Raw genomic sequence first — 71426 nt, 5'->3', positions numbered from 1 at the left:
TACGCACACGCAAGATCATGGCGATGCATAGCAACGAGAGGGGAGAGTGTTGTCTACGCACCCTCGTAGACTGAAAGCGGAAGTGTTAGCACAACGCGGTTGATGTAGTCGTACGTCTTCACGATCCGACCGATCAAGTACCAAACGTACGGCACCTCCGAGTTCAGCACACGTTCAGCCCGATGACGTCCCTCGAACTCCGATCTAGCCGAGTGTTGAGGAAGAGTTTCGTCAGCACGACGGCGTGGTGACGATGTTGATGTTCTACCGACGCAGGGCTTCGCCTAAGCACCGCTACAGTATTATCGAGGTGGACTATGGTGGAGGGGGGCACCGTACACGGCTAAAAGATCAAACAGATCAATTGTTGTGTCTCTGGGGTGCCCCCCTGCCCCTGTATATAAAGGAGCAAGGGGGGTGCGGCCGGCCAGGGAGGAGGCGCACCAGGAGGAGTCCTACTCCCACCGGGAGTAGGACTCCCCCCCCCCCTTTTCCTAGTTGGATTAGGACTTGGGATGGGGAAAGAGTGGAGGAGAAGAAGGAAGGGGGGGCGCCGCCCCCCTCTCCTTGTCCTATTCGGACTGGGGGGAGGGGCGCGCGGCCCAGCCCTAGATGCCTCTCCTCTATTCCACCTAGGCCCACTAAGGCCCATTAATTCCCCGAGGGGTTCCGGTAACCTCCCGGTACTCAGGTAAAATCCCGATTTCACCCGGAACACTTCCGATATCCAAACATAGCCTTCCAATATATCAATCTTCATGTCTCGACCATTTCGAGACTCCTCGTCATGTCTGGGATCACATCCGGGACTCCGAACAACCTTCGGTACATCAAATCATATAAACTCATAATACAACCGTCATCGAAACTTTAAGCGTGTGGACCCTACGGGTTCGAGAACTATGTAGACATGACCGAGACATGTCTCCGGTCAATAACCAATAGCGGAACCTGGATGTTCATATTGGCTCCCACATATTCTACGAAGATCTTTATCGGTCAAACCACATAACAACATACGTTGTTCCCTTTGTCATCGGTATGTTACTTGCCCGAGATTCGATCGTCGGTATCTCAATACCTAGTTCAATCTCATTACCGGAAAGTCTCTTTACTCGTTCCGTAATACATCATCCTGCAGCTAACTCATTAGTTGCAATGCTTGCAAGGCTTAAGTGATGTGCATTACCAAGAGGGCCCAGAGATACCTCTCCGACAATCGGAGTGACAAATCCTAATATCGAAATACGCCAACCCAACAAGTACCTTTGGAGACACCTGTAGAGAACCTTTATAATCACCCAGTTACGTTGTGACGTTTGGTAGCACATAAAGTGTTCCTCCGGTAAACGGGAGTTGCATAATCTCATAGTCATAGGAACATGTATAAGTCATGAAGAAAGCAATAGCAACAAACTAAACGATCAAGTGCTAAGCTAACGGAATGGGTCAAGTCAATCACATCATTCTCCTAATGATGTGATCCCGTTAACCAAATGACAACTCATGTCTATGGTTAGGAAACATAACCATCTTTGATCAACGAGCTAGTCAAGTAGAGGCATACTAGTGACACTCTATTTGTCTATGTATTCACACATGTATTATGTTTTCGGTTAATACAATTCTAGCATGAATAATAAACATTTATCATGATATAAGGAAATAAATAATAACTTTATTATTTCCTCTAGGGCATATTTCCTTCAACCGGAGCTGAAGCCGGGTATGGATTAGCGGTTGGGCGTAGGTGAAGGGACCGGAGAAATCGGTGGCCGGCTACACCGACGCACCGGAAGCAACGCTCGTGGGCGTCTGTAACGCCCTGAGACCGTTGCGCCAGGTGTCTCCCAGTTATTCGCCATTGTTGCCTTGTCATTTGTTTGTGTGTCATGCATTTCATATCATGTCATCATGTGCATCGTATTTGCATACGTGTTCGTCTCATGCATCCGAGCATTTTCCCCGTTGTCCGTTTTGCGATCCGACACTCCTATGTCCTCCGGCGCCCCCTTTTGCCTCTTTTCGCGAGCGGGTGTTAAAAATTCTCGGAATGGACCGAGCTTTGCCAAGCGGCCTTGGTACACCACCGGTAGACCGCCTGTCAAGTTTTGTGCCATTCGGGGTCCGTTTGATACTCCAATAGTTAACCGGGGAACCATAAAAGCATCGTGTGTGTTGCAGCCCAACATCCCTTCAAAGTGGCCCAATAACCCATCCAAAACCCCTCCATCCTCTCGGACGTTCGGTCACGATCGCGTGGTAGAAAACCGCACCTCATTTGGACTCTCCTAGCTCCCTCTTCCTCCTACGCGCATCCGGACGGGTCCGCGTCGCGTCGAACATGTCCACCGCCGCCGTCCACCTCACTCCGTCCAATCGCGTTGCGCCATGTCATCGTCCCCGCCGCGCGCAGCCAATCAGAGGCGGCCACGCGCCTCCCTCTCTCTCCTCCACCGCCACGGGCCCGCTTGGCCTAGATCCGGTCCCACTCATTACTTAACTCTTACTACTACTGCTTGTCTCTATGGCTTTGTCATTGTTGATGATTATTCTAGATATACTTGGGTGCACATAATCCTCTACAAGACTGAAGTGCAGGATGTCTTTAGACGCTTCGCCAATCGAGCAATGAACAACTATGGCGCCAAGATAGAGCACATCAGAAGTGACAATGGCACTGAATTCAAGAACACTGGCCTTGATACATATCTTGATACTTTGGGCATCACACATGAATTCTCAGCTCCGTACATGCCACAGCAGAATGGCGTCGTCGAACGCAAGAACAGAACACTCATAGAGATGGCCAAAATGATGCTAGATGAATACAAGACTCCAAGAAAATTCTGGCCTGAAGCCATTGATACTGCATGACATACAATCAATCGTGTTTATCTTCACAAGCTTCTGAACAAGACATCTTATGAGCTCCTTACTGGCAAGAAGCCAAATGTCAGTTACTTCAGAGTATTTGGCGCCAGGTGCTGGATCAAGGATCCACATCACACTTCAAAATTTGCACCAAAAGCACATGAGGGTTTTATGCTTGGATATGGAAAGGATTCGCACTCCTACAGAGTCTTCAATCTCTTTCATTATAAAGTGGTTGAAACAGTGGATGTGCGGTTTGATGAGACTAACGGTTCACAAAGAGAGCACCTCCCAAATGTGCTAGATGAAGTTCCATCCAGCGAATCAATCAAGCTAATGGGAACTGGAGAAATCATACCCTCTGAAGCTCAACCTGAAGAGGAACTTATCATCTCCTCACCTGATCAACCTGAAGACAATGCTCAGCCTGAAGACAATCCCACTAACAATGACAATGATCAGCAAGAGCAAAACCTTTGCCCTGTACATCCTCGTGTTGCCAATGAAGTGCAGATTGAGAGAATAATTGATAGCATCAATGCCCCTGGTCCGCTCACTCGTTCAAGGGCAACTCAGCTAGCAAATTTCTGTGGGCACTTCGCATTCGTCTCAATAATAGAACCCAAGAAAGTTGAAGAAGTCTTCATGGAACCTGAATGGATTCAAGCTATGCAAGAAGAGCTTCAACAGTTTGAGCTGAATAATGTATGGGAACTGGTTAAGCGTCCTGATCCTCGGAAGCACAACATAATAGGCACCAAATGGATATACCGCAACAAGCAAGATGAGCATGGTCAAGTTGTCAGAAACAAAGCTCGTCTCGTTGCTCAAGGATATACTCAAGTGGAAGGCATTGACTTCGATGAAACATTTGCTCATGTGGCTAGACTGGAAGCCATACGCATACTTCTAGCCTATGCAAATCATCATAACATACTTCTATATCAAATGGATGTGAAGAGCGCCTTTCTAAATGGCAAGATTGAAGAAGAAGTGTATGTTGCACAACCGCCTGGCTTTGAAGATCCAAAACATCCTGACATGGTATATAAGCTCAACAAGGCACTGTATGGCCTCAAACAAGCCCCTCGGGCTTGGTATGACACACTCAAATACTTCCTGAAGAGCAAAGGCTTCATACCTGGTTCCCTCGACCCTACTCTCTTCACGAAGACATATGATGGTGAACTGTTTGTGTGCCAAATATATGTGGATGACATCATCTTCAGCTGCACCAATCAGAAGTACAGTGAAGAGTTTTGATATATGATGCAAGAGCAATATCAGATGTCCATGATGGGAGAGCTGAAGTTCTTCCTCGGTCTTCAAATACGACAGCAACGCAACGGCATCTTCATATCTCAAGAGAAGTATCTCAAAGATTGCCTGAACAAGTTCGGTATGCAAGACTGCAAAGGCTTCATGACGCCTATGCCAGCCAAACATCATCTGGGTCCCGACGACAATGGTAAAGAGTTCGATCAAAAGGTATACCGCTCCATGATTGGTTCTTTACTTTATCTATGTGCATCTAGGCCAGATATTATGCTTAGTGTTTGCATGTGTGCTCGATTCCAAGCGGCACCAAAGGAGTCGCATCACTTAGCTGTGAAGCAAATTCTTCGATATTTGGCTCACACCCAACTCTAGGATTATGGTATCCGAAGGGCTCAGAGTTTGATCTAGTTGGATTCTCGGATGCTGATTATGCTGGTGACAAAGTGGATCGCAAGTCTACATCAGGCACATGTCACTTTCTGGGATGATCACTTGTATGTTGGTCTTCAAAGAAACAGAACTGTGTATCTCTCTCCACTGCTGAATCTGAATACATTGCTGCTGGATCTTGCTGCGCTCAGCTTCTGTGGATGAAGCAAACACTCAAGGACTATGGCATTCATCTGAAGCAAGTGCCACTCTACTGCGACAACGAAAGCGCCATCAAGATTGCCAACAACCCAGTTCAGCACTCAAAGACAAAGCACATTGAAATTCGTCATCACTTTCTCAGAGATCATGTTGCGAAGGAAGATATTGATATCATACACGTCAACACTGAAGAGCAATTGGCAGATATCTTCACCAAGCCCTTGGATGAGAAGAGATTTTGCAAGTTACGGTGTGAGCTAAATATCCTGGAATCCTCAAATGTCATGTGATCAGGCACACATCCTAACACTTATGCATATTGTTGACTTAGATGTGCAACACACGAAGTAAAGTATATCTTCAATCAATGAAGACATACATTCTAAGTGTGAATACATTAATGTGGAATTTGACTTCAGAACGCCACGATAATTGTGCGCCGTGTCTGGGTCTAATACTTCCTATACGGTGGGTAACGCCACCACCAAAGGTTCTGTTCGAAGTGTTTCACTCATGGCGTTACATTTGCTATGTCTTCACATTTGGTTTGGCTTAAATTTCAACATGTCTTCATGACTATCTTCTCTATGTTGAATATATATATACTAGTGTTCTGTCCTCTACAGCATTCACTTATAGCTATGTCTTCATGTTGAGTCTTTTGAACTAAGTGAATGTGATCGAACCCTAACCTCTCTATGCTCTCTATATCAAACTCCATCTCTCCAAGTCATATGCATTCTATTGAAACTGTCGAATGTCTTCTCTGCGTCCTTGTCAGCAGAAGATACAGAGACAAACATTAAGTCCGTTTTCAATGCTCATTCCTTCACCTGAAACCCGGAGAAGTGGGAACGACCACCCGACAATCCAGGCGTGCGTGGGACGTGGAACAACCCCCGATATGCTGCATGATGGCCACGTGTTCCTCAGATGTGAATCGCCAGGGGCACCTGTGTAATAACGCAGTGCCGCCCCTGTACCTATAAATACACACCTCACAGCAGTCATTATCTCTTCTTCCACTCTCGCACGAACCCTAGCGCCACCGCTAGCCCTCGACGACGCAGACATCGTCTTCTCCTCCGTCGCCGTAGGTGTCCTCCGTCGCCAAGTTAGGGCACGGACGATCAAACTGCTCGGCCTCCTCTTCCACTCCGTCTAGCAGTTCTTCGTGTGGTAAATAAAACTTCCTTTTTACAGCCCCCTTGATCCTATAGCTTCGTCACTTTCTACCACAAGCAGTTTCTGTTCACACAAGTTGGATCTCTTACATACTGCATCTCATAATATGTCTAGTATATTCACTTGTATTTCACAAAGTAGTTAGATTCCTCACTTGTACTGATCCATGGATTCGTACAAATCTGGAACCAACTCCTTATCTATGAGTGAATGTCTTCGCACGATGAGGTCAATATCTTCTAAACTGATTTATCTTCAAAATCTTCTGAGAATGCATATGACCTCTTCCCCTTCCCTCGCACCTTAATGTTGTCATAGGTACATGTCCGTGGGAGAATCCCTTGGTTCTCATAGGCTGCATTCATTTGCAGAATACTTACAGCATCACATAAATTCTCCCGAAGCTAGTTCCTGCTTGTCCAGCAAGCGAAAACCTTTGAAGTCTTTGAACGTATTGAAGCCTTTCAGTTTAAAGTTCATGGCTTTAGAGAAATCAGCAAGGAAGGGTGGCAGAAAGCGTCGAGGAGAAACATCAAGAGATCTGCCCGATGACCTCTCAGAGCTGTACAAGACAGATCCTGAAGAGGATTACAATCAGCGCAAGACATGAATCCAATGGATTCGACGCTATTGGGCAGAACAGTGGTTCAAGTACAGATTTGTGACAAAGGAATATGCTGAAAAAAATGCCATCAAGCGACCATGGGGAGACATCCTCTACAAAAATCTTCAACCCAGGACCAGAGATGAAGCCATTGAACAAGGCTTCTATCCCTGCATGGTCCGTGGACCACAGCCTGCGGATGCTGACCCATCGTCACTGCTATGGTGTCGTGACGACAATCTGTTTAAGCGCAACTTCCAGTTTGCCCAGAACTCAGTGAAGCAGAACAAGAAGTCTTTAGGACTAGACTTCAACCCTGGTCCCTCTGCTCCCTGTGCCGATGGAACTCGTGAAGCTGAACCCAATCTTCTTGGGACCTTCTACAACTTGGAAGGTCTCATCACTCACATCGTGGTTCAAGGGACAGCCGTGAATGAGCCTGCAGATGACGCTGAATCAGATGAAGCGCCTGCAGTGCCGAAGCCAAAGAAGTTGAAGCAGCCTAAAGCTTCAAAGCCTGCCTCTGCACCAAAAATCTCACGAGCGAAGCCATTGGCAACTGCACCTCCTGAAGACAGTGTGCAGTCTGAAGATTTGTCACGCATCTCCAAGCCCCAGAAGGTCAAGATGCCTCTGCCACACACCGGCCAAGAGCTGACAGCTGCTGCCATTCTGCGCAACGATGCCATTGATCTGTCCAGTGATGAAGATCTTGCAGATGACGCTCTTGAGCAACTCATCAAGAGCAAAGAAGAAGCAGAAATCTTCAATGATCTGCCTTTCTTTGACGTGACAATCATCCACAACTTCATTGATGACTGGTTTGACATGCCCAACATCAGCTTCGAAGATCTGCAACTACCCATTGGCCTCAGTGTCGCCTTCCATGGCGCCATTGCTTCAGAGCTAGCTCTCGCTCAGCGCATCATCGAACTGAAGCAAAAGGTTGACTATGAAAAGGCTCAGTTCAAGAAGCATATGGCCAAACTCAGCGTGCAAGAGGTGAAAAACTTCAAGATTATGCTGCACGAGCTCAAAGAAGCCTTTCTCAAGAAACGCGCAGAAGCTCAGGGTTCTCGGGAGCGCATGAAGAGCCTGGCTGACAAGTGTGTGCAAGGATACAACGAGGCTGAGAAGCGCAAGGCCCTTGGGCGTCCGGGCATTGATCCCAGGATGGCTGCTAAGCAAAAGAAGAATCCCATTGTGGCCGAACCTAACGCACCAAGGCAGGAAGCAGATCTCATTGTCTTCCCAACTAGCATGACTGGCTCGAAGCCAAAGGCCCGGTCAACCGCTTCAGAGCTGAAGAAGACGAGGACTGCTGAGGCTGAAGCCAGGAAGAGGAAACATCCTGAAGCCTCTGCTACTGCCCCCTCCAAGAAGAAGAGGAAGACCAAGAAGGAACGGGCTGCTCCCACAGAGCCCTTGATTGTTGAACCCATCTCCATGGTTCACCCTGACGCTGAACCGCAAGAACGTCAACTGACTGTCCATGAGCCTGCTTTCACAGAGGCTCATGAAGCTGAAGACTTTCCAGCAGCTGATCACATCGCTGCTGAAGACATTGGTCACCATGACCATGTTGAAGATGATGCAGTCCTTCCTCAGCTCGAGCACCAACAGGTGTCATCGCCTGTGCTAACGCACAGCGAACTCATCAGCATTGGTCGTCCTCTGACGCCAATTGCTCAGGATGCTTCATGGGCTGATCGCCCACAAGAGGAAGAAGACTTTGAGGCCCAGCCAACTCCAACTCCACAGGCATCGCCAGCGTTGCGCAGGCTTCGCAAAGGACCAAGGCCTCCAGTCTCTAAGTCTGAAGCTAAAGCTGCTGAAGACATTCTGGCTGCATCAGCCGATGAAGAAGAAGCCCCACAAGTTGCTACTCCCCTGTCCCACCAAGAAGCTGTTCTCGAGGAGAACGTGACTGTGACCGACCCTCCAGCTCATCAAGTGGAGGTTGCAAATCTTGAGGCTGCCACCATCAACACAATGAAGCCACTGACGCTGTCATGGCTGAAGCTAATGTGGAGCCTTCACCAACCCAAGCACCAGAAGTCAGCGAAGCCACTGATCCCACTGCTTCTATTCCTGCGCTTGCTACCGGTCCTCAGTTCGACTATCATGTTGAGCACAGGCCTCATGTCAACCGCATTCGCAATCTTGCCACCAAGAATGCTTTTGTTGCCCATGAAACCTCTCGACGCACATGGAAGGGGCTGACGCTGATGTGCTCTGAAGATGATCTTCAAGAGGATGGCTTCTCTGAGCGCTTCAAGTTTGACTCCACACCTCCTCGAAGGGCAGTGCTGCGACGAACTCCATCTCTTGAAGACTCTGAGTTCTCTTCCTCTGCTGCAACTGTGAATGCCAGAGTGATCGAGGATGAAGACGATGCTACTTCACCACCACCTCCTTCAGCACGCTTCGACACTGCTCCAAGTTCTTCTGCACCGCCGAACACCACCGACGACCCTGCTGCTTCACCTACTCTTCATGGGAACGAGTAGATGCTCTATGTCTTCAAACCTTTTTGGTCCTTACTGACAAAAGGGGGAGAAGCATATGAGTTTGATAGTCTTCAAGCGGGTCCATATGGGCGGGTGCTTTATATTTTGCTTCGTGTTTACAACTCTCGTTTTGATACTTTTGGTTCTTTGAGTTGTAACACTTAAACTCGATGGTCGTCTGCTACTTATTTGCCACTTTGTGATGCGATGATAAATTCCGCATGTGCGACGATAAATTCCGCACTTAGATCATTTTGCAGACGTCCATTTTCCATTATGCATGTCATTATCTTCACATACCTTCACTTGCATAGTGGATTGTCATCATAAGTTGAAGAGGATCTCCATAAGCACAACCTGCCATGTGCATTTGCATTCCAAAAGCAAATTACTTATATGCACATCTTCAGGGGGAGCCCTTGCAACTTATGAAGACAATTCCTTATTCTTTACAATTTCACATATTATATTCCCCGTTGAAAACTTCAACTAGTTTGTCATCAATCACCAAAAAGGGGGAGATTGTAAGTGCATCTAGTGCCACCCCTAGTTGGTTTTGGAGTATTGAAGACAAACCTAGTTGAGGGACTGATGTGTTTGTGAGAATTGCAGGATAACACAGGTAGAAGTCCCTCATTGATTCGGTTTTCCTACCAGAGATGACCCCTAAAAATGTATGAAGACATTGATGTCAATGGTGGTATATGAAGATATTCACATTGAAGTCTATGACAAGAGAAGACATCGCATGAAGCCTATGGAGCTCGAAGACTTAGATCTTTCGTAGTTCTTTTTCTTCTTTGTTGAGTCATAGGAACCACCGTACTGTTAAGTGGGGTCCAAGAGAACCAGTCAGAATGACTGAAGTGATGCTTAACCAAAACCTATGTCTTCGAGTGAAGACTATGAGAGCGAAACTTGTTCAGAGTCGGACAAGTCAGCTTTGCTTGCAGCCCAAGTAAAGCTGCCGCGTGAGTTTGAAATCTGACAGTTGGAACACATGTCAGTTCCTTAGTGACCCGGGGTCATTTCGGACAAATCAGGTCAGGTTGCCTAGTGGCTATAAATAGCCCACCCCCTACAACCATAAACGGTTGGCTGCTCGGAGTTAGAGTACGGCTTTTGTCGTTTGAGAGCAACCCACCTCGAAGCCTTTGAGAGAGAATTCCTTGCGAGGATAAAGCCCTAACCACCCAGAGCCTAAGAGTGTTAGGCATCACTTAAGTCTTCTTATCTGTGTGATCTGAAGACTTATTACACTTGAGGACTGTGAATCCTCCAGCCGGTTAGGCGTCGCGTTCTGAGCATCCAAGAGACATTGTGGATTGCCGGTGAACGAAGTCTGTGAAGGTTTGGGAGTCTACCTTGAAGACTTACCAGAGTGATTGGGCGAGGTCTATGTGACCTTAGCTCAAGGGGAATACGGTGAGGACTGGGTGTCCTGAGCTGCGTGTTCAGGACTGGGTGTCCGGGACTGTGTGTCCTCAGGTTTAAATACCTAGCCGCACTAACCAGACGTACAGTTGTCACAGCAACTGGAACTGGTCCAACAAATCATTGTCTTCAACGAGTCACTGGTTTCATCCTTCCCTTCCCTTTACTTACTGTTGGTCCTTGTGAAGTCATTGTATGATTGAACTATCTTCTGTCTTCACTGAGTGACTGCGTGTTCTGTTTGGCTTCATAATATCTTCCTACCTGATCCTTACTACCTAGCTGCTATTAGTCACTGTGCTTTCACTTCATTGAATACTTGACTATGGTTTGCCTAGTGTAGTCTACCTTCCGCTGCATGGTAATAGGTTTATTTCTATCGTTTGTCTTCGAAACTTCCACGTTTTGAAGACTTTCATAAAAATCGCCTATTCACCCCCCCCCCTCTAGTCGATATAACGCACTTTCACTCTCGAAGCTATGATCCGTCAAGATATACTTCAAGCATTCTTCATCTTGCAATCTGGAGTGCAATTATTTCTCCTCTTATCTTTTGAGGTGGTGTTACGTCATTGTTGATAATTTCCTTCATGTTCCATGATTCACATGTTTTCAAGAGTGACATGTCTAAAATCCATCATTTTCTCTTCGTTCAAAACATCTTTTCAATCCATCAATCTCTTCTTTGGAATTATCTTGGGTTATATTTCACCTAAAGCTTTCCCTAAGGATCGTTGCTATTTATGGTGCTTATAAATGACCCAAGTTCTTCAGTTACCCTCCTAGTGAATTAAGTTTCTCGTATCCTTGTTCATATCAATCCAATCTTTTGTTTCCGTTAGTGGCAGAATTTCACCTTAGTTTTGCGATGTTTTCCATAAGCCCACCTTCTTGGAAGGGTGCTTTCCAAACTCATTTGTGGTAGAAGTTGTCATTTTCTTCTCAATTCTTTCCTTTCCAACGATCCAACTTCTATTCTTTCGTTCCGGAGGCATTATGATGTTGCTTTCTTCACCCATCATCCCATTTTTGTCAAAGATCATGTTCTTTTCATGCTCATCCTTTCAACAGGAGTGTCGTGTCCTCTTTTTCAAGTATCCTCTCATCTTGTCAAGATCATATTCAATTCCTTCCATTTACAGTCGGAGTGTTGTCCAAATTATATCATTCTTATTCCGTCTCTATCTTGTTTTAACCGGAGTGTTGTCATAATTGATCCTTATCGTTCTTTGTACATCTCGTTTCAATCAGAGTGCTTGCATGTACTTCTTGCCCATTGCAACCCCTTTTTCTCATGTCTTTCAACCTACAGTGTTCTCATGATGTTCCTTGCTCCTCTTATCTAGCGGAGTGTTTTCAACTTCGTTCATCTCCATTGTATTCTTATCTTGAAATGGTTTAACCTTTCAAGGTTCTTTGGTTTCACTCGTTTGTCAAAGAAGAAACTTAGTTTTACCTGTTCTCTTCCTCTTCCTTTTTCCCTCCGGTGCCATCCTAGATCTCGGGACGAGATCCTCTCGTAGTGGTGGAGTGTTGTAACGCCCCGAGACCGTTGCGCCAGGTGTCTTCCAGTTATTCGCTGTTGTTGCCTTGTCATTTGTTTGCGTGCCATGCATTTCATATCATGTCATCATGTGCATCGCATTTGCATACGTGTTCGTCTCATGCATCCGAGCATTTTCCCCGTTGTCCGTTTTGCGATCCGACACTCCTATGTCCTCCGACGCCCCCTTTTGCCTCTTTTCGTGAGCGGGTGTTAAACATTCTCGGAATGGACCAAGATTTGCCAAGCGGCCTTGGTACACCACCGGTAGACCGCCTGTCAAGTGTCGTGCCATTTGGAGTCCGTTTGATACTCCAACGGTTAACCGGGGAACCATAAAGGCCTTGTGTGTGTTGCAGCCCAACACCCCTTCAAAGTGGCCCAATAACTCATCGAAAACCCCTCCATCCTCTCGGTCGTTCGATCACGATCGCGTGGTCGAAAATCGCACCTCATTTGGACTCTCCTAGCTCCCTCTACCTATATATATGTCTCTCCCTCCGAATTTCGCGGTGCAAACCCTAGATCTTCCTCCTCTGCGCATCCGGACACGTCCGCGTCGCACCGGACATGTCCACCACCGCCGGCCACCTCACTCCGTCAAATCGCGTTGCGCCACGTCATCGTCCCCGCCGCGCGCAGCCAATCAGAGGCGGCCACGCGCCTCCCTCTCTCTCCTCCACCGCCACGGGCCCGCTTGGCCCAGATCCGGCCCGCCCGGGCCCGGATCCCGCACCGCCACCGAACCTTGCGCCGCCCGGCTCCCTGTTGCCGATCCCTGACGCCGGCCGCCGCTGATCCCTGACGCCGGCCGCCGCCCGTCCCCGCCGCCTGTACTCGCCGGCGCCGCCCCGCTCGCTCGCCGTCGGCCACCGCCTCGCCTCGCGCCGCCGCCCTCGTCCGCCACCCGGAGCACGCCGCCGCCGCCACCCTTCTCCGCCGGTCGCCGGCGCCGCCATGTCGCCGGAGCCCGCCGGTTGGACCCGGTGGATCGGGATGAGATCCACCGGGATCTCAACCAAACGCCGCGCCCCGCGCCTGGACCGCTCCTTCCCGCTCGTCCTTGTCCCGCGTTGACTTTCTGCGAGGTGTAATTTCTCCAAGTCCTCGGATCTTCATGATATATGCCTCTGTTCATCATGCCATAACTTCTCACTCGTAGCTCTGTTTTGCATGCATGATATATCAAAATGTTCATCAGGTTGTGCTCTTCATTTTGTTCCATTGTACCATGCTTGTTTGAGTCCATCTTGATGCCCAAATGACTGTTGCAAGAGTGTTGTAAAATGTTAGTTCATGATTCTTATCAGATTATGAGCATTTGTCATTTTTGCCATGATTATTGTGTGCTACATATGGGCATGAGCTCTACATGTGTTTTGGGCTATGCCATGCCATCTTTACAGGGGTGTATGCCATGTATTTTTGTGATCAATGTGGTGACTAGCACAAGCATGCAAAGTAGTTCTCGTGATAATGCTGATCTCAGGGACTTAGAATTTCACTAAGTCTTTGCTCTGTTGTTATTTTTATGCCATGAATTCATGTTGCTACAGTGAGATCCATGCTTCTTTTGAGTATGTTCAATAAGGATGATTTGGACATATGGTTATGCTCTATCCATCCATGTCCCTGTTTGCATTTATGGAGTGCCCTAGCATGACTCAATCTTGCTCTACTTTTGCTATAAAATGTTCCTGGCAGATTGTTTACGTGTTAATCAATTTTGCCAAGGTTGTTGTAGTTGATCCATGCATGCTATGAGTTTGTTCTTGCTTTGGTTAGCTTCATGAACATGTCTTCTTGCTGGTAGTATGCTTAGTTTATCATGCAATGGCTTGTGTTGAGTGCATCGAGCTCGCAAACATGCCTTCATAATTCTGTTTTTGCCTTGTCCAGTTTTCTGCTAAGTCTGAATCTGTTAACGAAACTTGCTATGTTTACATGGGTGCCATCATATTTTCTGTGCCCTTTTGGCTTATGGTCAGTAAGGGGCTTTTGTTATATGCTTTGAGTAGATTCATGCCATGCCTTGTTTTGCCATGATATGTTGCAGTAGCATGTTGTTATCTTGCTCTAAACATTGCTTCCTGATATTAATTCCTGGCATGTTGTTATTTTCACTAAGTCTGTGATGTTGTTATCTTTTGCACTTTTGCCATGCTTGTTTGAACCTGCTCTTGTGTGATTTAGCTGTAGCTCAATGTTCATCTTTTGTCAAGCATCTTGAGTAGATCACTGCCATGTGATTTGTTGCTATGTTGGGGTGCAGTAGCTTAGTTTCTTGTTGCATACTAGTTGGCATCGTGCTGTTAATCGCAGAATTGTGCCATTTTTGTTTTGCTTGCCATTTGCAAACCATGCATCCGATTCTGGTGATCTTTATATCAATTTCGACCGAAATCAACTCATCTTTCCAGCGGCACACTTGGTTTGCCAAGTTGAGGCCTGGGTCAATCTTTTCCTTTCGGAGCTCGCATATGCATTGCATATCACATCCCGCATATCATGTCGTGTTTTGCATCATGTTGCTTGTGCACTGCACCGTGATTGATTGTTGGTCCTTTGCTTGTGTTCTTGCCTTGGGTAGAGCCGGGAGACGAGTACGTGATTGAGGAACCCATTGAGTACGCTTACGAGGATCAAGCTTACGTCAACTCGGAGAACTTTGCAGGCAAGATAACCATACCCTCGAAATCACTTCTATCTTTGCTTGCTAGTTGCTCGCTCTTTTGCTATGCCGCGATACCTACCAGTTGCTATATCATGCCTCCCATATTGCCATGTCAAGCCTCTAACCCACCTTTCCTAGCAAACCGTTGTTTGGCTATGTTACCGCTTTGCTCAGCCCCTCTTATAGCGTTGCTAGTTGCAGGTGAAGATGGAGTTTGTTCCTTGTTGGAACATGATTATTGTTGGGATATCATTATTATATCTTGTTTACTTTAATGCATCTATATACTTGGTAAAGGGTGGAAGGCTCGGCCTTATGCCTGGTGTTTTGTTCCACTCTTGCCGCCCTAGTTTCCATCATACCGATGTTATGTTCCTTGATTTTGCGTTCCTTACGCGGTTGGGTTATAATGGGAACCCCTTGACAGTTCGCCTTGAATAAAACTCCTCCAGAAAGGCCCAACCTTGGTTTTACCATTTGCCACCTAAGCCTTTTCCCTTGGGTTCTGCAGACTCAAGGGTCATCTTTATTTTAACCCCCCCCCCCCCCGAGGCCAGTGCTCCTCTGTGTGTTGGTCCAAACTAGAGACCCTTGCAGCGCCACCTCGGGGAAACTTGAGGGTTGGTTTTAGTTGTACGGATTGCTCATCCGGTGTGCCCTGAGAACGAGATATGTGCAGCTCCTATCGGGATTTGTCGACACATTCGGGCGGCTTTGCTGGTCTTGTTTTACCATTGTCGAAATGTCTTGTAACCGGGATTCCGAGTCTGATCGGGTCTTCCTGGGAGAAGGAATATCCTTCGCTGACCATGAGAGCTTGTGATGGGCTAAGTTGGGACACCCCTGCAGTGTTTTGAACTTTCGAAAGTCGTGCCTACGGTTATGGGCAGATGGGAATTTGTTAATGTCCGGTTGTAGAGAACTTGACACTTAATCTAATTAAAATGCATCAACCGCGTGTGTAGCTGTGATGGTCTATTTCCGGCGGAGTCCGGGAAGGGAACACGGTTCTTGTGTTATGCTTGAACGTAAGTAGTTTCGGGATCACTTCTTGATCACTTCTAGATCACGACCGTGCTTTGCTTCTCTTCTCGCTCTCTTTTGCGTAAGTTAGCCACCATATATGCTAGTGCTTGTTGCAGCTCCACCTCACTACCTTTTCCTACCCATAAGCTTAAATAGTCTTGATCTCGCGGGTGTGAGATTGCTGAGTCCCCATGACTCACAGATTACTTCCAAAACCAGTTGCAGGTGCCGATGATAACCGTGCAGGTGACGCAACCAAGCTCAAGGAGGAGTTCGATGAAGATCGTGTCCGTTGTGTTGTTTCGTTTTCTAGTTGATCATTAGTGGAGCCCAGTCGGGGCGATCGGGGATCTATGCAATTAGGGGTTGTCTTTCTTTATTTGGTTCCGTAGTCGGACCTTGATTGTATTCTGGATGATGTATGCTATATCTATGTATTGTGTGAAGTGGCGATTGTAAGCCAACTCTTTATCCCTTTCTTATTCAGTACATGTGATGTGTAAAGATTACCCCCTCTTGTGACATGCCTACTATGCGGTTATGCATCTAAGTCGTGCTCCGACACGTGGGAGATATAGCCGCATCGTGGGTGTTACAGCGTCGTCCCCTACTTCTGGATTGGGCAGAGCGACGATGTGGGAATCGTCACCTTCAAGTGGGTGTCGCCTTCGATGCGCTTTGGGTGCCAGTGTGCTTGGTCTGGTTGTTCGGTGGTTGGTGGCGACGTTGTCGGAGGTTGTGTGCTTGTGTTGGTGCGGCGAGGCCGCACCTATTTGCCTCTTTTCTGGCCGCTCATGGTCATCCCTTCTCGTCTGAGACCGGCGTCCTACGGAGGACAATCGAGCATGGGATAGGGTTCCCCTCCTGGCGCAAGGTTGATGCATCAGTACAATTCTGAAGATGGAGCGGTGGCAGTTGGCGGCGGCGGCCTCTGAGAGCACGCCGGACCAGTGTGTGCCCCAGACCCAGCAAGAGGGTAGGTTGGGGTCTCAGGTCTTAGATGTTAGGCTTGGCTGCGATGTCTGTTTGGTATTAGGCCCAGGCTATCTGCGCCCCTTCATCAACTGGATAGGTATAGCGACAATTTGTTGCTTAGACGGCGGCTTTAGTCTTACTTTTGTATGACTTTGTAAGGTCTTATGACAATAATTAATAAAGTGGACGTATGCATCGCCCAGATGCAGAGGCCGGGGGTCATCCTCCTTTTCTAAAAAAAAGGTTCCCCTCCTGGGGTTGCCATGACCTACCAGGGGTGGCGTGAGCTCAGGATTCTTCTTTGCGGACTTGGTGTTGTCTCTTAACTCTGTCTGCTTGCCTCTACTCCTTTGTTGCTTTGTCATCAACAACCTAGCCATGTAGTTGCTTCTCCTCGTGTGCGGGTGCCTAATCAACATTAAAGTTTCCCTTGGTTGAGCTTGAAGTAAGTACGGTGGCGATGCCTTAGTTTGGTCTTCCGGATGGCAGCGGCGTTGGTTCACGCTTTAGCCCTTGGGTGGGCGTCTTCCATCTTTCGACAGATCGACGCCCTCCATGACAGGGTAAAGGGGGCAGGGAGCCCCCTTCGGAGATGAAAGAGGTCATTACCGAGTCGGCCAAACCTCATGGAGCTGACAAAGGTGCTTCTTTACCAACAGGTTGTTCCTCCTCCTCCTCAAGGTCTTGCTTGTGTATCTATGTGGTGGTCTACTCGTTGTGGATGGCTTCTTTGACTTCTAGCTACAGTAGTGCCTTTGTTCCCATATCTTTGTTAGTGGTTTAGACGAAACTTTTTTTTTGCAGGGGTCTCCAAGTTAGCTGTTTAGACATCGCTATGTATCTTTTGGTTTTTCGTTTCAATGTTGGTAGATGTAATCCTGATGAGTTGATGGCTTTGTTAATTCAAAGTCAAGCTCATCTTAAGCCTTTCTTTAGAATCATGTTTCATGAGCTAAAGCCTCACGTCTGTGGAGTATAGGTGAAAGAGAAGGCAATGCCTTGTCAGGTACACAGTGGTCAAAGGGTGTCAAAGCGGGAGGAAGACGCTGTGTTCGTCTCTGCACAATCTAAAACCTCGCCGTTTGTGGAATATATCCATAGAGTAGCTCATTGGTTGATTCTTCTATTATCCCTTGGTCGACCGTTCTCCTCATGATGTGGTTAGTAGTACTCCGTATACAACTTCTATAGGAGTAGTTCCATTAATACTATGTAGGCCAATATTTCCGTGATCGGAAGAGAGCAAAATTGACTCCTTCACTGGTACTGGAATCAGACATTCCATCAAGTTCATTGGCAAACACATACTCGAAGGCCCAAAATACCCAGAGTTCTTACATATAAATCTTAAAGGTTTCTGACCATAAGTACATCTAAGGCTCGGTGATTTGATCTCAGTTACAGTTACATAGATTCAAAAATATATAAATTAATTATACAGATGAACATGGATGTGCAACTCAACAAGGACTCTGTCTCCACAGGTGTGGATATAATTACTAGCATGCCGAAGACTCTCGAGGGGGTATTTTGGTACATTATTATTCAACGGTCCACTATAGGATCATGGGATACTTATCAGGCTCTAAAAAGAACTGGCGAAATAAAACTCCCTTGGATGTTCATTAAACTCTCAAGGATGAAGGAGCTGATGCAGCTACGAGGCATTGGCCATCTGGGGAATCAACAAGGAACTAATGAAATGACCTGCATAGGAATAGCTGTTAACTGGATGAATAAAGACTGGAAACTGAATTTACATCTCGACGAGGAAAAGATAAAGGTTTACCTCAGTGACAAATGCTTGATGAATTCAAGGAGCTGGCAAGGTGGTCTTGGTATCCGCGTTATTTACATCACCACCAAGAGAAGGGAATGAAGGGATGGATTTCAGGATCAACTTCCTGCCACTCTTGCAAATTGGAGACAACCCAGTACCAATGCGCGGGGGAGATACCCTCTTTTTATTCGGTGACACGACCTTGACAGAAGTTCGAGGAGATAACCCTCCTTTCAGGCTATCTGATGTACCCACCCCAAACATAATTTCTGCATAGTTTTCAAATGGGGAGAGCACAGTGTCCGTCTTCAGAGGAGCTTGAGAGTTGCATAGTCGAGAAGGATGTCCGAGGACCTTTGTCGTAGACCGTGGCCTCTTAGAGCTTGAAGGTGGAAGAGAAGCCAAGGGTCTGAAGAATAGAAAATTGCTTCAAAGTTCAGTATTTTACCTAACAGTAGGTTCACATTTCATGGTAACATATGTGCAAAGCCACAAAGGTGTGACTCACAAACCTGATATCCATAGCTGAAGGTGTTGTCAGTACATTCTCAGCAGGAGCTGGATTAGCAGCTGGGCAGATAACGAGCTGATTATTATCATCTTCCTTTTTTTCTTCCTTCACACAAGCACTATTTTCCTCATTTCCCTGCTTAGCTTCCTCAATGCTTAACGGTCCGAGCCCTTCAATGGACAAAAGGAACATCAAAAGCTGGTAGATACCGATGGCTAGTAACAAAATTTCAAGAAGACTTACGACCTTCTACTTAACAGTAATGGCTAGCACCAAAATTTCAGTGAACAATACAAGAAAGAGATATGTCAGTCACACAAGTACCAAAACTTTGGTTCCACCAAGATGATTATCCCTTTTCTTTCTCATTGGCCTATTTGGTGCTATTGCATTTAAAAAGAATGTATGTACATGTTTACAATGTACTGTGACATCTTACTTTACACAAAATAACACCACCCATTTACGAGCTAATCATCAGATGTCTTGCCTGTATATTTTCATTTCAAAAATTTGCAGAAGCACACCAATAATGATGTGGTAGTATGGGTGTGATTGTGGTTATAAGGAAATGATGGCTGGCAGCCTTAACAGAAACAGGTTATATTTTCAGCAGGCAATGGTCCAAATTAAAACTAAACCAGTGTAGCCAGGTCTTCTAAACTTATCACATGATTCGGAAAAAAAAAACTAAACTTATCACATCGTTCCTACAAAACATTGTCAATAGAGCACATTTCAGAGAGTAACATGTATTGACAAATCAAAGAACACTTGTTGGGTATGTTTTGTACTTTTGTTTGTCTGAAGCAAGTGCTGTCAACCTAAAGGCTAAAGATGAAACTATGCGCTGTGATGCATGCAGAAGTTTGCAGATTTATAAGATAAGTGTATATAAAAAGAGATAAAAGGAGCTCACCCTCCCTTCTACCAAAAGCATTCTTGCATCCCTCGCATCTGCAACTTATGGAGCATCCCACGCCACCCTTGATGAAGAGTACAGTAATACAAATTCAGGTACGCTAGCCAGCTAAGTAAAGAATATTAAACCATATAAGAGTATGTACCTGATAACATTCGCAGTACTTTTTTAGACACGATGACTTCTTACAGTTGCAGCCTCTTTTGTGACGAGCCGAGGCAGGAGTTTTGTTAGAGTACTCCTACAATGTTGGACAAATGGTATGAGTGATGGTGAAGGGAAAGAAAGTAAAATATGAAAGAATTGTTCTTACCCCTGATTCCTGACCAGGCTCAGATGTCCGAATCACTTTAGGAGCAAATGCTAGTGGATTACGAGATTCAATCTGCTCTCGAGTAGATAGAACTATCTCCATGTTGCTAGGCTTATTCAGACAGCCTTGACATGAACAGGGTTCTGAACAGAAGACTCCAGCATGAAAACACTCGCAGTAACTGCATGAGAATTAGCCAAGTCATCAATACATCAGATAGAATGCATCATCTAAATTTGTCTGCGTTTTCAGCACCTTTTGGCAACAAAAATAATTAAAAAATCAAACTGATTTGTTAACAAAAGAAGTATAGTTTAACCAGTCAAACCAAATTCATTTCAAGTAATAGTATCTGCAGTTGTTGATGTGCATATCTAAAAGAAAAAGAGAAGTCTCACACAGACATGGACATTTCAAGTACTGTTTCTATCTATACTTAAGTATATTTTAGCATCTCCCCTTTATGGTCGTATTCTTGGGAGGCATACCTTGCTACCTCACTAGCGGTGTGGTGCTATGGCAGCGAGTTCATTATGCATATGACCGCAGTAGCTGATAGCTCAACTAACAACCCATACCGGATATCTTCATTTAAATTCCTCTAAATCCTAAGTCAGTTGCACTGTACCCTTAGAACGTTTTACACCACTAGTTTAAGTCTTACACAGTTAGTGATGAAAGACCAAAATGGCCTTCATTAAAGTATATAGGGGTGGCTAGAAGACCAGATGTGGTGATACAGTGAGTGTGACTGTGTATTAGCCAAGTGCACCACAGCTTTCTGCTTTAGGCTTTGCTCATATTGAATTATGCCGATTATTATGTCATCAGAAAAGATAGAAGCCTTACAACACGACTAATTATCATGTCAGTATACCACCATCAGTTGCTGTGTAGAACAGGTGAAGGACTGTGAGGCTCAGTCTGTGGTTAATGTGCTGTGCTGTGCTTAACTTTAAACTGTTGTGAAAAAGTCTATACTCTAAAGTAGAGCAGATTATAAAGTTGAAAGTTATGTTATCCAACAACTGTTATAGTATCCTAGTCTCGTATGTTCTAAAGTACAATAATGTATCCATTTGCAACTGGCTTCTTATGAAAAAAAACCGCTAACTAAACACCCAAATATCTAAAAGCAGTTCAACCATATAGTGTCATGCCAAATAGAACCTTAGATGATGCTGGGACTCAAACCACATGGAGCGCTGGAGACTGAGTCTTCACCAATTTTTGCCATAAATACTACAGTAGTACTCCCACTGTCCCACAATATAAGATTTTTTGCAAGCTATGTTAGGTTGAAAAACGATCTTATATTGTGGAACGGAGGGAGTAATTGTGGGTGTTCCAGGCTGAGTCTTCTATTGGTTTGGAAACAAAAAACACCCACCAATATGTTTTTGTTTCTGTGGGAAACCTTCTATATAAATTGGCAAAATTCCTGACCATATTTCAGTTTTGCAAGATGAAGATCTAAGAAAGAGGCCAGCAAGGTGGATACGGAGAGATTTGGATATTGTAGGTATAAGGTATTGGTAATTTTTAATAAACTAAACTAACTTTTCTCAGCAATAAGATATTTAAAATTATATGACATCTCCGACAATCTGTAGAGATCCAAAATATAGGTCAGGAGGATTTTCCTTTATCAGTATTGCACGGGTCAAAATGTGCAACAATTACAGGAAAACAATTTTAGTACAATTTTGACAATAATTCAGTCAAAACAAGCATCGCTAATGTGACCAAACTGGTACACAGAAAAACTGAAAATTTGAAGAGCTGGAGGACCCGCAAATTCTAACTATTCAGCTACCTGCCCAGCAGAAAGAAAAAAAGAATAAACTTATGTGGCCAACTAACAAGGCTGTGTTTATCTTTGTGGTACATTATTCTAAATTGGATGATGTAACTACATGAGATTCAAAAACATCTTTGTTCAAGGCATAACAGGAAAATCTTGCTAAAACCTGTAAAGATTACCATAACTAGACTCCGCAGCGAATCACAACAAGCACAAAACCTAAAGAAAATGTTGAATATTAACCAGCTCAGAAATGCAGTGATAAATGAGGTAATCATAAGAGGGAGATGACTATAAAAGGAAGCCTAGAGAATCATGTAGAGGCTACAGTGATTTATCTACAGCAAAATTTGGAGCAGCTGATACAGCATGATAACCCTGCACACCTGCATCTTCGACCTCAAGTGCATAAACAGCGCCAGTACATTTAGAGAACCAATATTCAAACTTGTTCATGTTTGGATTAATCTTGTGGCATCCAGTAGATTGAAATCAAAGAAAAGGTACAAGAGACCTTACAGTTTCAAGCATTTTGACTTCTTACAGCTACAACGCTTGCATGAAGTCCCATCACCATCATCAAACTTGTGTCTGCATGGTAATATTGCATTTCCATGATTTGTCCAATAAAATGGTGCTGGTGACATAAAATGACAGGCATAGACATTGTACCTTTTCTTCTTGGGACTGCCCTGACCAGACTCATCAGCATTTGCAACCACGATTGCCTGAGAGGAATCTTCATTTACAATATTTGGTTCAGATGTTGAAGAACTGACAGCACAGGGGAAGTTGCTGGCTTGATTTATGGAAGATTGAGCAGCTTGGGGGACTATTTTGTCTGTTGATATTGGGGCAAGGGCATTCAGATGCAAGCCAATACCAGGCAATGCACATGGAGGGGTTCGCACAGGCTTATCACCAGAATTAGTTTTGCATCTGGGGGTAGTTGTATTTGCAGAATGGCGATCCGAGGTCTTCTTGGCAGCTTTGTTAACAGCCCCAGCCTTTTCATTGAAAAGGCAACGCCTTCGCATACCACGCATATTCTGTGACAAGGCCTGCCAGAACAGTAAGTATTTTGCTGTGATAACTGATAAGAACATTGACTCTTCAGCCAGATTAGTGACAGGTAGTAAAAGAACCAGCAATATGCAATGTATGCAAGATTAGATTTATTTAAAAAATAAAGAGTGCAGAGAGCTAAACCTTAATGCTAAGGTTGTTAAGATATCAACAACAAATTGTCAAAGTGGAAGCAGAATCCGAATAAACTTTCGGTTCTGTTACATTTAATTGTCAATCTTGCAAGATGTAACATCCAGGGTAAATAACCATTATCTCATCCAGTTAGAAAACTACACACCTAACTATTATTCATCTGTAAGCCAATATGAGGACCATGTCCAAAAACAATCATAGCAGCAAAGAAGATAAAAGTATACATACACTTTGGTCGATTGGTATGTGATCACTGGGCTCTTCAACTGCATTACAGATTTGATCATTTGACACTGACTGACTTTGACAAGCACCAGGGAGCAATTGGGGGGTATAATCTGTCGTGGGCCCTTCAACCGTTCCATCCCAGTAAAGATTTGGATCATGTGCAGCATTGCTGATGTAAGAGCCACTTGGCCCATCGGTCAGCAAGGAATTGCCAGAGAACACATTATCAGCGTTTAGTGTCTCATTCACTAACTGTGTATCTGTCTCACATGGTGGGGCTAATCTCAGCATATCCATACTTGATTCGTGTGTAATCAAGTAATCCCCATCATATGCTGTAAATCCATCCTTTTGTTGTTCACATTGTTGGTTTTCATGAACGATTCTTCCAGGTTGTGATGAGTCGATTTTATCTGGGCCAGTGTGATCAAGGAGGGCGCCTTCTAGTTCTATGCCCTCCTGATCTCTAGCAAGATCTTTTTTACCATCAGCATTTTGATTCTTACCACATTCTGAACTGTCACCAACAAACTGGATGGTTTGAGGCAATTTACTTGTAGAGTTTGATCTATTGGCAGAAGAATCAATAGGTCCCTGATTTAGGTGGCAGGTGAAACTGCAATTCTCCGAAACAATGTTTTTGCATTTGATCAACCTAATAGCACTCCCTAGTCGAGTTCTGACACTATTAGGAGAGTTTGAATCTTGAGAAAGTTGAACAGAATCATCCCTGGTTAATATGAAAAGACATAGTAAACCTTAAGCGTAAATGGATGAAACTAAACACAGGTTACAAAAATAATACAAATTTACCTTATCAGAAGTTTAGATTCCTTTGGTGGATTGACATGGGGTGAGGCAAAGATTGAAGAAACAGGAGCCAAGTCAGACGACTTGAATAGGTGCACATTATGTGATGTGTCTTGAGGTTTAGGAGGTGGTATAGGAGATAGATTATTGATAAAATTGAAGACGGGGGAGTCCTGCAGGTAGGAAAAATCTTATTAGCAAACAAACTATTGGATTATCTTTCAGAGGATTTGAAAGTGCATATATTCATCTCCTCACAGGTATTAAAGTGAGCTCAGATGCAAGAAAATGTACATGTTATCCAACTTAGTAAGGTTACAAAATCAACAAATGCAGAGGGTGGGCGAATCCTGAATGTACCAATTATGGATCAATCATAGGTTACACTAGCAAACAAACAACTATCCTTGACCTACAGATTATAGACTCATGTAAATATGCAAAATAACCCAATGCTGCGGAAGAAAATTAGTGTGGAGCACTGGCACAATCAAATCCTAAATTTGTAGACCACTAGCACATCATTATTTAACAGAATTAAGAAAGGCCTGGTGAACAGAGTTCTCAATCACAACCAAATGAAATGAAGGGTGAAGAATGTGAGGGACATCAGGACTACAAGTTTTCTAGCACCAGGCAAAGTACACTGGTATCATCATTTCTTATTGGCACAACCATGTATGCAACTATGCATGATCAAGTAGTACTCCTAATAAAACTCTGTGTCCAAGCTGAAGGCAGAATCCCTAGTCAGAAGTATGAATAGCCGGCAAGAACTTCAATTTCCCATGGATATGCCACCAACAATGGAACTAAATCAGCAGCCATTGCTGTAAGGCACGGATCTGAAAACCAATTCCCATACTAAACCTCTGTTTCTTAACAATGCACGCATCAGAGCATCTAATACTTGAGGAAAATGAAGAGGATAATCAAAGCAAACAATTAAACCCCAGTATCGACAATCAAATCTGTTCATTTGATAAGAATGGACAAAATCCCGAGGGAGGACGCCCATAACATCATTGGAGATTGCATGATTGTTCAGAAATGAAGTCAAACCCCAGCCCCTCTACCGCCAGGAAAGGCCCCTAAATCTCACCAATACAGCATCCACAAAGTGCTGACTAAATGCCAGAATGAAAACCCTAATCGCACACCAAATGCATCCCCTTAGACCTAACCCACCGAACGAATCCAAGCACCCGGAACCCCCCGGAAACAAGGGGGCAGCCCACCGCACTACCAAATCCACGCACGCGCGTCCACGGACCGGAGGAGCGAACCGGCCGCCGACCCCCAGCCCGCAAGCCCGATCCCCCACGAATCGCTCCCCCCTAAATCCCCCGGAAATAATCAGGGCCCGGGCCGAGAAGCGGACCTCGAATCCGGCGGCGGCGCCGGCGCGGGGCCTATCGGGCGTGTCCATCTCTTCTTCGTCCTCCTCCTCCTCCGGCTGCGGCGACCCCCCGTGGGATCTCCCGCATCTGCCTCCCCGCCGCCCCCTCTCTCGCTCGCTCTCTCTACCCTACCCTACTCTACCGCCTCCTGCTAGTGACGAGGGGTGATGAGTGGCATGAGCACCAGCGCTCCGCTGATGATGAAGAATTTTTACTGGGCCTTCGCGTTTGTTTTCTTCGACCTAGCTAGATATACTAGTGCTGTACCGCGGGTGGGTACTAGTGCCACTGGTCCGTCCGCGTGGTCGGGTGGGTTGCGTTTTGAGCGGGGGGCGCCCATGGGCGGGAACCCCATTTTTTCGCACTGACCGGTGGGGCGCCGCTGTCGGTGGGTCGGTCAAGATGGATGTGTTTCGGCTAGGAAAATGGGACGGGAACGAGGAACTGGGAGTGTGTGGGGCACACAGCACTTTGGCCAACTGGCAAAACAAAAATATTTACATGCAGCCCGTTTTATTTATTATATAATAGGAGTATAACAATGTCACTAACATAGTTAATTTTGGCTAAAACCTACCAAGTCAGTTATGTTGTCCAAAAACAAATTTGCTGGCTTTTGGAACATACGGCGCCGGCTGGCACCTAAGAATGCGAGGTGGACTCCAGCTGGGACGCACCTGTGAGTGTGGGTGGACTCCAGCTGGGAGGCACCTGTGAATGCGAGGTGAAGTCCAGCTGGGTGAAGTCCAGCTGGGAGATCGAGGGAGGCTTCGATGTGGACCATGATGGCGAGAGTGAGTGGTTCTAACTTCTAATTCTAAGCGAAGTGTGCTCTTATTACCTTTACAGCGGCCACTTATCGCTTTTTGTTTTGAACTCGTCTGGAGTGTTCGCCTGTGTAGGTGATGACTAGGGTGGATGTTTCAAGAAGTCATGCAGAGCGTTGGAGACCTGAGCCCCCAACCCTCCCCCCCCCCCCCCACCCACCCACCCATCCGGCTGTTTGGATGGTATTTGAAAGGATGAGCACCAAGATCCTTGTTGTAAGGGCGTGTTTGGTTGCCTGCATATGCCCCAGACTGGCCTGTGCGGGAAGAAATTGGCCCGTTTGGTTGCCTGCATTTACTGTGCGGCCCGCATGGCATGAAACTTAAATCACCTCCAGGCCAGGCCTAGGGGAAACTCCCGAATCGGCAGTAGCTCGCGAGCCTGGCTCGGGCAACACAGGGGAGGGCGACGCGCTTCTCTCCTTGTGCGACCAAGGAGATGGCGCGAGCTCGCCCGCGTCGCCGAAAAATCGGCGGGAGGATTTCGGCTCACCTCCCGCCGAGTCCGCCCCTATTTAGCCCTCTCCCTCACCGTCCCAACTCCCGCCACCATTCTCTCTCCCTTCGAGCTTTCCCACCGACGCGCGTCGGCACCGACGAGCAGGTAAGCGGTGCATCTTCATCGGACGGCGGTCCACGACGTTGGCGGTACTTCACCGGCCGGCGGTGATCTTCTACGACCGTTCCCCCCTCGTCCTCGAGTTGCAGCCATGGCCTTTGTGAGTTCAATCCCCCTTTTCTCTATGTTCCTTCTAGCTAGATCTGAGCTGCAGCTAGGGTTTGATGTAGATGCATGGTTAATTAGTGCTCTGATCTGTGAGCTCATATGGTTGATTGCTATGCTGCAGTTGCAATTTGTGGTAGGGTTAGATGTTCAAGCATGTGTTAGGCTAGATTAGTAGTAGAGTTTGAAGTTGAACCTTGTGCTTGTGTTGATTCGTGCTTAGATCTGTGATTTGTAGCTATTGGTGGTCCATTTGTAGCATGTTGTTTGTTGTAGATGTATGTTCCTCCTCATAGATTGTCCGGTGCTTAGTATGATGGCGATAAACCATGTGTTCAGTATGATAGTGATGAAGCATGTGCTTGGTATGATAGGGATGAACCATGTACATGTATGCTACTACTTTCATGTATTGTCCGGTATGTTGTGTGTTATGCCTACTGTCAATGCGTGATACGATTGTAGTGCATGACCACGCAGACGCAAGATCTTAGTTAGGCCATTATCCTGTCCGACAGCCAGTTTGCTCCATCGTTTGTCGAGGACTCGCAGTCTATGTCTGAGATGGCACCTGATTCAGAGGTGTTCGCGTCTGATTTTATCTATGTGCAGTGCTCATTGAGCAAACTCCTCCTGCTACTGTTGTTGCCGCTGCACTCAAGGTAGCAACAACAAAGGCAAAGAAGGATGGTAGGTCGAACAACATGAAGTGACAGTCGTTCATGTCCACGTTCGTGTTGAACAAGATGTGTGAGCTCATCTCTAGTGGAGTTAGGACTGACAAGGGCTTCAAGGAGGTGCACTTGAACACCGTTGCGAAGCGGGTTTTCGAGTTCTGTGGACAGAAGGTGTCCGCCACCCAGGTGTACAACCACCTGAGGAAGTGGAGAGGTCGATGGATCCAAGTGTTCAAGCTGAGAGACCTTAGCGGCGCCTCATGGGATGAGAACACTTGCTCCATAGTTCTGGAGGCAGAGCACTACGCCGGCCATGTCGCGGTTAGCTCATAGCCCTTTTTTCATACTATCCACCATTGCCTACTCCTAATCGCAAGTAACAACATTTGTGTTTCATTCTTAGGACCACCCAAGGAACGCTGAGTTCCTCAACACACCCATACAGAATTACAGCCAGATGCATCACATCTTCTCCTTCGGGCTGGCAACTAGTAAGCGTGCCATGGGCTCGGGGGAGCCTCTTGGTTCTCCCATGCCAGACTTACCTGGGACCCCAGACGTCGAGGTCCTTGATGGCCCTGACAAACCCTTTGAGAAGCCCTTTGACAAGCCATGTGACCCCGGCCATGATAGGAAGAGGAAGAGAGGAGGCCTGATGGAGGAGGTGATCAATGTCTTTTGCAGCATGATTGAGGCGGTGAAGGAGGTGGCAACAGCCATCAGGGAGTGCAAGCCCCTCGACATCCACCCTGACCTATATGGCGTTGTCATGACCCAGGGTGGTTTCGGCCACGAGGCTCTCATGGCAGCTCTCATCCACCTGCTTGACAACAAGTCCCAGGGTGTTGGGTTTGTTGCCATGGCAGACGCTCATAGGTTGTTGTGGCTCAGGAGCTGGCTGGGCAAGCACTACTACTAGAGTAGTGTTGCCTGTGAGCGTGCATGATCCCCGACGGCGATGGCAGTGGCGACGACGACGACGGCGATGGCAGTGGCGACGACGACGACGGCGATGACGATGACGACATACATTTTGTGTAGCTAGGGCTGGAAAACTATTTGATGGTCTGTATATTTTGGTGAGGTGGTACATACTAACCCCTCACGATGATGGTGAACTTGCGGTGCTAGGACGACACCCTCTTTTGGATGTGGTGGTAGGATGACACGATGGTAGTGCTAGGTAGAACTTGCTATGCCGTATGATCATGCATGCTTTACTTTTTCTCTTATGCTCCATTGTTGTTTGTGTGCTACTTTGCTCTCTACTTGTGTGCTCCATTGATTTGCTGCTTCAACTCTTGCTCTTGTGCATTGCTAGGGTAAGTGGTATGCCGTGTTCATCGGTAAGGCTCCAGGGGTTTACAGTTCATGGGAAGAAGCCAGTGCACAAGTGGCATCGTATAGCAACAACAACCATAGAGGGTTCAAGACTAGGCAGGCAGCAGAACAAGCTTACTCCGACTGGGTGCGAAAGCACGGAGGCAGGAGTGTTGACAGTGGCAAGGTTGGAGGTGTCAAAGTGGAAGGTGCTAAGGTGGATCGTCAGTTTGGGCTGAAGTTGAAGAACTTCATCATCTTCGCCCAGTTCATCGCCATTGTTGTGTTGTGGCATTGGTGTGCTAGGTGTGATCATTGTGGGTGAGCTCACCAACTATGGTACAAGGTAAGCACACCATGCATGTACGCCGTATGCAACCAAACACCGTGTTCATGTGCCGCTTGGGCCAATGTAGGCAACCAAACAAAGTGCACTTACGTATTACCTAATGCAGGGACCCTAGATGCAAGCAACCAAACAACTTGTAGATGACGCATTTGAGGCTATTTTTGCTCAACCAGGCTGGGTTCAGAATGCAGCTACTGTTTAAAACTTGAACAAAACACGTCCTAAGTCTTTCTAGTTGGGGCAGACATGTCCTACTCCTTCTGGGTTGATGAACTCGCATTTTTGGCATCATATCTGCTTCCGGTGGCTCGTGACACTCAATGACGATGAGACGAACCCTGAAGCTCCATGGTCGCTTCCCTACAACAATGATACTCCATGAGAACAATGAGAAAAACATGTTCCATCCAATATGTGTGTGTTGTCGAGGTTATGAATATGTGGAAGGGGCGTAGGTGGAGGGATATGTTGGTAAAGTATGTCAACAAAATTCTCAGGTTCACTGGATGATGTTATTGTCCTCTGATTTATCAACCTCTTTGGCAAGAGGATTTAGAAGCTGCAAGGGACATGAATTTAAGGGCTTGGCTAGCTCATTTTCATGTTGGCACATATGGAGGTTGTGAGTTTGGTTTTTAACTTTGTCTTCCGCACCCCCTACACGGTAAAGCTTACTTGAGCTCCCTCCTCGTTCGTCATCTTACTCTTTAGGCAGCAAACAATTAATAAAGTGTCATTGTCTCCTATACCAACCGAATGGCCTAATATATCAACTAGGAGGTGAATAGGGGACTACAAATTTCAATCCTTCTTAGAAAATAGGGTATTGTAGATAAATAAGTTCTCCAATTATATGACTAAGTGTGACACCGTATATGATGAGCATGCAAAAAGTAGTTACTACCACAAATGAAATGATATAAGATGGAAACAACCAAAGCAAAGAAGACAAAGATGTATTCGGAAGTTCACTTCCTTGGAGGGAAGCTAATGTTCATTGGAGAAGCGTGGAGAGCACGACGTACCCCCAAATTAAGTTTCACCTTCTTATCTTTGGACCTCACCCCCACAAAGTATGAGCTTAGTCCACTAGCATTGGACCTTGAGGTTGCCTCTAACCTTCACAGGGTTTGGGAAAATCCACATTAACAAATCTTTATCGGTGACTCCTACCTCATAGGAGTCCAAGCTATCACCATTGGGAATCACTCTGATCTAGACATCGTCCTAGCCCATGTTTGAACACTCCGAGTATCACCAAAGATAGTTCGCCATAGTGGTTGAGCGACCTTGGCCACTGGCCAAGACACTTACCCGGACACTGTTGTGAAACATAGTAGAAAACAAAAAAAGGCACCTACGCACACCCAAGATCAATATGAATATGCATAACAGGTTGTGATCATGATTGTTACCGTCAACGAGTTGCGGTGGAAGAAGAACGTGTCGGTGTAGATCATACTTGGAGTCCCACGACCGTCGATGAATGATCCCGCGAACCACCCATGAACAGTCCCTTAAACCGAAGACCGAAAGCATGGCCTCTCTACTTAGTTGCAAGCGTGCAACCTTCACGGTTCGGCAGCGCTTCACCGTCTAGAGCTAATCGTTGTCGGAGAATTAGAGGTAGGAGATTAGAACCACAATAGGCTTATAATTATGAGGATTAGAAGATTTTTCTAGCTCTAATTAGATCAACTAGGACCAACTAGAACTAAACTAGAGAGACTGGAGGAGGCTCCAAACTTGTGTGTTCAAAAGGGGCCAAGACCTCATGTATATATAGGTTGGAGGGGAGAGGGGGCAGCCAAGAGGAGGGGAAGGACCCCCCCTTGCGTCGGCCAAAGGGGGAAGGGGGAGTCCTTCCTCCACCCTAATTCGGCCTCCCACTATGGGAAGGGGGCGCCTCTCCCTCTTGGGCCTTGGTGGCCCAATTATTTCCCCGTCTCTTGTATTTTAAGGCCCGTTGATATTTAAATTAATATAAAAGCCTTCTAATAATTATTAGACACTTTTTATATATAATTCACATCATCGAAAACATTTTCCACCTATATATTAATTATCGGTAATACTCGGTATTACCGATACTCTCCAAAACCCTTTCGGTGAACCCGAAATGCTTCTGGTTCCTCTTAAAACTATTTTGAATATTAATAAAAGAATTCCATAAATAAATCCTCGATACTCCCGTCCTCCTAACACTCGGCAGATCATGATTGCCTTAAGCTTGTGACCTCATAGGTTCGGTAACTCATAGACATGAACGAAACCCCTTCGTTCAATGACCGACAACGGAACTGTGGATGTCCATATCGATCCCTATGAGCACACGGATGATATTTGGGTGAATCTTTGGTTATCATGTGATGTTTCCTTTGCTTGGCGATACTTCACAAAACCCGAGATGCATTAGTATCCTCTTGAGTAATCACATGCTCACTACACTGTTATCCTCGTTACCGGTTTTGCTCTTTTTTCTCGTTATCGTGTTCCGACATCCCCGTACATAGTCACCATGTTTCTGGTCAGACGATGATGGATGTCGTCATACTGTGTAACGCCCCGGACACACCCGCCGGTGGTCATTACTCCTGGCGGGATCTAAACTGGCCCCACAGATCAATACTAGTCTTTTCTATGCACTTTGTCCTCACTCATGCGCATGCGGGAGCAACTTCCCGGTCGGTCACCCATCCTGACACTACTCCAAGCTGAGCACGCTTAACTTTGGAGTTCTGTCCGAATGGGCTCCCGGAAAAGAATGAATTCCTTATTGATATGAGTAGTCTATCATCCCTAATAAGTCAGGCCATCACATACACCCCCACTCAGAGGAACCGACATCCTTGTCGGGCCACAGGAACGTTCCCTCTTGGCACATACGTCTGTGCTTCCAGTCCAGTACATGTGCCATGCCGTGTGCCACGACGGATCACAAACGTCATGAACAACATGACCACGCACCTATCCGCAACCATCCGTGTAACCGCGAGGGTCGGCTCTGATACCAACTTGTAACGCCCCGGACACACCCGCCGGTGGTCATTACTCCTGGCGGGATCTAAACTGGCCCCACAGATCAATACTAGTCTTTTCTACACACTTTGTCATCACTCATGCGCACCCGGGAGCAACTTCTCGGTCAGTCACCCATCCTGACACTACTCCAAGCTGAGTACGCTTAACTTTGGAGTTCTGTCCGAATGGGCTCCCGGAAAAGAAGGAATTCCTTATTGATATGAGTAGTCTATCATTCGTAATAAGCCAGGCCATCACATACTAAGAGGGCCATAAGAATATATCTCCATTATCAGAGGAGCAAATCCCACTCTCGAGCTATCTAATCATTTGTCAAACTTTTCGATGAACCTATAAGTTGTCGCTATAATCACCGTCTTACAGGTGATGTCGGAGAAACCCCAAAGCCCGTTGTACTGTAAGAAGTGACTATGATACTCTCATGGTCTACGGAGCAAAATCACATGTTAATACTCTGTGTTATTACAATTGATTACAAACGATATTATCTCAATTTGTAACAAACAAGTTTGGGTCGATTCAATATGATCATTCTTCTAATGTCATAATCTCAATGTTATTTTAGGACCATCGTTTACACTTAACGTCATCCTAAGATCCAAAAAAACATGATCACCAACAACGCTTGAGCTAGTCTTAGAGGTGAGACGAGGAACATTTATTTTAACCGTTTATCATTTCACACGTGCATATGAGTTTTCCACTAAATTGCATATTCCAGGGTCATAACAGTTATAACATGAAATATAAACACTTAATTATTAATATAGAAATATTATAATACAATATTATTGCCTCTAGGGCGTATTTTTAACAGACACTCTATCCCATTGCGTCGAGCAACCCCAGGTAGTCTAACCTAGCACTCTGTCTACTAGCAAATGATGTCCATCTATGCAGTCTAACCGTCGAAATCCTTGCCTTTGTTACCATCATTTAGCAAGTATATGTTGGAAATATGCCCTAGAGGCAATAATAAATTGGTTATTATTATATTTCCTTGTTCATGATAATCTTTATTATCCATGCTAGAACTGTATTGATAGGAAACTCAGATACATGTGTGGATACATAGACAACACCATGTCCCTAGTAAGCCTCTAGTTGACTAGCTCGTTCATCAATAGATGGTTACGGTTTCCTGACCATGGACATTGGATGTCGTTGATAACGGGATCACATCATTAGGGGAATGATGTGATGGACAAGACCCAATCCTAAGCCTAGCACAAGATCATGTAGTTCGTATGCTAAAGCTTTTCTAATGTCAAGTATCATTTCCTTAGACCATGAGATTGTGCAACTCCCGGATACCGTAGGAGTGCTTTGGGTGTGCCAAACATCACAACGTAACTGGGTGGCTATAAAGGTACACTACAGGTATCTCCGAAAGTGTCTGTTGGGTTGGCACGAATCGAGACTGGGATTTGTCACTCCGTGTAAACGGAGAGGTATCTCTGGGCCCACTCGGTAGGACATCATCATAATGTGCACAATGTGATCAAGGAGTTGATCACGGGATGATGTGTTACGGAACGAGTAAAGAGACTTGCCGGTAACGAGATTGAACAAGGTATCGGGATACCGACGATCGAATCTCGGGCAAGTATCGTACCACTAGACAAAGGGAATTGTATACGGGATTGATTAAGTCCTTGACATCGTGGTTCATCCGATGAGATCATCGTGGAGCATGTGGGAGCCAACATGGGTATCCAGATCCCGTTGTTGGCTATTGACCGGAGAGGTGTCTCGGTCATGTCTACATGTTTCCCGAACCCGTAGGGTCTACACACTTAAGGTTCGATGACGCTAGGGTTATAGGGAAAGTATGTACGCGGTTACCGAATGTTGTTAGGATTACCGGATGAGATCCCGGACGTCACGAGGAGTTCCGGAATGGTCCGGAGGTAAAGATTGATATATAGGAAGTATGGTTTTGGCCACCGGAAGTGTTCCGGGCATCACCGGTAGTGTACCGGGACCACCGGAGGGGTCCGGGGGTCCACCAGGTGGGGCCACCAGCCCCGGAGGCCTACATGGGCCAATAGTGGGAAGGGACCAGCCCCTAGGTGGGCTGGGGCGCCTCCCACCAAGGCCCAAGGCGCCTCCAAGAGGGGAGGGGGGCAAACCCTAGGGCAGATGGGCCCTAAGGCCCACCCCAGGTGCGCCTCCCCCTCTCCCCCTTGTGGCCGCCACCCAGATGGGATCTGGGGGCTGCCGCCACCCCTAGGGAGGGAACCCTAGGTGGGGGCGCAGCCCCTCCCCTTCCCCTATATATACTTGAGGTATTGGAGGCTGCAAGACACACGAGATCCTCTCCCTCTTGGCGCAACCCTACCTCTCTTCCTCCTCGTCTCTCGTAGTGCTTGGCGAAGCCCTGCTGGAGTCCCGCGCTCCTCCACCACCACCACGCCGTCGTTCTGCTGCTGGATGGAGTCTTCCCCAACGTCTCCTTCTCCCCTTGCTGGATCAAGGCGTAGGAGACGTCACCGGGCTGTACGTGTGTTGAACGCGGAGGCGCCGTCCGTTCGGCACTAGGATCATCGGTGATTTGAATCATGACGAGTATGACTCCATCAACCCCGTTCACTTGAACGCTTCCGCTTAGCAATCTACAAGGGTATGTAGATGCACTCTCCTTCCCCTCGTTGCTAGATTACTCCATAGATTGATCTTGGTGATGCATAGAAAATTTTGAATTTCTACTACGTTCCCCAACAGTGGCATCATGAGCTAGGTCTATGCGTAGTTACTATGCACGAGTAGAACACAAAGTAGTTGTGGGCGTCGATATTGTCAATTATCTTGCCGTTACTAGTCTTATCTTGATTCGGCGGCATTGTGGGATGAAGCGGCCCGGACCAACCTTACACGTAAGCTTACGTGAGACCGGTTCCACTGACTGACATGCACTAGTTGCATAAGGTGGCTAGCGGGTGTCTGTCTCTCCCACTTTAGTCGGATCGGATTCGATGAAAAGGGTCCTTATGAAGGGTAAATAGAAATTGGCATATCACGTTGTGGTTTTGGCGTAGGTAAGAAACGTTCTTGCTAGAAACCTATAGCAGCCACGTAAAAACTTGCAACAACAATTAGAGGACGTCTAACTTGTTTTTGCAGCATATGCCTTGTGATGTGATATGGCCAAAAGGATGTGATGAATGATATATGTGATGTATGAGATTGATCATGTTCTTGTAATAGGAATCACGACTTGCATGTCGATGAGTATGACAACCGGCAGGAGCCATAGGAGTTGTCTTAATTTATTTATGACCTGCGTGTCAACTTAAACGTCATGTAATTACTTTACTTTTATTGCTAAAGCATTAGCCATAGTAGTAGAAGTAATAGATGACGAGACAACTTCAAGAAGAAACGATGATGGAGATCACGGTGTCATGCCGGTGACAACGATGATCATGGAGCCCCGAAGATGGAGATCAAAAGGAGCAAAATGATATTGGCCATATCATGTCACTATTTGATTGCATGTGATGTTTATCATGTTTTACATCTTATTTGCTTAGAACGACGGTAGCTTAAATAAGATGATCCCTCGCAATAATTTCAAGGAAAGTGTTCCCCCTAACTGTGCACCGTTGCGAAGGTTCGTTGTTTCGAAGCACCACGTGATGATCGGGTGTGATAGATTCTAACGTTCGAATACAACGGGTGTTGACGAGCCTAGCATGCACAGACATGGCCTCGGAACACATGCGAAACACTTAGGTTGACTCGACGAGCCTAGCATGTACAGACATGGCCTCGGAACACGGAAGACCGAAAGGTCAAACATGAGTCGTATAGAAGATACGATCAACATGAAGATGTTCACCGATGTTGACTAGTCCGTCTCACGTGATGATCGGACACGGCCTAGTTGACTCGGATCATGTTTCACTTAGATGACTAGAGGGATGTCTATCTGAGTGGGAGTTCATTAAATAATTTGATTAGATGAACTCAATTATCATGAACATAGTCAAAAGGTATTCGCAAATTATGTCGTAGCTCGCGCTTCAGTTCTACTGTTTAGATACGTTGCTAGAGAAAATTTAGTTGAAAGTTGATAGTAGCAATTATGCGGACTAGGTTCGTAAACTGAGGATTGTCCTCATTGCTTCATAGAAGGCTTATGTCCTTAATGCACCGCTCAGTGTGCTGAACCTCGAACGTCGTCTATGGATGTTGCGAACATCTGACATACACATTCTGATAACTACGTGATAGTTCAGTTAAACGGTTGAGAGTTGAGGCACCGAAGACATTTTGAAACGTCGCGAAACATATGAGATGTTTCGAGGGCTGAAATTGGGATTTCAGGCTCGTGCCCACGTCAAGAGGTATAAGACCTCCGACGATTTTCTTACCCTGCAAACTAAGGGAGAAAAGCTCAATTGTTGAGCTTGTGCTCAGATTGTCTGAGTACAACAATCATTTGAATCGAGTGGGAGTTGATCTTCCAGATGAGACAGTGATGTTTCTCCGAAGTCATTACCACCAAGCTGCTAGAGCTTCGTGATGAACTATAATATATCGGGGACATATATGATGATCCTTGAGATATTCGCGATGTTTGACACCACAAAAGTAGAAATCAAGAAGGAGCATCAATTGTTGATGGTTGGTGAAACCACTAGTTTCAAGAAGGGCAAGGGCAAGAAGGGATACTTCATGAAACGGCAAATCAACTGCTGCTCTAGTGAAGAAACCCAAGGTTGAACCCAAACCCGAGACTAAGTGCTTCTGTAATAAGGGGAACAACCACTGGAGCAGAATTACCCTAGATACTTGGTAGATGAGAAGGCTGGCAAGGTCGATAGAAGTATATTGGATATACATTGTGTTAATGTGTACTTTACTAGTACTCCTAGTAGCACCATGGTATTAGATACCAGTTCGGTTGCTAAGTGTTAGTAAACTCGAAATAAAAGGCTGCGGAGTAAACGGAGACTAGCTAAAGGTGAGCTGGCGATATGTGTTGGAAGTTTTTCCCAAGCTTGATGTGATCAAGCATCGCACGCTCCCTCTACCATCGAGATTGGTGTTTGCATTGAGCATAGACATGATTGGATTATGTCTATCGCAATACGGCTATTCATTTAAGGAGAATAATGGTTACTCTGTTTATTTGAATAATACCTTCAATGGTCTTGCACCTAAAATGAATGGTTTATTGAATCTCGATCGTAGTGATACACATGTTCATGCCAAAAGATATAAGTTAGTAATGATAGTACCACCTACTTGTGGCACTGCCACGTAAGTCATATCGGTATAAAACGCATGAAGAAGCTCCATGTTGATGGATCTTTGGGCTCACTCGTTTTTGAAAAGTTTGAGACATGCGAACCATGTCTATTGGTGTATATGCATGAAGAAACTCCATGCAAATGGACCGTTTGGACTCACTTGATTTTGAATCACTTGAGACATGCAAATCATACCACATGGGCAAGATGACTGAAAGCCTCGTTTTCAGTAAAATGGAACTAGAAAGCAACTTGTTGGAAGTAATACATTTTGATGTGTGCAGTCCAATGAGTGCTGAGGCGTGTAGTGGATATCGTTATATTCTTACTTCATAGATGATTTGAGTAGATGTTGAGTATATTTACTTGATGAATCACGAGTCTAAATTATTGAAAGGTTCAAGTAATTTCAGGGTGAAGGTGAGAGATCGTCGTGACAAGAGGATAAAATATCTATGATATGATCATAGAGATGAATATCTGAATTACGAGTTTGGCACAGAATTAAGACATTGTGGAAATTGTTTCACAACTAATACAGCCTGAAACACCATAGTATGATGGTGTGTCCGAACATCATAACTGCACCCTATTGGATATGATGCATACCATGATGTCTCTTATCGAATTACCACGATAGTTTATGGGTTAGGCATTAGAGACAACCACATTCACTTTAAATAGGGCGCCACGTAATTCCGATAAGATGACACCGTATGAACTATGGTTTAGAGAAACCTAAGCTGTCATTTGTTAAAAGGTTTGGGGCTGTGACGCTTATGTGAAAAGTTTCAGGCTGACAAGCTCGAACCCAAAGCGGATAAATGCATCTTCATAGGACACCCAAAAACAGTTGGGTGTACCTCCTGTCTCAGATCCGAAAGCAATAAGGGATTGTTTCTAGAATCGGGTCCTTTCCCGAGGAAAAGTTTCTCTCGAAAGAATTGAGTGGGAGGATGGTGGAGACTTGATGAGGTTATTGAACCGTCTCTTCAACTAGTGTGTGGCAGGGCACAGGGAGTTGTTCCTGCGGCACCTACACCAATTGAAGTGGAAGCTTATGATAGTGATCATGAAACTTCAGATCAAGTCACTACCAAACCTCGTGGGATAACAAGGATGCGTACTACTTCAGAATGGTACGTAATCCCGTCTTGGAAGTCATGTTGCTAGACAACAATGAACCTACGAGCTATGGAGAAGCGATGGTGGGCCTGGATTCCAAAATGGCTCGAGGCCATATAATCCGAGAGAGGATCCATATATGAAAACAAAGTGTAGACTTTGGAAGAACTACTTGATGGTCGTAAGACTATTAGGTGCATATGGATTTTAAAAGGAAGACGGACAATGGTGGTCAGTATCACCATTAAGAAAGCCCAACTTGTCGTTAAGATGTTTTCCGACAAGTTCAAGGAGTTGACTACGATGAGACTTTCTCACTCGTAGCGATGCTAAGAGTCTGTTGGAATTATATTAGTGATTACTGCATTATTTATGAAATCTTGCAGATAGGATGTCAAAACATTGTTTCCTCGACGATTTTCTTGAGGAAAGGTTGTATGTGATACAACCGGAAGGTTTTGTCAATCCTGAAAGATGCTAACAAGTATGCAAAGCTCCAGCAATCCTTCTAAGGACTAGAGTAAGCATCTCGGAGTTGGAATGTATGCTTTGATGAGATGATCAAAGTTTTTGGGTGTATACAAAGTTTATGAGAAACTTGTATTTCCAAAGAAGTGAGTGGGAGCACTATAGAATTTCTGATGAGTATATGTTGTTGACATATTGTTGATCAGAAATGATGTAGAATTTCTCGAAAGCATATAGGGTTATTTGGAAAGTGTTTTTCAATGGAAAGCCTGGATTAAGCTACTTGAACATTGAGCATCAAGATCTATAAGGATAGATCAAAACGCTTAATGGTACTTTCAAATGAGCACATACCTTGACATGATCTTGAAGGTGTTCAAGATGGATCAGTCAAAGAAGGAGTTCTTGCCTGAGTTGTAAGGTATGAAATTAAGACTTAAAGCTCGACCACGGCAGAAGAAAGAGGAAGGACGAAGGTCGTCCCCTATTCTTTTGTCATAGGCTCCATACGGTATGCCATGCTGAGTACCACACCTGATGTGTGCCTTGCCACATATTTGGCAAGAGGGTACAAAGGTGATCTAGGAGTAGATCACCAGATAGCGGTCTAAATTATCCTTAGAGGAATAAGGATATGTTTCTCGGTTATGGAGGTGATAAAGAGTTCGATGTAAAGAGTTACGTCGATGCAAGCTTAACACCTATCCGGATAGCTCTGAGTAGAGATACCGGATACGTATAATGGAGCAACAATTTAGAATAGCTCCAAGTAGAACAGTTATTTGAAATGGCTCCAAATGTAGCGTAGTAGTTGCATCTACAAGATGACATAGAAATTTGCGAAGTACATACGGATCTGAATGCTGCAGACCCGTTGACTGAAACCTCTCTCACAAGCATAACATGATCAAACCCAGAACTCTTTGGGTGTTAGTCACATGGGGATGTGACCTTGAGTGTTAATCACATATTGATGTGAACTGGATTATTAACTCTAGTGCAAGTGGGAGACTGTTGGATATATGCCCTAGAGGCAATAATAAATTGGTTATTATTATATTTCCTTGTTCATGATAATCGTTTATTATCCATTCTAGAATTGTATTGATAGGAAACTCAGATACATCTGTGGATACATAGACAACACCATGTCCCTAGTAAGCCTCTAGTTTGACTAGCTCGTTGATCAATAGATGGTTACGGTTTCCTGACCATGGACATTGGATGTCGTTGATAACGGGATCACATCATTAGGAGAATGATGTGATGGACAAGACCCAATCCTAAGCCTAGCACAAGATCATGTAGTTCGTATGCTAAAGCTTTTCTAATGTCAAGTATCATTTCCTTAGACCATGAGATTGTGCAACTCCCGAATACCGTAGGAATGCTTTGGGTGTGCCAAACGTCACAACGTAACTGGGTGGCTATAAAGGTACACTACAGGTATCTCCGAAAGTGTCTGTTGGGTTGGCACGAATCGAGACTGGGATTTGTCACTCCGTGTAAACGGAGAGGTATCTCTGGGCCCACTCGGTAGGACATCATCATAATGTGCACAATGTGATCAAGGAGTTGATCACGGGATGATGTGTTACGGAACGAGTAAAGAGACTTGCCGGTAACGAGATTGAACAAGGTATCGGGATACCGACGATCGAATCTCGGGCAAGTATCGTACCGCTAGACAAAGGGAATTGTATACGGGATTGATTAAGTCCTTGACATCGTGGTTCATCCGATGAGATCATCGTGGAGCATGTGGGAGCCAACATGGGTATCCAGATCCCGCTGTTGGCTATTGACCGGAGAGGTGTCTCGGTCATGTCTACATGTTTCCCGAACCCGTAGGGTCTACACACTTAAGGTTCGATGACGCTAGGGTTATAGGGAAAGCATGTACGCGGTTACCGAATGTTGTTCGGATTCTCGGATGAGATCCCGGACGTCACGAGGAGTTCCGGAATGGTTCGGAGGTAAAGATTGATATATAGGAAGTATGGTTTTGGCCACCGGAAGTGTTCCGGGCATCACCGGTAGTGTACCGGGACCACCGGAGGGGTCCGGGGGTCCACCAGGTGGGGCCACCAGCCCCAGAGGCCTACATCGGACAATAGTGGGAAGGGACCAGCCCCTAGGTGGGCTGGGGCGCCTCCCACCAAGGCCCAAGGCACCTCCAAGAGGGGAGGGGGGCAAACCGTAGGGCAGATGGGCCCTAAGGCCCACCCCAGGTGCGCCTCCCCCTCTCCCCCTTGTGGCCGCCACCCAGATGGGATCTGGGGACTGCCGCCACCCCTAGGGAGGGAACCCTAGGTGGGGGCGCAGCCCCTCCCCTTCCCCTATATATACTTGAGGTATTGGAGGCTGCAAGACACACGAGATCCTCTCCCTCTTGGCGCAGCCCTACCTCTCTTCCTCCTCGTCTCTCGTAGTGCTTGGCGAAGCCCTGCTGGAGTCCCGCGCTCCTCCACCACCACCACGTCATCGTTCTGCTGCTGGATGGAGTCTTCCCCAACCTCTCCTTCTCCCCTTGCTGGATCAAGGCATAGGAGACGTCACCGGGCTGTACGTGTGTTGAACGCGGAGGTGCCGTCCGTTTGGCACTAGGATCATCGGTGATTTGAATCACGACGAGTATGACTCCATCAACCCCGTTCACTTGAACGCTTCCGCTTAGCGATCTACAAGGGTATGTAGATGCACTTTCCTTCCCCTCGTTGCTAGATTACTCCATAGATTGATCTTGGTGATGCGTAGAAAATTTTGAATTTCTACTACGTTCCCAACAGTATATTGGCCATCCAAGCTACCTCTTGACATTGTGTTGGGAGTCTCCAAAGATTGGATGAAATAAAACGAGGTCACAAGATATTCTTCAGAAATCCTCGCATGTGTTCTTTTCATTTTTACGGGGGTGTCGGTGCTCAACAACCTTCCCTCTTTGGATAGAAACCCGATATGACACTTAACGACCTCATTAGTCCCTTAATTGACTATCATGAACACCAAATCAATCCAGAGGCATAAATGCACTTTCAAGAGTTCTACATGTATCCGACCTCTCCCTTTGTAGGATACATACGTTGGTTAGAATCTCACAAAGTTTGTCATCAAATTGGATCAAACATGATACATTTTCCCACATCCTCTATTTTTATTGAAAGAATTTTTGATGGTTAGAAACCTCAATCTAGCTATGCTTTAAACCAAATTTTACCGATGCGCGTGCGCTCGGTTTATGAGGACAACATCATCCTTTTGGGCTTTTTATATGCGTGCTTTCCTAAAACTAGATGATGCCCGCGCGTTTGCGGAAACATGTTAAAACAAATGCATCAATAAATGCTTTAAAAAAAAACTAATGAAAATACAAATATAAGAGGGTTCTTTGTTTATGTCCTAAAAACAATAAAACATAGTGACACAATATGATGCATAAAAAGAGAAACTTTTTTGGCACTGACATAATGTGACACCATCTTTTAACAAATATGTGAAGCGTGAACTATATATTTTTGCTCCAAGGGTCCAACATATATTGTTCATGACTACACAAAAGTTAGCACAAAAAAATAAATTGTGTCTAGCATTTATGAATTAATTCCCGGGGAAGAAAATACATGCATGATTTAATGAAGTGGCATAGTTTGCATGGTGATGCAAGAAGTGTAACTTATGAGTACATGCATAACTTTTAAGGTCAAAGATTTTGATCGGATGGCTACAAATAATTAAGGTGATGTGGAAGCACGTATGTTCAGAGACATCTAGTAATAGGGCTAGCTATTTAGATATAGTAGATAACAGCGTGTCCCCTAAGAAGTTGATGATGCCCAAGCGCTATCAATCACTTCGATAACTACCTAAAACAAAGCCATTATATCAGTTCAGTGGAATCATACCATACAACATTAAACTTAGAGAAACTGCTTGATGACCCACAAGTGTAGGGGATCTATCGTAGCCTTTTTGATAAGTAAGAGTGTCGAACCCAACGAGGAGCAGAAGGAAATGACAAGCGATTTTCAGCAAGGTATTCTCTGCAAGTACTGAAATTATCGGTAATAGATAGTTTTATGATAAGGTAATTTGTAACGGGTAACAAGTAATAAAAGTAAATAAGGTGCAGCAAGATGGCCCAATCCTTTTTATAGCAAAGGACAAGCCTGGACAAACTCTTATATAAAGGAAAGCGCTCCCGAGGACACGTGGGAATTATCGTCAAGCTAGTTTTCATCACGTTCATATGATTCGCGTTCGGTACTTTGATAATTTGATATGTGGGTGGACCGGTGCTTGGGTACTGTCCTTCCTTGGACAAGCATCCCACTTATAATTAACCCCTGTTGCAAGCATCCGCAACTACAACAGAAGTATTAAGGTAAACCTAACCATAGCATGAAACATATGGATCCAAATCAGCCCCTTACGAAGCAACGCATAAACTAGGGTTTAAGCTTCTGTCACTCTAGCAACCCATCATTTACTTATTACTTCCCAATGCCCTCCTCTAGGCCCAAACAATGGTGAAGTGTCATGTAGTCGACATTCACATGACACCACTAGAGGAAAGACAACGTACATCTCATCAAAATATCGAACGAATACCAAATTCACATGACTACTTATAGCAAGACTTCTCCCATGTCCTCAGGAGCAAACGTAACTACTCACAAATCATATTCATGTTCATAATCAGAGGGGTATTAATATGCATAAAGGATCTGAACATATGATCTTCCACCGAATAAACCAACTAGCATCAACTATAAAGAGTAATCAACACTACTAGCAACCCACATGTACCAATCTGAGGCTTTGGGACAAAGATTGGATACAAGAGATGAACTAGGGTTTGAGATGAGATGGTGCTGGTGAAGATGTTGATGGAGATTGACCCCTTCCCGATAAGATGATCGTCGGTGATGACAATGGTGATGATTTCCCCCTCCCGGAGGGAAGTTTCCCTGGCAGAACAGCTCCGCCGGAGCCCTAGATTGGTTCCGCCAAGGTTCCGCCTCGTGGTGGCGGAGTTTCGTCCCGTGAGCTTGCTTATGATTTTTTCCTCCACGAAAGACCTCATATAGCAGAAGATGGGCATCATAGGGCTGCCAGGGGGCCCACGAGGCAGGGGGCGCGCCCCCCACCCTCGTGGACGGTGGGTAGCCCCCCTCTGGTACTTCTTTTGCCCAATATTTTTTATATATTCTGAAACATGCTCCCGTGAAGTTTCAGGACTTTTGGATATGTGCAGAATAGGTCTATAATATTTGCTCATTTTCCAGCCCAAAATTCCAGTTGCCGGCATTCCCCCCTTCATGTAAACCTTATAAAATAAAAGAGAATAGTCATAAGTATTGTGACATAATGTGTAATAACAGCCCATGACGCAATAAATATCGATATAAAAGCATGATACAAAATGGACGTATCACTGCTCACATCGCCTAAAAGAAGTAGAAGTTTCAATTGAAGGATAATAATAGTGAGAAAAAGGATTGGAGCCAATAATACAATGGAGCTAGTAGAAGTTTCAATGTAGGGGTTTGTTGTCTTGTACCCCCAGCAAGACTTCTTTATTTTCCTTGTCACACTTGGCTCTTGAGCTTGGGATCTTGAACTTTCGATGATGTTTGTTGTGGGTGTTGTGGCTTTATAATATAAAACGGGGGAAACCCTTTTTCGTCATACGATGACTTCGTGCATCATAAACAAAACATTATTGAAAGGGTTGCATCCTTCACACGGTTATCAAACTAACAATCTTTTAAATATCAAAAATATGTTTTTACCGAGAATATGCATAAATGGGCATATCATTAATGGATTGACTAGATACAAGTCGACTGAAAAACATATATTGGGTAAGTCAATTTTGCCAGGACCAATCTGAAGCGTTAGACAAAAAACAAACGACCAGGTTACATTTTCTTCCTGAAAAATCGATCGTGTTCTTCTTCCTTCGCCGTGGCCGGGCCGCCTGCTGCCACCACCCACAACCAGCGGCGCTCCCGCGCCAGCCTTGCCCTCCCCTCAACCCCCACCTCCCCGACCATCCCTCTAAGCCTCACCGATCTCCAACTCCGATGCCGGTAGCCCCTACACCACAAGATAGATGCAGAGGCCTATATTCCCCGGCGAACCTGCACCCCCGCACCCCTAAGATAGACACGGTGCTTAGCTTCTTTGGTGAACTAATAGCCTCGATGCTCCAAGCACCCTCTGTTTCCTTCCCACCAAAAGTCGACCGACCTAAATTCCGTTCTCAGGTGAAATTAAAGAATAAGCGACTAAAGAAAGACATAATACAACCTTTCGACTTACAACTCCGCCCACACAACGACTACAACATAAATGACTTGTTTTTTTTTCTAGGCAAAGGGAGCAAAAAATAACAGTAAAGACTATTTGTGATGACAATTATCAACAACTCCATATTCCTTCAGGTGGATATAGACGACCTCGGGTGTGTACTCTGCTCAAACGGCGTATCGAGCATTCTTCGAGGGCAAAACAAGGCTGCCAGGAGCATCTCAGTTATAGTCTTCTCTGGCTCCGCTGAGGATGAAATTCTTCGGGTGGCTAGTGCTACATAATAGGCGTTGGACGACAGATCGATTTGCAAGCTAGGGGGGGGGGTACAACATCAGCCGGAGTGCATCCTTTGCGATCAGCAGGCGAGGACATCAACCACCTTTTTATGCAATGCTCCTTCTCAAGGATGATTTGGCAGTTAGTGGCCCAGTAGTTGGTCTCGCCATCCGCCCCCCAGCTTGACTCTAGCGTGGTCGAATGGTGAGAAGAAGCGCATAACAATACCCCTTGCAAGCGTCGGGCAGAGCTAAATGCCCTGATCAACCTGGTGATGTTCTCAATATGGAAGGAAAGGAACGTCAGAACCTTCGACAACGAGTTATCGGTGGAGGCTGTAGCGGCATCTAAGATCCTTGCAGAATGGCGCATCTGGCAGCTTGCATGGAAGCAAAGGAATCGCGCCCTTGGGCGGGAGGTTGGTCAGAGTGAGACGTATATTGTTTTATGTGCTTTTAGGTGGTAGGCTAAGCTTTGGTCCTTGTAATACTGAATTTGCAAAGCCTCTCTCATTCTTAATGCAATGACATGCAAAAGCTTTTGCGTGTTCCGGAAACAGTGTAACAAAAAAATTGAGAAAATGTTAATTGGGGAACTCCTAGCAAACGTCCCCACAACCATTGGACCCTGATCACGTGGATGGCAATCTTATTAGAAATCGTTCGCATATTCTTTTGCGGCACATGGCAACCTTTTCTTCTGATAATGGCAAATCGAGTAAAATTGTCATGGCAAATTTAATCGAAATCGCATGGCAATTTGAGCGTTCGTCGGGAAAATGCTCTCCAGGGAATGTTTGCCAGGTATTCAAAATTTCACGGGAGATTTTGTGCAGTTTGATCCCAAATTCAAGCACGCGCATGCAACACGTGTGTTCACTGAGCAGTGTGGCCAGTCCGCGTCAGCCGTCAGCCCATCCCTCACCCGCCTCCGACATCGCTGGAGGAGGAAGAAACGTCGGGGACTCGTCGTCTCGTCCGTCCCCAGTCACCACGCTTATCCAGCCCAGCAGCCGCACCAAACCAAACAAACATATCCCCGACCAGGCCCATCGCCCCGCCACTCCGCCTCGCCCACTCCCCAGTCCCCACCCCACCCCACCACTCCGCCGCGCTCGGCTCGCACGCCACCGGCGATGGCCTCCCGCCTCCTCCGCCTGCACCACCACCTCCGGCGCCGGCGCCACCACTGCACGAGCCCCGTCCCCTGCAGGCTCCTCTCCTCCTCCGACGAACCACCGCGGTCCCAGACGGTGGAGAAGGTGCTGGTGGCCAACCGGGGGGAGATCGCGTGCCGGGTGATGCGGACGGCGCGGCGGCTCGGGATCGCCACCGTGGCCGTGTACAGCGACGCCGACCGCGCCGCGCTGCACGTGCGCGCCGCCGACGAGGCCGTCAGGCTCGGCCCGCCCCCCGCGCGGGAGAGCTACCTCAACGCCGACGCCATCGTCGACGCCGCCCTCCGCACCGGCGCCAAGGTACTACTGCCCCTCCAGCCGCAGCTCGTTACGCTTTGGCGAATGTGGCACTCGGATCAGCTAGCACCGCTTGCTGCTCTGTACGCTTAGCCTCGTCCCTTGCTTGGAATTCTGCCACATGATGCGCTCGCTGAGTTGTGTGCTGAACTGCTGATTGCCAAACGAGTGGCTGCTGCTGCGATCACGTTTTTTTGCTTTGCGATGCGGTCCTATAACAGTCCCATCCCAACTGTCCAATGTTCGTCATTCGTTAGGATTAACAACATAACTGAAACCCCCTAAAAGACATTACTGATTATTACTTCTGGACTACTGCATTTTTGGTTTTGGTGTGCATTTGCCAATTTATGTGCTACGTCGTGGTGTGTCATGATGGGATACTATTTTTCTGAAGCCTGACAGATATATGTTCTTGTAGGCAATCCACCCTGGATATGGGTTTCTTTCAGAGAGCGCAGATTTCGCTCAGCTCTGCGAAGCTGAGGGGCTAACGTTTATTGGGCCACCGCCATCTGCAATCCGAGATATGGGTGATAAGAGGTAAATATTCTTGCCATGTAGTTTGCATAAATGTTACACCCTCTGTTGCTACTTGCTAAATATAAAACGTTTTGGCAGTTCAATTTAAACTGCCAAAACGTCTTACATTTAGAAACAGTGGCAGTACCCCCTTTTTTTGGTATACATCGGGCAATACGTTCTAAGGACATTCTGTAAAAAATAGCGCGTCAAAGAGGATCATGGGTGCTGCTGGTGTACCGCTTGTTCCAGGCTACCATGGGGCTGACCAAGACATTGAGTTGTTAAAACTTGAAGCTGATAAGATTGGATATCCAGTTTTGATTAAACCCACACACGGTGGAGGGGGCAAGGTACGCTGGGAAGGCTTTGTTACAATGTTATTTAAAGTTTCCAATTTTATGCAGAGTGGAATGCATTTGTGTATGCAGTCGTAGGTTCTCTTGTGTGTGAGTCACATGATCAAATTTAAGAGCGTGCTTATTCATAACATCGCTCATCTCAATTAAGTCTTCTGTTCTCTATGTTCTTCTTTTGATCTTTGATCTTTGCATTCAAGGGGATGAGAATAGTTCAAGGGCCTGATGACTTTGTGGATTCTGTACGGAGTGCTCAACGTGAAGCTGCAGCATCATTTGGTATAGACACACTGTTGATTGAGAAGTATATTACTCAACCCAGACATATAGAAGTCCAGGTAACATTCTGATTTCATTCCTTCCACAATCCTTCTCTCAATGCGCGCAGGTCCTCGGTTGATGTGATATAAACTACCATTTGTGTACTCTCTGAACAGTCAAACAAGTATTTATAGATGCAGTTTCAGTCTGATATCTACTGATTTGTTTGTTTGCTCCTTCTTGTTAGTCGTTACTCCATAAGACTCGAATGATATTTGCATTCACTATTATGAATAATGAATTATAACGAACTTATACTTGCCATTTCGTTTTAATTTATGCCCTGTGTTATTAATGGGTACCACTTCTTTTGATTACTTTTTCTTATGATTGTACAAACTTATTGCAACAGCTTGCCTAAATTGATCTACTCAGACGATCAAAAGAAACATGATGGTTAATGTGGCACTATTTCAATATGTAGGTATTTGGTGACAAACATGGAAATGCTATTCACCTTTACGAGAGGGACTGCAGTCTACAAAGAAGGCATCAGAAGATCATCGAGGAAGCACCAGCTGTAAGGCTTTATTACCTGTCAATGCCACGGTTTCCCTTTGAAGAAAGTAACATTTAACGTTAACCGTTTATGTACTGACTGCAGCCAAATGTGACAACTGAATTTCGGACTCATATTGGTGAAGCTGCTGTGTCGGCTGCGAAGGTGACATACTTGATATTTCTACACAATATTGCATGCTGTGATTGAAGATGTTGATCTGATGCTCTTATGTTTTCAGTTCATTACACTGTTTAGTTCATTCACTATTTATGAAACAGTACCCAATTTAACACTTTCAAGCTACAAAACCCCCCACCCTATGTTCTGCAATAGTTATTCTGTTTAATCTTTATATTTTATACACAGGGTCACTTATTGGATTCTTTGTGTTGAAGGCAGTTGGTTACTACAGTGCTGGAACAGTGGAGTTTATTGTGGATACTCTTTCAGGAGAATTCTATTTCATGGAGATGAATACTCGACTCCAGGTACTATGTTTATGAGTATCAGTTGATCATATAGATGCTTTAGTACCTTGTAAAACCCAAAAGTGCAAGAACCATAAAGGTGGAATAATATGTTCAAATCTAGCAGACAAGCCTGAGTGATCACATATGTTATTCCATCTGTATATGGAATTATGGATAGCCTTGTAACCACGTTTAGCTTAAATACAAAAAAGTATGTGCTAGCTTCCATACTCTCGCTCTCTCTCAAATTCACCTTGATCTTTGAAGGTTGAACACCCAGTAACAGAGATGATCGTCGGTCAAGATCTTGTGGAGTGGCAAATACGTGTTGCAAATGGAGAGCGCCTGCCATTATCTCAGGAGCAGGTTCCATTAAACGGTAAGCCCTGCAGAGCATTCATGTTCTCATCCTCAACACTAATATATGTTTAAGCTTCATCACATAACCATCTCTTCTAGCCGTATTTGTGTTATGCTTCGAAGATCCAACCTCTATCAGTTAGCCTGATAGTACTGTACATCATGCTGTTGATGCAAGCATTGTTTTATGCTTTATTTGTGCTTAAACTCATTAAGCAGGTCTCTTAGTGAGTAAGCAAAATTGACTTGCTTATTGCTGTTCACTTCTCTAGCTTATTGCCTTGTTGGATCTATTTATCATCCAGAAGAGAAAAGGAATCCAACCATTCTCTAGAAGCGGGTCAGAACCTTTTATGCATCTAACAAATACGCACAGAATCTGAAAAAAAAAGAGATCCATGGGCACTAGCACCCAGGACATATTTTTGTAGAAGGAGCCACCTGGGTGAGGCGCCAGAAATCCGCTCCCGACTGGAGTCGAACCCTGGGCGCAGGGTGCACATAATCTGAATGTCTTCTCTTGATACTTGAGCTAATATTCATTAACCTTAATTTATGTAAAATGAATAATATTAGTTATTCTAAGTTACTTACTCAAATTATATGGGTGATCTTAGGTTCTATATTTATGTTGGTATCATTAACAATTAAAAATCATAATGCCAGTTAAAGTAAGAACTATTTGTTAACCATCAGTGTACCTTGATCCAGGACATGCATTTGAGGCCCGAATATACGCCGAAAATGTTCCAAGAGGGTTTCTTCCTGCAACAGGGACCTTACATCACTATCGACCAGTCCTGTCTTCCCCAACAGGTAAGTTTTGGAGATATCCAGCGACAGAATTTTTACTAGTTATTTTTCGGTGTGGTGTTGGTAACATATTCTTGATCAGTAAGAGTTGAAACTGGAGTCGAAGAAGGAGATGCTGTCAGCATGCATTATGATCCCATGATAGCCAAACTTGTCGTTTGGGGTGAAAGTCGCAATGCTGCACTAGTCAAGCTAAAGAACTGTTTGTCGGACTTTCAGGTATATATGCCCATCACCTTAATTTACACTTCTATATAGAAGTCTTCTCTCTTTGATTTTTAATATATTTTAGTGTCCTCTTTCTGCTGATCAATTATTAATTTTTCCACGAGCCCTAGTTACTTGGAAATTTACTACTAATTATCGTTTGCGAAAAAACTGCCAACTTAAGGATTCTGATGTGGTACTTCTGATCATTCCGTCCCTATCATGCTGTAGTTAATGAATAGACAGATTGCAGGTTTGCCTACAAATGTTGCTTTCCTTCAAGAACTCGCAGGCCATAATGCCTTCGAAAGAGGCCTAGTTGATACACATTTCATTGAGCGGTACAAAGATGATTTTCAAAGTACTTCTGCTAAGGCCTCGGGTGAAGCACATGATGCAGCTAAGCTCGGTGCAATTTTGGCTGCTGCCTGCATTTGTAAAAAGGATCACATTAGCTCCGAAGAATCTCTTCGTATGTCATGTGCCTGCCCTTTTGTTTTGTCACTCAACAACATTGGCAACATGACCTGATATTGACATATGTTTGTCGGTAGGTGACAAGACGCTTTCGGTATGGTATACCCGTCCACCTTTCAGGATGCATCACTCTGCGAAGCGTTTGATGGAATTTGAGTTAGATGAAGAACTTGAGGGGTTGAGTGATGAGCTCCTTAAATTATTGGTTACATATAGATCTGATGGAGGCTACTTCATTGAGGTGATTAATTAACACACAGAACCTCTTATGCTTTTGGTTTGTTTAATTGTAAAACCTTGGAAGCTTCTTTGCTGAGGTGTGAATACTAATACAAGTTTGTAACACTTGACCAATACCTTCACTCATTGTTCCCCTTGTGACTTGTGACCAGACTGAAGATGGCTCTTCTCCTGGTTTTGATGTCAAAGTAGATGGTAGGAGTGAACATGATTTCCGGGTTGAAGTTGGTGGTGTGCAAACAGACGTGACATTAGCATTTTATTCAAAGGTTACGCCCTGATACCTTCTATGGAGGTTGGAGCTTATTCATTAGTTTCTTCTGACTGTTATTTCATCACTGAATTTTTCTTCCGCTGCTGTTTTCAGGATAATAGCAAACATATACACATCTGGCATGGGAAGCATCACCATCATTACAGGCAAACCATGAGGGCTGAGCATTTACTCGATGATAGTTCTCAACCTAGCCAGGCTTCCGAGGGAAGGTCACATCCAAAAGGGAGTGTATTGGCACCAATGGCTGGTTTGGTCGTTAAGGTTCTGGTTAAGGATGGGGTACACGTGGAAGATGGTCAGCCTGTCATGGTTATAGAAGCAATGAAGATGGAGGTCCGAATGAACTTGCTGACGATGTTTTGTAAATTGTTGATCAAATTAGTCAATGCTGACATAACTCTCTTGTATTCCTTCTATCAGCACGTTGTGAAGGCGCCTTGGGCAGGTTATATAGAAGGGCTGAAGGCTACCGCTGGACAACAAGTTTTTGACTCCAGTGTCCTTTTCACTGTCAAGGTATGCATTAACAATTGACCATATCTTTGAATTTTACACTTTGTTTTCCATTTTGTCACAACAAAGTGTATCCCAAGTCTACGTTTGGCCATCATTATACTTTGACCCATACCGATGAAAGTCTTGAGAAGTATTCAAACCTAGAAGATTGGATCCATTTGTTACCATTTATGTAAAATTTCTCTGTCTCTAACGAGCTGAACTAAACAGTAATGTTCGACAATGTGAATATTTGAGTTAACAGAAACAGTGGTGGTAGCGGTGCACCTCATTTTCTCCTGGAGGCTGCGAGTTTCAACCCCACCTAGAGAGCCCTATAATGGTTTTCTGGTAAACCAGGATCCCGTGTCGAACTAAATAAAACCAAACGTCTCAGGAGTAAATAATGTTCCCATTTTGCAACACTGGAAAATGTGCCGTCATTCAGTATACAAATATAATCACTTAGCTTTTCTGGTGATTCCCCATCAACTTGTATTTTGTCCTTAGCTTTTCTGGTGATTCCCCATCAACTTGTATTTTTTTCCTTTCTCCAGGATAAGAGCACAAACTGATGAACCAAGAAATTGGAGCCACGCATCAGAATTCAAGTGGCGACTCCGCCTTTCAGAAAGAAGAATAAGCAAAAAAGCAGCTGGAGATCATTCTGTGACTAAATAATACTAGGTGATCTCCCTAGTTAGCTGGAGATCATATCTTCCGGCACCCATTTCCTGTATAGCGTGTACATTAGTGTCAGTGGCATTGTGCAATGTAACAAATCATGTGAGTATGTAACGCAATTTGTCTGCCTTGCATTGTCCAACGTGAACCTTCTTGATAGCTAGTTTTCAAAAGTTTAAATTTCGGTAGCAGGAGCTGCAATTTAAATTTAGGTATAAGTTGAAAGAACAGAAAAAAATTGGAAATTTAGGTATAGTTGAAAGAATAGAAAAAAATTGGAAATTTAGGTATAAGTTGAAAGAATAGAAAAAAGGCTCCATTGCCGGGATTTGAACCCGGGTCGCCTGGGTGAAAGCCAGGTATCCTAACCGGGCTGGACGACAATGGATTTGTGAAAGGAAAGGATTAGGTTCGAACATGAGATACTCGGTGACCCAGAATGGTGTTTTTCGTACCTAACTGTTAGAAAAGAATACAGTTCTAATAACAATGAATTTTGTGACCTGATAAAAAAATTGGAAATGAGAACTGTCTGGTTGCATTTTTTCTTAATTTTGGAAAATGAGGATTAAGCCTCACACAAGATGACTAAACACATATACCCTAAAAAAGAAAAAGGTCCATTTTACTACCCTGAATAAAATTGGTGATTCACATTGAAAAAAGTCCATTTTACTACCCTGAGTAAAGTGGGTGGTTCGCTTTACCCCCTGATCTATTTTTCGGTTCCTATACCCCCCTAAACAATCTCATACCGGACAAAAAAGCACCCTAGGTGGTTTACCCAGACCAGATGATGACGTGGACACAGTCAAAGGTGGTATCTGACCTGCCGGTGGGTCCCACTCATCAGTTTTTTTTAAAAAAGAAATAGAAAAAAGAAAAAAAGGGTGGCCCCCTACTGCAGTACTAGCCGGCCACAGCGGCGGTAGCTGGTGCTCGCGGAGCCGGCAGGCGGCCGTGGCGGGCGGAGCCGGCGCGCCCCGAGCGCGGCCAGGCGCAGTGACGGGTTCGCGCGCACGAGGGCAGAGCGGCACGGACCGGCTTGGGCGCGGACTGGACTGCGTGCGCAAGGGCAGAGCATGCGTGGTCGGAGCCGGCGAGCGGAGCCGGTGTGCGTCGAGCGGGGGAGGCTGGGCGCGCCCAAGCTCAACGATGGGTTCACGCACGCGAGGGTAGAGCGGCTTGGACCGGCTTGGGCGCGGACAGGGCCGCGCGCGCGAGGGCAGAGCGGGGGCGGTCGGAGCCGGCGGGCGGCCGGGGACGACGACACGAGCAGCGCGTGAGGGCGGCTGGGGTCCACAGCGCAAGCTCGGCGAGGAGGCGGGGCGGCGCAGGCGCGCGGCCGGAGCGGCGACGGGGCGGACGGCGCCGGAGCCAATGTCGCGGATGAGCGAGGCGAGGTCGAGCGGGATGCTCACCGAGAGCGCCACGGCAAACGGCGGGGCGGCGTAGCCGCGGGAGGAGGCGGGCCAGCGGGGTGGAGCAGGTGGCGACGCGGCTCGTCGGCGGGGTTGCGCTGGAGCCGGAACGATGCGCGAGGGAGCGACGGGGATGCCCACGCCCGACCTGACAAGGAGGGCCCACCGAGGTCAAAACCACCGTTGACTAGTGCCACATCAGCAGCGAGTGGAGACAAACCAGCCAGGGAGGTGTTTTGTCTGGTTTTGGTTTGTTTGGGGGATAGAAGGAGCCAAAAAATAGATCGGGGGTAAAGTGAACCACCCACTTTATTCAGGATAGTAAAATGGACTTTTTTCGTTCACATTACCCCCTCATCTATTTTTCTGTTCTTTTCACCCCCTAAACAAACCCATACCGGATGAAAGAACCCCTGGGTGGTTTGTCTCCATTTGCTCCTGATGTGGCATTAGTCAACAGTGGTTTTGACCTGCAGGTGGGCCTCCCTTGGCAGGTGCGGCTGAGATTGATGGGTGGGGCCTAGACTTGACGACCTTGTTCGTAGCGTGCTAATAAGAATTGACAGGGAAGGAGCGGCTGTTCTCGAAGAGCTTCTGGAGTATTATTATTATCTCCAGAAACCCGTGTGAGGGGACTTATTCTTGTGGCTGAATGGTTTATTTTGTCGGGAAAGACGGCAGTTGACACATGCGGAAGATGTCCAGCCGGTTAACAGGGCAATCATGTCAACTGGAGCGCCGACTGACGTTGAACTGTACAAGAAGCTGTAGGAGGCAAATTCAGAAAAGCAATGCTCGTTGGAAGCGGCCTCCGGAGGGAGCATATATGCTGAATGGCGATGCGGCCTACAATCAGAGCACATATTTTACCGGGGATTTATTGCAGGTCAATAGCTCCTGTGTGACATCTTTGAGATAAATTGAATAAGGAGCGACGTAGTTAACGAAAATATCTCTAGTGCGACGTATTTGCAGCCAACTATAGCTTCAATGCGACATTGCCCTGTTTAACCATGAAATGCAAAACACAAGGGGTCAGTGGTTTGAGTTATGACACGCGGGACCCATCAGTTATCCACATGAATGTGGGACCCACCACTTACTCACATGCGTGCGGAACCCACAACTTATCCACATAAGCATGCTTGTGCTCATCCCGCTCATCAGTGTGCCCCGACCCGAGCCATCCACGAGCCCACCCCCCATTGCTTGCACTTCCCCTTTCCCCTTTCCCCACCTTGTTCTCCCTCTTCTCTGGCAACGAAGCGCGCCGCCGATGAGTGATGTCTAGCTCAACTTCGGCCTCCCGTCAATCATGGCCGCAGTACGGTCCAATGCCGTTGACAAGATGCCCCGATTGCCCGCGCATGGAGCCTCTGAAGGGTTTGACTTGTGTGAAGGAGGAAAATGGCAACCGTGGGCGCGAGTTCATCAAATGCTTGAGCAGGCCACAACCGGGGCAGGTTAGATCCGTGTACCACACCAAGCAGCTTATCTAAATTCTCCCGATGTTTTTATTTTTCCATCGAATTTGGGCGGTGGATCTGATCTAGGGTTCATGCCGCCGTCGCCCCCTGTTTACCTTGTTTTTCAGGTTCTGAAGAAATGTGGACATTTCGAGTGGCTCCCCTTGTTGTTGTTGCACCAACCACCCTTCGTAATGTCAATAAGCTTCAACGAGCTTTTCTTTGGTCTGGCTCCGATACGACGGCCGGGACAAAATGTAAGGTGAATTGGGAGATTGTTTGCCGACCGCATGAGTATGGAGGCCTTGGGGTTCTCAACACCGACAATTTTGTGCGTGCTTTGTGCTTGAGGTGGCCATGGTTCAAGTGGAAGGAGCCAAGCAAGATGTGGGTGGGGATGGGAAACCCGTGTGATGAGGAGGACCTTAACTTCTTCTATGCCTCGACAACCATCAGAGCGGGCAACGGGATGAGGACCCCTTTTCGGGAGCCCCCCTGGCTACTTGGGCGCAAGCGCATTGATATTGCCCCGCTCATCTTTCAGGCCTCATCGAGGAAGATTTGGAAGGTGGGGGAGGCCCTAAAGAACGACAATGGATTCCCAAGATCAACCCAGAAACCATTGTTACCGTTGAGCACATCTGTCAATTTTTCACCCTTTGGATGCTGCTTCAGGAGATCCATCTTGATGGACTTGTTGAGGATGACATTGTCTGGAAGCATACTCTCAGTGGCCACTACTCGGCGGCTTCCGCCTACAAAGCGCAATTCCTCGTCATGGTCCTCTCTCCCATGGACCAAATGGTGTGGAAGGTTTGGGCACCGTCAAAGGTCAAGTTTTTTGCTTCGTTGGCAATTCAAGATCGAATATGGACTGCCGATAGGTTGGCTAAAAGGGGACGGCCAAACTGCGGCCTTTGCCCCCTTTGTGGGAGGGTGCAAGAATGTGGACCCCACCTCTTCTACAAATGCCGTTACTCTCTTCAGTTGTGGAACTTGGTCATCAAGAAATTTCGCCTTGAGGATTGGGACACCTCCACTTGTCATATGGAGGACAATGTTGAGGATTGGTGGGCAAGCCGAACCGGTGCTCACACGCGTGATAGGAAGGCAATGGCCTCTCTCACCATGCTAGTTTCGTGGTCCATATGGAATGAGCAGAATGCACGGGTATTTCGGCACAAGAGCGCGCCCCCACCGATCTTGCTAAACATCATCTTGGGGGAGGCGAAACTTTGGGTCATCGCCGGGGCAAAGAAGTTAGGGTCAATTGTATTGCGAGAGTAATCATTCCTGTCGCTTTTTGGGTGAATTGTAACAAATTTTATCCTCCTTCTTAATTAATATATGAGACAAATCTTTTGCCTCGGTTTAAAAAAAATAAAAAATTTAACAACGCCCTCGACGCTGTTATGGCCGAATCAAGTGCAGCAAGAGATGGGCTTGCTAGACCAGCAGATGGGGCACCATAAAAATCATACTTCAATCTGATTGTGCTCATCAAGTTATCGGAACTTTACATGATAGTGGATTCTCATCAACAGCAAGTTCTGCAGTACGGTTCTGATGATGCTAGTTTTGAATTCTGTCCAAGAGAAGCCAATTTGGATGCCCATGAGAAGCCAATTTGGATGCTAGGTCTTCTAGTAATTCTGCAAATATTGTATTCTGGGTCGATGAACCCACTACTTCTCTTTTGAACGGTGTAACTATTATTGCCAATCAATAAAGCTAGCCGGATGGCTTCCCGTAAAAAAAAGACAACATTGAGGTATTTATTATCGTTTCATAAGGATATAAACAACATTAAGTTGCCATTTTTCTTCAATACTATCTCCATGTTCACTGTTCAGTACAAGATCTCCGAACATAGGCTGCTCAGCAACTAGAATTTTAGAATCTATACATTCCAACACAATCTTATTCCATACCCCCTCCGTCCGAAAAAGCCTGTCCCCCAAATAAATGTATTTAACATCAAATTAGTGCTAGATACATCCATTTAAGGGATAAGCTTGGGACAAGTTTTTTCGAACGGAGGGAGTACCACATTAGAAAGGAGTTCACCTTCGAAGGTCCCCTTTGTATTCTGTTAACCAGGAGTACACTTTATTGAAGCCTATCTCTGACATTTATTTGAGTATGTCGGTCCACCAGCTTTATATTTCAGTTTAGAAAAGACAACTTTCACAATCTAAAACAAGCTCATACACTATCTTTTTAGTTTTTACTCGGTTCTTAGTTACCCACCTCCTCGCCAACTTCGTTCTTATTATGTGCTTCCTCTCCAGAAAGCTTGTCCAGGAAGGACAGTATCTCAGAGTTCACCCTCTCGGCCTGCTCTTGCTGGAGGAAATGGTGTCCTTCAATGATGGAAACCTCAAGATCAGGAACATTGGACTTGAAACCCCCGCTCTCGATGTAGCGCTTGACTCCAAAGGACTCGACACCGATGTCCTTCTCACCCCCGATGAACTTCGCAGGCACCATGATCTTTGCACCATGCCAGGGCGCAGTAAGCTTCCAGTTCCTGTGTTTGACGTGAATTCGTGCGTATGAGCTACATAAAATGGAAACCATAGGAAGAATGTAAGCAATGAAGTTTACGTGTCCATGGCGCGGTAGTAGTTGAGGGGTCCTGTGAAGCCAGACTTCTGAAACTTCTCGGCATACTGTCCCAGTTCTTCCTCCGACATCCAAGGAAGTGGGGATGATGATGCCTCAAAAAAATCTATGACCTCTACTCCAGGAGGGGCAGCAAGGTCATCTAATTGAAGGGAGTAGAACTTCTTTAGGACAGTTGCGACATCGTACCGAGCAAATGCCTTTTCAGCTCTTCCAGGCTCCTGCAGGGATGAGCTTTAAATAAGGCGAAGTTGGTATGCAGATCATGACTGCAACTACAAGGCAAATATATGCTCATCTTAGCGATAATTCAACCCAGAGCCAGGTGGACAGTACCGCGATTTAAAAAGAAAAAAAGTTCGAAAAATTCCAATTTTTTTTGTGGTGCAAGATGCTCCTGTGCGTGAACTCCTTGCAAAATTTTGTGAAGTTTGGACATTTCAGGAGCTCGTCCAAAATTTGTCTTTTTTGCCACGAGCTCTAACTTCACAAAATTTTGCACGGAGTTCACGCACAGAAGCATCTTGCACCACAAAAAACATTGATTTTTTTTAACCTTTTCCCCTTTCAAAACGCTGTACTGTTCATGTCTTGGCTCATCTGAGTGCGGGCACCAAATCGCCGCGCTCTCATCTTGGTGCCATCCTGGACCTTAGACTGTAGTTTTGGACCCACAAAAATAATCTTAGCGTTTGTGTCCTGATTATAGAATGTTACCCTGGCAAAATGTTAATAGATGATGTATTTGTTCTAATTTTCAGAAAACAATTTGGATCATAATTTAGATGCATAATATCGGTTAATAAATCTATGCTTCTTCAGCATAGAAGTTCAAAGATTCAAACCAATTAGCCCCCTCGTATCAGCATCTGCTTCATAATTTTTCCTTTGAACATTTGCTTCAGTTTGTATGTGATTAATTTCCATTTCAGTATTTCACACAACCAATTCACTGCTTCCATGCTGTATCAGGTCCCCCCCATGGCATTGGCAAGAAGAAGAATGAATGCTGAAATTAAGTCAGAATACACCTGGAACAAGGATCACAGCACCTGGAACTGCGTGATGTAGAACCCATCGCCGCGCGCGGCGAACATCTCCGCCATCGGACGAGGGGAGCGGGGGAAGAACGGGATCCCCAGCGCGACGACGGCGCGCACCCGGTCCGGCCGGAACAGGCAGAAGTGCCACGCCACCTGCGCGCCCCAGTCGTGCCCCACCACCACCACCTGCGCCAGCGCCGGCGTCAGTGCGTCACTCGCGGCGGCCAAGGAAAAAGAAACCAAGAGGTACGCACCTTTGGGAGGCGGAGGTGGTCGAGGAGCGCGACGACGTCGCCGACGACGTGGAGCATGGTGTAGGCGGCGGGGTCCGCGGGGGCGTCGGAGTCGCCGTAGCCGCGGAGGTCGGGGGCGAGGGCGCGGAAGCCGCGGGCGGCGAGAGCGGCCATCTGGTGGCGCCAGGAGAGCCAGAGCTCCGGGAAGCCGTGGAGGAGGAGCACCGCCGGGCCGTCGGCGGGGCCCTGCTCGGCGACGTGGAGGGAGACGCCGTTGACGTCGGCGTTCCAGTGCCGCACCTCGCCTGCACCGCCGGACTCCATGGTTGGGTTGACTCTCACTCGCCTCGCCGGCCGAGCGTGCTTTGTCGGACTCGGCTTCAGTGTTTTTGTTTTTTCGAGGGACGGCTTCGGTGGTTTTGAAGAGCAAAGTCACCGAGCGATCTGTCATTTGTGGAGTCAGACTGACATAAGCAATGAGGTCAGCTTCAGCGACTTTGAGAGCACAGCCACCGAGCAATCTGCCGTTCATTCTACATCAAACGCACATGATCCACTCAAGGAAAATGAAAAAAGGAAAACGCCGAGACGTGCAGTCTCGAGCTTTCAGGTGACATGAATAGCAGAATCGTTGCACTGGACACTTTCCAGTTTGAAGATTTCACAATAATTTTTCAGAAATGATAAATCCTAAACATCCGGATTTTAAGCATGACAACGAAACGTTTTTCATGATAATTTTAGTTCACGCGAGATTGATAAAACATGACAATTATCTGACAGAAAAACAAACAGAGACAAAATTGCCATATTTTAATAACTAAACTTGTCACCTCGTTTCAACTAAAATTGCCATGAAAAAACGTTCAGGATGACATGCTTAAAATCCGAACATTCAGGATTTACTGGGGTCCTAATTCTTTTTGATCTCTTACTGAATAAAGAAGGCAACAATTGAACTTTGATTACAAAAGGAAAAAACTGACCCCGTTACAGAAGAAGAAATAATAGCACACCACTTAAATTTAAAAGCACTTAACATTGAAAGTAGCATTATGTACTCCCTCCGTTCGAAAATACTTATTATCAAAATGGATAAAAAGAGATGTATCTAGAACTAAAATACGTTTACATAACTAGCTGAATGCCCATGCGTTGCCACGGAATAAAAAAAGTTTACACCAAAATGTATGTCGTTCTTGATGGCATGTGGTTTCCATTTATACATCGATAAGATGCAATTCTCAGTCACTTCTTACATCATTAACAATTGTGATGTCTCCTTAGCAACATCTTAGCATGTCCCCTCGTACCCATCAACTTCCATTTTCTTAAACTCCCGTCTCTAGCATTGCTATTGCTTAAAAGGGATATCATCTAGCGAGACATAACATCATGGTCTATCTCTAATTCACAATGCAAACACTTCTCGTCTATCACCTGAAATAATGGTAAGTCAATGACAATGACAATGTCTCCTTAGCAACAACTTTAGCCCGATCCCTCACACCCACCGACTTCCATTCTCTTTAAACCCCTTGATCTAGCATTGGCATTTCTTAAAAGGGCTACCATCTATGGAGAGATACCATCATGTTGTACCTCTGATTTAAAATCAGAACACTTATCATCTGTCGTGGGAGATAATGATAGTCCAGTGACAATGACAATGTCCCCTTATTCTTCAATGACAACAAAGAAACACTTTTGTACTCGTGAGAAACATAAACAGAAATACGGTTCTGAGAAAATCAAACTAAAACAACAGCATGATTAACTAAACTGTCCCTTTCCTTAAAATTCTCCTATTTATTGTGTCGCATGGTGACTTGCGGTGTACAAATTTAACTATAATAGATAGTTAGTGAGAACACTTAAACGAAGTCTCTTCGCTGGACGTCTCACTCACTACTCCCCACGACCATTGAAAAAACACATGGAAGCAAGCCCCCTCAAGCAGCTCTATCGGTGAGGTCTGCCATATCTAAGAAGATCAAGGGAAAAGCTAGACAATCCTCCATCGCCGATCCCTTTCTCATCCTCCTCCGGCACCCCTCGTAAGTTGGGCCCGCCGACAACATCAAAACGGAGATGACAAGCTAATACTTGTTTTCCCATCGTCCTTCCTACTGGCCAGGAATTTTTCCTCTCCACCTGCTTCCCCACCGTTTGTTGTTGTAGACCCCTAACTCCAATGAACTCTTTAGACATTGGAACGAATACCAATATTTATTCCCCTATTACTTTATAAATATCACTACACAACTAAACGTTTCAGATTACTATCCCTAGGCAAAGTAAAATTTTGATCTAAATGCAACATTTGTACGATTAATGTCTCAAATCCAAATGAAGGACCAGTTCACATCTTTTGAAACTTACAGAAATTGCGGTTTGACCATATCTTGCCCCTCTATTTTTAACAGATAAATAAGAAAAGCCTCTAGTAATTTAGAAACAGCATGCTCTTGATTATCCATGCTTCCCTAGTATTTTCAACTGTTCCAACGAAATGTACAATGTATTTTTACTTGTTTTTGGTTGTACAACAGTACAATATTACAGTGCCCTCAAACAGTACAATATTACACGCCCCATCCAAACTTTGCTAATCCTATCAGCCTGGGCGATGACCAAAAGATCATGGGCTGGTTTGTTATATCCTCTACCCACTTTCTAAATTTGCAAGATGCAAAGTGGCTGTGACGTGGACCTGGTTTCTCTGCACACTGCATGGATCCTGTACGCAGCATCCTGGTCAATGTTAACTTTGGTGATTACTACATAACAATCAGATCCAGACATTATAGAAAGTATCAGCAATGCATACCAACCTAGATCTATGCATCAAGCATTATATCCCTGAGCCGATCAGCAAAACCATATATTTTGAAAAGCTGAAATTATTTAGTGCAATCGTAGTGTGTTCTTTTAAATATCATCCGACACACTAATCCAAGACTTTTGTTGATACCTCCTTTCATTTCTCACACTAAACGACTGAAACATATAAGCAAAATACAAATAATTACTCAACCTGTTGCACGTATACATTGTTTTGTTCTCATATTTGCACTGCTCGTCTAACGATGCAATGGTTCTTGAACCCAAACATTATATCCAAATCATAATATGAATAAAAATGGAATGAAATATACCAGAATTAATTCTAGGTCGTAAATAAGAATTAGTAAATGTGTCGTGCACCAACATCATATCAAGTTGCATACAAGAAAAATTCTTCATAAATATGAAAATCCAGGTTTCGTCACTTATCAGGGTATCGTCTTGAATGCACTGTGTTTCTTTATATCAGTGTCAGAACAACCTTCAACCAAACAGTGCACATTGTAAGGCATAAATAAAGAACCGAGTTTCCCAATGTGTTTTGAGTTTTCCAATCAAACTTCAGTCATAAGCTTCTCTCCATTATGGCTAAATGTAGCCACCAGAAGATTGCAATTCATAATCTTCTGACACTCAAGAAAATCACAGCCCTGACCACTTGCAGTCCTTATCCACTTGGGGCAAGATATTGGATTAGTGTGTCGGATCATATTTTTTAAAATGCACTACAGTGGACACTACCTGTGTCCACTTGCAGTCCATGCGGTCGACACTACCTGTCCACTGGTAAGGTGTGCATGCGAAAATGTGTCAGACGCCGTCCTCGCACACTCTTAGTCCCGGTGTTCCTGGGATAATGAGGCCCTAACAGGACAAGTTTTTGCATGACCGTCAGATTGCATCACCTGCCACGATATTGTGGTTACATACCTGGCAACAAATAAGGGTATGAGTGAACAAGGTTTTATTGAAGCGATTAAGAAATAGAACAACGGAAGCAATGGTCCCTTTAATCGACCAGAAAAGCTAAATAGAAACCTCAATGTTTTTTTGTAAAGTAAGGCAGGAGCACTGCCCATTCTATTAGCAGGAAAGAAAAGGTCTTGGTTACTTAGCCTAGATCATCACTAATAACCCTGACAACATTTAACAAATATGAACACCTGACATGCAATGCAATGCTGGTCGGCTTTGTTTCTAACTCCGTTTCTCCTCCAGGGAATCGACATCCTTTAGTTTCTGTATATTGCCGAAGGCTCTTTCTTTTAGTACTAACACCTGAGACACACCTTAGTTTTTATCTCCAATTTGCAACTTGGCATAGAACTTGAATAAGCCTAAAAAATCAAGAATTACAACATCATGATGTCTATTGATCAATCTAGGCACTCTAAAAATCTACAAAAAATCTGCTACCTTAACTGTGTAATCACCTAAATAAAAACATTGCTTTGTTGCTAGGATAATCCTGCTAGTACAACCATAGTTGTTAGGATAATCACCTTGCTGACCAACCTTGGTGAGGTCCTTCCTGAATCTGGTCTGCTATAAAATATTAAAATATACCCTTATGTTCATAATATTCAGAACTTTCAAGTGGAAAAAACTCCTAGCATTTGCTGAATAAAACAAAACCTGGCATACAAGAACGTTCATGCTTCTAGGACTGAAGGGATATATACCATAGGTATGAATTTATGTAATTTCTTTCGAAACATGTGTCAATTCAACACAGCTTATGCAGACACATCCTGAACATTTCACAGATTAGCCTAAATAAAAACATCCATCACAACAGTGTGATAATGTTCTGTCATGAAGTTCAGATAGCAAGAAAACAATGTATCATATCCATATTAGCTCAAGACAAATGCAGAAATAAGGAGAATAGCTTCAGGTGATGAGTTAAAGTAATATTAAGATATGCTTCACATACGTATTCCAGATGCAGCCGTTGACCATGAAGGTATGGAATTTTGTTGAGTCATAAATATCATTGGTGGAAGGAAGAAGAGAGCATGAAGGCACGCTGATGTTGCAATGAACCGAACCCTTTAACAGATAACATCAATGAGCACTTGAGCATAGAAATTGAATGTGAAATCTTGCCATAAATAACATAGCAGAAAATAAGGCAACCAATTTGACCAGTCCAAATCGACCATGGACAAGCCTGAAATTGTTGAACCTAGATGACCTGGCAAAAGAGGATTACAAGGGCAACGGTGTTGGGCAGAAATTAAAGATGGAAGCGCTTCATTAAGAAAAGATGAGAAGGGTCCCATCGCCTCCTATCTTGCTGCAACCGCATGCACGGGCCTTCCCACTAAGAAAAGGCCCCTGACGGTGTCAAAACCGGCGGATCTCGGGTAGGGGGTCCCGAACTGTGCGTCTAGGCCAGATGGTAACAGGAGGCAAGGAACACGATGTTTTACCCAGGTTCGAGGCCTCTTGATGGAGGTAAAACCCTACGTCCTGCTTGATTAATATTGATGATATGGGTAGTACAAGAGTAGATCTACCACGAGATCAAGGAGGCTAAGCCCTAGAAGCTAGCCTATGGTATGATTGTTGTATGATGAAGTTGTCCTACGGACTAAAACCCTCCGGTTTATATAGACACCAGAGAGGGTTAGGGTTACACAAAGTCGGTTACAATGGTAGGAGATCTTGAATATCCGCATCGCCAAGCTTGCCTTCCACGCCAAGGAAAGTCCCATCCGGACACAGGACGAAGTCTTCAATCTTGTATCTTCATAGTCCTGGAGTCCGGCTGAAGGTATAGTCCGGCTATCCGAACACCCCCTAATCCAGGACTCCCTCAGTAGCCCCTGAACTAGGCTTCAATGACGACGAGTCCGGCGCGTAGATTGTCTTCGGCATTGCAAGGCGGGTTCCTCCTCCAAATTCTTCATAAAAGTTTGTAAACACCAAGAGTAGTGTCCGGCTCTGCAAAATAAGTTTCCACGTATTGCCACAGAGAGAATAATATTAACACAAATCTAATCTGCTGACGTATTCCGCAGCGTGACATCACACTACGGCCAAGCCTTTATTCGAATCGTTTTTACTTTTCCACCTCAGCGTGTTTTGCGAGGCGGTTTTCTTGGAACGTCTTGTCAAAGCAGAGATCGTGTCCCTCATTTACGAGATTCTCATCAATACAGACGTGGGTAACCCAACCGCGCCATCTATCATGGCGCTTGGGAGGCAAGCGAGTTTTACTAGGCTGGTGGGGACACATAGTCGCATCCGCTCATATAAGGGGATAAGGATCCACCTTTTTACCTACGCCTTCTTCCTCCTTTGCCTGTCCATCTTCTGCGCACCCGAGCTCCAGCGCCCAAGCCCGCACTTCCTACCTCAACCTTCCCCAACAATGTCCGGAGCGGGAGGCAAGTGGATGGTCTCCTCCGTCATGGAGGGCCATGTCAAAAGGCTAAGGAAGGCCGGATACCTGTCCAAAGACATCGCGCACCGGCTTCCTGAGGAGGGGCAGCTTCTCCCCACCCCAAGGCCCCATGAGAGGGTAGTATTTCTTCCCCACTTCCTCCGCGGACTGGGTTTTCCTCTCCACCCATTTGTCCGTGGGCTCATGTTCTACTACGGCCTAGATTTCCACGATCTGGCCCCGAACTTCATCCTCAATATCTCGGCGTTTATCGTCGTGTGCAAGACTTTCCTCTGCATCCGCTCCCATTTCGGCCTCTGGCTCAAGACCTTCAACGTCAAGCCAAAGGTGGTGCGCGGCAACCAGGCGGAGTGCGGAGGTGCCATGGCGGGCAAAATAGCCAACATCCTATGGCTCGAGGGCTCCTTTGTGGAGACCTTGAAAGGGTGGCAGTCAGGGTGGTTTTACATCACCGAGCCACGCGATCCGAAGTGGATCGCAGCCCCTGAATTCCGATCCGGACCCCCTACGCGGCTCACGTCCTGGAAGGAGACGGGCTTGTCGTGGGGCGACGAAGAAGAGGTGACCGGACTACAAAAATGCATCCAGTCCCTGGTGAACAAGCAGCTCAAGCTTGTCAACGTAGTCCAGGTCATGCTCGTCCGCCGGATCCTTCCGTGTCAAGAACGGGACTTCAATTTGTGGGAGTTCAACCCGGCGCAGCACCGAACTCTGAGCATGCTCTTCGACACGACGTACGAAGATGTCTGGAAGGGGCTAACCAAAGGCGCCGAGGCTCCCACATCCGCCTCCGAAGACCGCGGATTCAGCTCGCAGCGTCTTGCCAGCGAGGTAAAATATTTTCATCTTTTACAGGATGTTAAGTTTTCTTCATAGTTTGACTCTATGCGGGATCTAAACTCCCTCACCTTTGATAGGATTGGCAGGCGAAGTCCGGGATGATTAACTGTCCAGCTCCCTTGCCCGAAGACCCAGCCCCTGCTCTCCTAGTGAAGCTGCTGGTTCCGGCACCTTATGTGGTGTCGGAGAAGAAGGCCAAGAAGAAGAAGGCCACGGGGACTCGAAAGAGTTCCCGGCATATGGTGGTGTCGGACTCGTCGTCCGATGAGTCCGAGACGCACTCCTCCCGCGAAGACGAGGAGGAGGAAGAAGAAACCTCTCCCCCTCCAGCGGGGGGAGGAAAAAAGAGGAAGGCCACCCCAGTAGGGGAGGCCGAGGGGTCCAAGAAGAGGAAAACCCCTCCACCGGACTACGCCCCCGACGCCGACGAGGACGAAGAGGAGTGGCCGGACAGGGCCAAGCGTCCGGCGAAATCGTAAGTGTTCGGATACCAGAGTAACTCATGATATTCCTTTTGTTGCACAGCTTTCCCTAATGTCGAATATAATCATGCAGCCCGCCCAAGGACGGGCTCGGAGTCATCGAGCGGCTCCCTGGATTCATCGGACGTGAATTCAGTTCCGCCTGCTGCCTCCCCCTGTGCTGCGGATGACGCCGAAGTGGCATCGCGACAAGCTCCGGGGCAAGAGGAGGTGGTTCAGGAGGAGCCGCGAGGCGACCTCCCGGACTCCAGGAGTAAAGGGGACGAGACCCCCCAGGGCTCCAAGTCCGGCTTTAAGCCGGACACCGCGCCGGAATCATCAACGGTTCCGGACCGCGGCAGGCGAACTCCTGCCAAGAGGAGCAAGCCTATTGAGCCGGCGTCCTCCGTCCAACCGGAGGCGCCGGACAATCTGCTGGAGGTGCTTAAGGGCGCCTCCATCGACGAGGAGCACCGTACCATCATGAGTACGGTGATCCAGAAGGTTCGGTCCGCCCAAAGCGGACTTACTGAAGCTTGTGCTAGCCTTCTAACAGGCTTCGAGGTAAGTAAAAATATGTAAAAATATTACCGCATAGATAGTAGCCCCTGATGCTCTGTTTGGCGTTCGGAAAGAAAAGCCGAATAGAGGATCTATTAAATATCGCAGGAGTCTAACTAGAAAGAGTCAATATACGTATGCAGGCTTCGCTGCTGGCCACCGTCGCACTGACTGCGGAGGTGGGTGCCCTGAAGCAGGGCCTCGAGCGGACCGAGCAAGAGCTCGGCCTTGCCAAACGGCAGCTCGAGGAGAAAGAAGGTAAGAGATACCTTATAGAAAAAATGCCTATAAGAAGACGCAATTGCAAAAAATGACAGGAGTATACTGCTTATTGTAGGGGCCACAACTGAGGTGGCGACCCTTAAGCAGGCGCTGTCCGAGGCCAAGAAGAGAGCGGCCACGGAGCGCACCGAGCGGGAGAAATTTGAGGCGCAGGTCGGTGAGGTGCAGCAAGAGCTTCAGGCTCTCATGAAAAAGCATGAGAGTTTGGAGCTCGACTCGAAGACGCGAGCGTCCGAGCTTGCTGCGGCCCTTAAAACTGCCAAATCTGCCAAGGCCGAAACCCAGAAGGCCCTCCAGGAATTGGATGCGGTGAAGAAGATAGCGGCGGGTAAGGCATTCTCTATGCAAAGCAGACATATAAAAGTAAACTACTTGTTACTTACCCGAATCCGGAGCTCTCCAGGGGCATTCGCAGATCTTCCCTGCAGCGTATCCGATGCCGCCGCATTCTATCGAGCCGAGGAAGGCAGCTCGACGGAGAAGGTGTTCTGGTCTCAGTACGCTGAGGCCGGACACCCTGTGCCCTTGAGCGACCAGCTAAAGCAGCTGGTCGAGCTCCACAAGGCGGCCAAACAGGCCCTGAAGGGCTTCATAGTTCGGCTGTGGCCTGGAGAGGCCCTGCCTGGGAGCTACTTCGGACTGGTGCGGCGGCTGGTGGAGGCTTGTCCAAGGCTTGAAGTCATCAAGCTCTCCGTCTGCATCGAAGGTGCACGTAGGGCCCTTGCCCGTGCAAAGGTGCACTGGGGTAAGCTGGACGGCGAGAAGCTTGTGAGGGACGGGCCGCCGCCGGGGAAGGAGCATCGCAAGCCCGAGAACTATTACAAGGATGTTCCGGCTGGTGCCCGCCTTATGGCGGATGAATGTACCATGGATGTAATTTTTGAATGAACTCGCTCGTGTTATCCTGTGCGCTGAAAACTTGTTCATATGCGCTAAGCAATTCTTGAATTTAAAATATTACTTTCTGTGCAGCTGTTTATCAAAAAATTGAGAGATGGCCAGTCGTCGGCTTCTGCCCCCATGCCACTAGTGCTGGGGTGTTCGGGATAAACCTGAGCGCTCTTTTTCCCATGATTGGGTCCGTCGAGGGAGGCGCTCAGCACAACGAACAAGGCAATCGGACTATAATGCTTGAATACTCTCACTTAGCCATAGAACTCTATAATTTTAAATTTCGGCAAAGCCCCTAGTATTCGGAAGACCGAGTTCGGGGCGCTATCCACGCCTTGGCCGGACAAAGCCGGTTCCTCGCTCGAAGCGGCATAAGTCTTTAAGGACTCGAAAAACCTCTCGAACAGCGACCGGTCTCTCGCCTCATCATGACAGTCAGTTTTAGCTTTCTCTACTGAGGTGCTCAGCCCAGCTCAACTGGGGCACAATCGCAGTAGTTCTCCTAGTGCTACCTTAGCTGATATAGCGGAACGTAAGGCACCAAAACATAGGAGCCGGGCAAACCCAACTATTGACCCAAATCATGATTCGGAGCCGATGCATATAGTGCTATAAGTTCGGGGTGCCGCACTTGTGAAAGTGTACGGACTTCTCACGCCATATTGATGGGTACTGAAGCCCCTGGCGTATTTTGCCGTACCAAAGTGTACGGATGCAGCATGTTATTAATAAACATATATATAAAAAGGGGATAATGCAAAAAATAGACAAAAAGCTATGAATTGTTTATAGAAAGGCTGCTATGAAAGCGGAACGATACAAATAGTGCGATAAGCAAAAGAAATTGGACTATTTAACATGTCCTGGCCAGGGGCAGGCCGTGGAATTGTATTAAAAAACAGGTATACTGCTCGCAATAGAGACCACCTAGGAGTTCCATAATGCGGCGTGGCTTGTCTGCTTTCCTGGATCTTGCATCGTTTGTGCGGCAGTTGAATTGCCGAACGGGTCATCCGAAGTATGGAGTCCTGAGAGTAAGAGAAAAAAAAGAAAAAAAAAGAATCCGGCAGCCCCTGGTTCGGTTTAAGCCGTATTTCGGGCGTGCTGTGATAGTGCCCCTTCCCCTGTGCCCATGGTATTTCAAGAGCGTAGTTATGTACGCGAAGCACTGGTTTCGCTATATCGCAAGGGCTAGGGTTGGGGCCGCATTGCTACGCTAGCTCAGAACGTGCCAGGCGGTCTTGTTGTAGGGTACTCCGGGCGCGCTTGGCAGTGTCCGGCTTTTTGAAGGCCGAACTGGAGAACTGCCTAGAGAGTCTGCTTTGTACTTCTGCTGTGAGCGTTGCCGTGTGCTCCTCCGTTCGGAGGGAGCGTTCGGTGTTCCCATTGACCGTGATTACTCCTCTAGGGCCCGGCATCTTGAGCTTGAGGTATGCATAGTGTGGTACCGTGTTGAATTTTGCGAATGCGGTTCGCCCGAGCAGTGCGTGATAGCCACTACGGAACGGGACTATGTCGAAGATTAACTCCTCGCTTCAGAAGTTATCCGGAGATCCGAAGACCACTTCCAGTGTGACTGAGCCTGTACAGTTGGCTTCTACACCTGGTATGACGCCTTTAAAGGTCGTTTTGGTGGGCTTGATCCTCGAGGGATCTATGCCCATTTTTCGCACTATATCCTGGTAAAGCAGGTTCAGGCTGCTGCCGCCGTCCATGAGGACTCTTGTGAGATGAAATCCGTCAATGATTGGGTCTAGAACCAATGCGGCGAAGCCGCCGTGGCGGATGCTAGTGGGGTGGTCCCTTCGATCAAAGGTGATCGGGCATGAGGACCATGGGTTGAACTTTGGGGCGACTGGCTCTATCGCATATACGTCCCGTAACGCACGCTTCCGCTCCCTCTTGGGGATGTGGGTTGCGTAAATCATGTTCACCGTCCGCACTTGCGGGGGAAATCCCTTCTGTCCACTGTTGTTTGGCGGCCTGGGCTCCTCCTCGTCGTCGCTATGTAGCCCCTTGTCTTTGTTTTTGGCTCTTAACTTGCCTGCCTGCTTGAACACCCAACAGTCCCTGTTGGTG

General features: G+C 46.1%; 3 protein-coding genes and 1 non-coding gene across 5 annotated transcripts; 1 reads left to right on the top strand and 3 right to left on the bottom strand.

The window, feature by feature from the left end:
- Window positions 1–17978: 17978 nt before the first annotated feature.
- LOC125507872 (protein tesmin/TSO1-like CXC 2) lies at window positions 17979–25951 on the bottom strand. 2 transcript variants are annotated; one of them, XM_048672396.1, is made up of 11 exons: window positions 25665–25951; window positions 24287–24456; window positions 23474–24203; window positions 22697–23073; window positions 22544–22615; window positions 20221–20401; window positions 20053–20148; window positions 19905–19971; window positions 18987–19155; window positions 18484–18883; window positions 17979–18401 (listed from the first exon to the last, which is right to left on the bottom strand). In XM_048672396.1, the coding sequence occupies exons 1-10, from the start codon at window positions 25710–25712 to the stop codon at window positions 18508–18510; spliced, it is 2286 nt and encodes a 761-aa protein (XP_048528353.1). In that variant the 5' UTR covers window positions 25713–25951; the 3' UTR covers window positions 17979–18401; window positions 18484–18507. The 2 variants fall into 2 exon arrangements, with proteins under 2 accessions (XP_048528353.1, XP_048528352.1); XM_048672395.1 differs by having other exon boundaries at window positions 22697–23085; window positions 25665–25949.
- A 21127-nt stretch (window positions 25952–47078) lies between these two features.
- Window positions 47079–53445, top strand: LOC125507870 (methylcrotonoyl-CoA carboxylase subunit alpha, mitochondrial). Its single transcript, XM_048672394.1, has 16 exons — window positions 47079–47541; window positions 47960–48081; window positions 48266–48413; window positions 48620–48757; window positions 49165–49260; window positions 49345–49404; window positions 49638–49730; window positions 49980–50091; window positions 50784–50888; window positions 50968–51104; window positions 51339–51564; window positions 51647–51810; window positions 51962–52078; window positions 52177–52419; window positions 52507–52602; window positions 53139–53445. Exons 1-16 carry the CDS (start codon window positions 47200–47202, stop codon window positions 53154–53156), a joined length of 2217 nt encoding a protein of 738 aa, XP_048528351.1. The 5' UTR covers window positions 47079–47199; the 3' UTR covers window positions 53157–53445.
- Window positions 53446–53579: 134 nt separating this feature from the next.
- TRNAE-UUC lies at window positions 53580–53653 on the bottom strand. Its single transcript has one exon. It is a non-coding gene; the product is annotated as a tRNA-Glu (tRNA).
- A 4249-nt stretch (window positions 53654–57902) lies between these two features.
- On the bottom strand, window positions 57903–60461 carry LOC125507869 (epoxide hydrolase A-like). The gene is made up of 4 exons (XM_048672393.1): window positions 60075–60461; window positions 59830–60006; window positions 58760–58998; window positions 57903–58682 (listed from the first exon to the last, which is right to left on the bottom strand). Exons 1-4 carry the CDS (start codon window positions 60375–60377, stop codon window positions 58391–58393), a joined length of 1011 nt encoding a protein of 336 aa, XP_048528350.1. The 5' UTR covers window positions 60378–60461; the 3' UTR covers window positions 57903–58390.
- Between the last annotated feature and the right edge of the window lie 10965 nt (window positions 60462–71426).

This window comes from Triticum urartu, chromosome 5 (assembly GCF_003073215.2).
Source record: "Triticum urartu cultivar G1812 chromosome 5, Tu2.1, whole genome shotgun sequence".
NCBI lineage: Eukaryota > Viridiplantae > Streptophyta > Magnoliopsida > Poales > Poaceae > Triticum > Triticum urartu.
This window is presented reverse-complemented; position numbering and strand designations above follow the sequence as displayed.

Bases quoted from the DNA above. Each gene is read 5' to 3' on its own strand.
- LOC125507872 (XM_048672395.1), bottom strand. From the start codon at position 25,712: ATGGACACGCCCGATAGGCCCCGCGCCGGCGCCGCCGCCGGATTCGAG. The intron at 20,402-22,543 runs GTAAGGTCTCTT...ATTCTCATGCAG, and splicing joins AAGTCAAAATGCTTGAAACT to TTACTGCGAGTGTTTTCATG. The intron at 19,156-19,904 runs GTGAGCTCCTTT...TGTCCATTGAAG, and splicing joins TGCTTTTGGTAGAAGGGAGG to GGCTCGGACCGTTAAGCATT.
- LOC125507869 (XM_048672393.1), bottom strand. From the start codon at position 60,377: ATGGAGTCCGGCGGTGCAGGCGAGGTGCGGCACTGGAACGCCGACGTC. The intron at 60,007-60,074 runs GTGCGTACCTCT...GCGCTGGCGCAG, and splicing joins ACCACCTCCGCCTCCCAAAG to GTGGTGGTGGTGGGGCACGA. The intron at 58,683-58,759 runs GTAAACTTCATT...CGTCAAACACAG, and splicing joins TACTACCGCGCCATGGACAC to GAACTGGAAGCTTACTGCGC.
- LOC125507870 (XM_048672394.1), top strand. From the start codon at position 47,200: ATGGCCTCCCGCCTCCTCCGCCTGCACCACCACCTCCGGCGCCGGCGC. The intron at 48,758-49,164 runs GTAACATTCTGA...TTCAATATGTAG, and splicing joins CCAGACATATAGAAGTCCAG to GTATTTGGTGACAAACATGG. The intron at 51,105-51,338 runs GTATATATGCCC...ATGAATAGACAG, and splicing joins ACTGTTTGTCGGACTTTCAG to ATTGCAGGTTTGCCTACAAA.